Source organism: Schistocerca piceifrons, chromosome 2, assembly GCF_021461385.2.
Source record: "Schistocerca piceifrons isolate TAMUIC-IGC-003096 chromosome 2, iqSchPice1.1, whole genome shotgun sequence".
Taxonomy (NCBI): Eukaryota; Metazoa; Arthropoda; class Insecta; order Orthoptera; family Acrididae; genus Schistocerca; species Schistocerca piceifrons.
This window is the reverse complement of record NC_060139.1, coordinates 67,531,604-67,603,692: the sequence shown is the minus strand read 5'-3', so window position 1 is coordinate 67,603,692 and position 72,089 is coordinate 67,531,604. Positions and strand designations below refer to the sequence as shown.

General features: G+C 41.6%; 1 long non-coding RNA gene across 1 annotated transcript; it reads right to left on the bottom strand.

The window, feature by feature from the left end:
• Positions 1 to 29,638: 29,638 nt before the first annotated feature.
• On the bottom strand, positions 29,639 to 51,530 carry LOC124776684. The gene is made up of 2 exons (XR_007015648.1): positions 50,572 to 51,530; positions 29,639 to 33,434 (listed from the first exon to the last, which is right to left on the bottom strand). It is a non-coding gene; the product is annotated as an uncharacterized LOC124776684 (long non-coding RNA).
• Between the last annotated feature and the right edge of the window lie 20,559 nt (positions 51,531 to 72,089).

Genomic DNA, 72,089 nt, shown 5'->3' with positions numbered 1-72,089 from the left:
GTAGTGCTTTCGAATGATAATCTGCTCAGAAAAGTGCAAGTGCACATGAGTATTATGTGTACGATAGGCAGCGGGAACCACGTGATTAAAGAGAAGCGTTTAATGTTTCATTTAGAAAATTATAACAATATAGGTAGTCTCCCCCTTAGTTAACATTATGCTTTATTTTGTTTCAAGATATTGAACTGAAATCGTGTTCAAATGGCTCTGAGCACTATGCGACTTAACTTCTGAGGTCATCAGTCGCCTAGAACTTAGAACTAATGAAACCTAACTAACCTAAGCACATCACACACATCCATGCCCGAGGCAGGATTCGAAGCTGCGACCGTAGCGGTCGCGCGGCTCCAGACTGTAGCGCCTAGAACCGCACGGCCACTTCGGCCGGCTGAAATCTTGTTATTCGTAACTTTATTATAATGATTATCAAACACCTTTTTTTATCAAATGTCATATTAATTCGCTCTATTACACTTACGATGTTTTATGGAAGTGTTTGCCACATGCTTGTTTACGTGTATCGTCATTTAAGCATTTTCTTCTTCTGCTTCTTCTTGCCTTTCACAGAAATTTAGGTCACACTAAACATTCTGGCCTCCCATCATTACCATCTCCTTTTAGGTAATTCAATACTCCCTCGTCCCACTGGTATGCAGTCATTAATAATTATTTTTGGTATTTCCCATCCTCTTTAAATGCTTTTTTCATGTACTTCTGTCATCCTTTCTTTCACCGTAGATACTGAAAATTTTAAGCTAACTAGATTGTTCCTTTTCTTATACAGTAATGTATATCTTTTGATTGCTCTAACTAATTTAATTCTTGTTACCTTGTAATGCTTTCGTCCTTCTCTGGACGCAGTGTCATAGCTAACGGCCAGTATTTGATTCCTGGCTAGGTCGGAGATTTTCCCCGCTCAGGGACTGGGTGTTGTGTTGTCGTAGTCATCATCACTTCATCCCCATCGACGCTCAAGTCGCCGAAGTGCCGTCAAATCGAAAGACTTGCACCCGACGAACGGTCTACCCGACGGGAGGCCCTAGTCACATGACATTTATTTTTACAGGCCCACTCTGCTGCATATGAATATTGGTCGTCCAGGTTGTTTGGTCATCGGAGGAATTGGCATGTCATCGTGTCACCAAGAGTCATAGACCGTCCTCTGTCGTGAGGTCACCACCACACTACCATCAGCCTTACTTGTTCAGGCGCTGCCGCCGGATGGGGTGATAGAACTGAGGCTCTTCACTGTCCGACAGTAGCCTAATCTGGGAGGAATGCTAGCATCTCAACAAGGGCAGTCGCCGCAGCAGCATTTGTCACAGAATGTTTACAACGTGAGGTCGTTCTGCGCTGCATTGAGTGTAGCTGCTGCTGCCGTATCCATAACAACGCCTCTGTGACGAAGACCGCGACATCGACTCATGACCACGTTGCGGAACATGGACACCGTCGATCGACGGCAGCTAGCAGCCAGCTTCACCGGAAGAAGGCGTGTACCGGTAGATATACAAATTTGTTGCGAGACTGAAGAGTTTACACGCATCGCATTTGCTTTGCTGCAGCCCCCTATTCCTCCAACGGCCACCTATAACCATCACCAATCCAATGAAGCCACAACACCCAGGTGGGAGATCCGAATGTTATAGTGAGAATTAGAAGCATGGGTCCTCCACCCCTCTGTAGCGTACATTACACACCAGGCTGCACCATACTTATTCGATGAAAAACAAGTTAATTTCTCTGCACATTTCATCTGAAGTCATAATCAACATTACATACACTGAAGAGCCAAAGAAACTAGTACTCCTGCTTAATATCATGTAAGGCAGAAGTGCCGCACCACGACGTGGCATGCACTTGACTAATGTCTGAAGTAGTGCTGGAGGGAATTAACACCATGAATCCTGCAGGGCTGTCCATAAATCTGTAAGAGTACGAGGGGGTGGAGATCTCTTCTGAACAGCACGTTGCAAGGCATCCCAGATATGCTCAATAATGTTCATCTCTGGGGAATCTGCTGGATAGGGGATGTGTTTAAACTCAGAAGAGTATTCCTAGAGCCGCACTGTAGCAATTCTGAACGTGTGGGGAGTCGGATTGCGCATTGTGCTGCTGAAATTGCCCAAGTCCCTCTGGATGCACACTGGGCTTGAATGGATGCAGGTGATCAGACCAGGTGCTTACGTACGTGTCGCCTGTCGTATCTAGATGTATCAGGGGTCCCGTCACACTCCAACTGCACGCGCCACACAACATTACAGAGTCTCCACCAGCTTGAACAGTCCCCTGCTGACATAAAGGGTCCATTAATTCATGAGGTTGTCTCCATACCCGTACACGTTCATCCACTCGATACAGTTTGAAACGAGGCTCGTCCGACCAGGCAACATGTTTTCAGTCATCAACAGTCCCATGTCGATGTTGGCGGGCCCAGGCGAGGCGTAAAACTTCGTGTCGCTCAACTCGCCTGGTGTTCGTCGACTGATGGAACAGGGCGGTAGAGTTCCATTCAGATGTTCACGCACTTAGTGACTCCAGTGAGGGGGTTTCCGTATCACTGAAGGAGTGTAGCTGTCTTCGTTCAGTCATCAAGGGTACATGAGTGGTCCGTCAGCTGTTGCCTTGAATGATTCGCACGCTGACGCTTTTTGATGGTCCAGCACTGAAATCTGCTGCAGTTTCTGGAGGGTTGCACTTCTGTTACGTCGAACGACTCTCTTCAGTCGTCATTGGCCCCGTTGTTGCAGGATCATTTTCCATGTCGGAGATTTGTTGTTTACCGGACTCCTCATATTCACAGTACACTCGTAAAATGGTCGTATGTGGAAGTCCCCACTTCATCGCTATCCCGGAGATGTTGTGTCCCATCGCTCGTGTGCCGACTGTAACACCACGTTCAAACTCGTTAAATCTTTATAACCTGCCACTGTAGCAGCAGTAAGCGATCTAACAACTGCGTCAGAGACTTGTTGTCTTATATAGGCGTTGCCGACCGCAGCGCCGTATTCTGCCTGTTTACATATCTCTGTATTTGAATACGCATTCCTATACCAATTTCTTCGGGGATTCAATGTAAAACTGCTCTTTGTAACATTGCAATTCATTTCCTTTGCTCATGACCCATTTGTATTAAATACTAAATATTAAAAAAAACTGTGACCCACAGTTCTCCACAATTACAAACTGAAACATTGATGCACCAAAAAGCAGTTATGTGGTAATATTTTTTACACTATCTATCAGTCATATTCTCTATGTTATCCTATGAAAGGTTTTTATTTTTTTGTCTGCTCTGCAGCGTAGAGAAGTTCTAAACTTATTTACTATACAACGAGCATTGATCAGTTTGTCAAGCGATCTGTCAACAGCTAATTTTGTTGTGAAGTAAACATTTTTATGGCACGCAGAGGCGAGTTGTTCAGTGCTCGTAGTTATTTTCCTATTGTGTACAGGATGCTTCAAAAAGAATGTACGTAATTCTAACGTAAATATTTATTAAAGTTATGACATACAACTATGAAACTTAGGAGATATCTTTACGAATCTCCTGAGGGTGGATTACAGATGTTACTTACGTCCTCCACCAGCGACATGAACAGTATCACATCGGTTCTCGAATTCCTCCAATACTCGTATAAGCATGCCCACTGTGACTGATGTTATGGCAAACCGGATCCCGCTCTTTGGCTCTTCTAGGTTCTGTGGTAGTGTTCGTGTATAAACGTTGCCCTTAATGAACCCCTACAGGAGGAAGTCACAGGGCATCAAATCTGGTGACTGTGCAGGCCGTCGCAGGCCATCTTAGAAGTGCCAAGTCGCCGGCTGTTTGATGACTGACGCTGCGGCGCGTTACAGTTCCATTCAGATGTTCACGCACTTGGTGACTCCTGTGAGGGGGTTTCCGTATTATTGAAACCTCACAAACAACCAGTGTTGTAACACAGCAAGATATTACCGACCGTTAACCGTGTTTTCATCAAAGAACAATGGGTCGCAAACAGATGGGTGGGACATCACACAAAACGCATTGATTCTGGGTGTAGCACGTACGTGTTCAATGAGTGCATGCTGGTTCTGTAGGCCGCAAATTCGAACATTGTGCGTGTTTACTTTTCCCATAAGGTGGAAAGTCGTTTCATCACTGAATACGATGCATTGGGCGGAAGTGTTAGCTTTCTGAAGTTCGTCACAAAATACCACAAGTTTGTATTTGTAGTCATGACGTAGAGCCTGTAATAGCTGTAACTTTACGGCTTTGTAACCGACCAACGTCTCAAAACACGCCACACTTTTTTTGTAGGCAGTTGTGACCCCTGAACGGCACGACGAGTTAATTTTTTAGGACTACGTTGTAAAGCGGTTTGAATTCGTGCGATATTTTCACCAGAAACACGGTGGTGGGCAAGACTCTTTCCTTTATATACAATCCTTTGTCGAAACCATCTGCGAATGTTCCATCCATTCGGAGGTTCAGTCCGTTACGTCAACCTGAAACATCTTTGTACTATGATCACTGAGTTACATTTCGCAAAATCGAGAAGAAAAAATAAGTTCTGCTGTGGAGTAGCCATTTTGCAACAAGTGGCGGTGACTAAGCAAGCAGAAGACTACCGACTTCTAGCGGCAATGAATATAAAGTAGGCCATGTACACTACTGGCCATTAATATTGCTACACCAAGAAGAAATGCAGATGATAAACGCGTATTCATTGGACAAATATATTATACTAGAACTGACATGTGATTACATTTACACGCAGTTTGTGTGCATAGATCCTGAGAAATCAGTACCCAAAACAACCACCTCTGGCTATAATAATGACCTTGATACGGCTGGGCATTGAGTCAAACAGAGCTTGGATGGCGTGTATAAGTACAGCTGCCCGTGCAGCTTCAACACGATGCCACAGTTCATCAAGAGTAGTGACTGGCGTATTGTGACGAGTCAGTTGCTCGACCACGAATAGTGAAAATGGCAGTATTAAGTCTTTGAACAAGATCCTGGACGTGGGCTTTCCACGACTGCTTACTATCTATCTGAACACCTAGGAATTTGAACTGTTCAGTTTCACTAATCATATGCCCGTTCTGTGAGATTAAAACGTCAGGTTTTGTTGAATTGTGTGTTAGAAACTGTAAAAACTGAGTCTTACTGTGATTTAACGTTAGTTTATTTTCTACAAGCCATGAACTGAGGTCATGTACTGTACTACTTGAAACCGAGTCAATGTTGCACACAACATCCTTTACTACCAAGCTAGTGTCATCAGCAAACAGAAATATTTTAGAGTTACCCACAATACTAGAGGGAATATCATTCATATAAATAAGGAACAGGAGCGGCCCCAACACTGATCCCTGGGCATCCCCCACTTGACAATACCCCACTCAGATCCCACATCACAGCCGTTATTAACATTGTGACTAATGACCTTTTGCTGCCTGTTGCTAAAGTAAGAGGTGAACCAATTGTGAGCTACTCCCCTTATTCCGTAATGGTTCAACTTCTGGAGCAATATTGTGAGATCAACACAGTCAAATGTCTTTGTTAAATCAAAAAATACGCCAAGCGTTCGAAACTTTTAGTTTAGCCCATCCAGTACCTCACAGAGAAAAGAGAATATAGCATTTTCAGTTGTCAAACGACTTCTAAAGCCGAACTGTACATTTGATAGCAAATCGTGTGATATGAAATGATCAATTAACCTTACATACGCAGCCTTTTCGATAACTTTTGCAAACAGTGATGGCATAGAAATAAGTCTAAAATTTTCTACATTATCCCTTTATCCCTTTTTATAAAGCGGCTATACTGCTGAGTACTTTAATCGCTCAGGAAACTGACCATTCCTAAATGAAAAATTACAAATGTGGCTAAATACAGGGCTAACATGTGGAGCACAGTACTTTAATATTCTACTAGACACTCCATCATAACCATGAGAGTCCTTAGTCTTCAGTGATTTAATTATTGACTCAATCTCCCTCTTGTCTGTATCACAGAGCAGTATTTCAGACGTCAATCTCGGAAAGGCATTTGCTAAGAAATTTATATGATTTCCTGTAGAAACTAAATTTTTATTTAATTCACCAGCAATGCTCAGAAAATGGTTGTTAAATACTGTACATATATTTCATTTATCAGTAACAGAAATAATATTACTGCGAACTGACTTTATATCATCAACCTTGTGCTGCTGACCAGACGCTTCCTTCACAACTGACCATATGGCTTTAATTTTATCCTGTGAATTAGCTATTCTATTTGCATACCACATACTTTTTGCCTTGCTAATAACATGTTTAAGCACCTTACAATACTGTTTGTAATGGGCTACTGTAGCTTGATTGTGACTACTTCTAACATTTTGACATAATTCCCGCTTTGTTCTACATGATATCCTTATCCCACTAGTCAGCCAACCGGGCTGTCCATTACTGCTAGTACCCCGTTTAGAATGTTCTAATGGAAAGCAACTCTCAAAGAGCATGAGAAATGTGTTATGGAAAGCATTGTATTTATCATCTATGTTATCGGCACTATAAACATCTTGCCACTCTTGTTACTTGACAAGTTTTGAAAAACTCTCTATTGCTGTTGGATTAACTTTCCTATGTAGTTTGTAATTAAATACGACATTGGTTTGAGTACAAAAACCTTTTAGTGTTAAAATTTGTGCATCATGGTCTGAAAAGCCATTCACCCTTTTACTAACAGAATGCCCATCTAGTAATGAAGAATGAATAAAAATATTGTCTATGACTGTGCTACTGTTCCCCTGCACCCTAGTTGGAAAAAACACAGTTTGCATCAGATCATATGAATTTAGGAGATCTACCAACATCCTTTTTCTTGCACAATCATGTACAAAATTAATATTGAAGTCACCACTGTCTGGTACTTCCTACAAAGTGAATCAAGAACGCTCTCTAGCTTAAGCAAAAATGCTCTGAAGTCGGAGTTAAGGGACCTATAACCAACAGCAATTAGAAGTTTAGTTTCACTAAATTCAACTAATGCTGCACAACTTTCAAATATCTGTTCAGTGCAGTGTCGTGATACGTCTATGGACTCAAATGAAATACAGTTTTTTACGTACAGAGCCACTCCTCCACCCTGCAAGGAACTCCTTGAGAAACAACCAGCTAATCTGTAGCCTGGTAAAGGAAGCCTCTGAATTATCAAATTATTTAAGTGGTGCTCTGATATACCAATAATTTCAGAGTTAACATCTATTAGCAGTTCACTAACTTTATCTCTAACACCTCTTATATTTTGATGAAATATGCTAATTCCTTCTCTACTTGGAAACATTACACCATCTGGAGGTGAGCACTTAGTTAGAGGCTCTTCCTTTAAGCAGGAATACCTATCAGCTGACTTCAGTCTAAAACAGGTGCAGCTCTAACACCAACTACTACAGGAATTTTTCCATGAGTGATACCACTACCACCACCACCACCACCACCACCACCACCACCCACTACACTGTCACCTATAAGCTTAGCCAGCCTCCCCTACCCATACCTATTGAGGTGCAGGCCATACCTAGTGAAACCCCATCTACTGATAGACCAAACTGGCACCACTGAGATGTGATCCATGCCCTCCGCCATCAGTGCCCTCCCCAGCCCCACATCAACGCACCTAACAGCCGCATTAAGGTGAGGCCGATCATGATGCTGAAACAGTTGCACGAAATGCACATTAGTGCCACCAGTTTGAGTAGCTATCTTAACCAAGTCACCACTGACATCATATTCCCCGTCCCTATCGAGACTGTTCCCTGCTCCACCCACTATCACTACCTGATTCGTAAAATTCTTACATAACTCCCCTATGCTTTCAGTCACCTGAGCCAACCCTGCACTAGGCTTCACAATGCTGGTGACCTGGTACTCACTCCCCAACACTTCCTGCAACTGCTGGCCCACACCTCTACCGTGGGAACTACCTAGCAGCAGAACCTTCATTCTGCTAGACTTTGCAACTAACTTAGGCCTCCTAATTGCTGAGGACTGCTGCAATTTACCTACATCTACGGCTACACGAGGCTCCTCTCCACTCAACTCTGACAGTTGGTTGTATCTATTGCATGTATGCAAAGTAAAACTGTCTGAATACCTCACTGAAATTTAGTTTTACTTGTGAAGTTCAGTTTTTCACTAACATCTTGCGTCCATATTCTGAATATAAAGAATTAAACACAGTGTAAATAACTGATTTCCTTGTAAACTGTTTTCACAACCATCAATTACAAGTTATTTTGGCACTCACAAATAAAGCTTTATTACGAGCTTACTGCTTCAGCCACTGCAGTAAATTATTCATTTAAGTAACTGCACTGTATTATCTGTATGAGTAGTTACATTGCTTAGCCCATGAATAGTATTTCAATGTGAGTGAATGATGCTGCGAATGGTTATTGCAGTTAATAAGGTATTAGTTTATTGCGTGATTCAGTGGTGAATTGTAACACATCGTTAGCCGCTCCAGTCCAGCTTTCATTTCTCAAGACCGTTTTGTTCCATTCTAATTACTAGTTGGCACTACGTGTACCTAAAAGTAAAGTAATATTTTCGCACACACTGAAATTTAGTTTTAGCTCGACGTCGGTTAGTCCAATGTCTTCACGGTCACATTTTCCATGAATAAACATCTTTTATAGTAAATCCTGACGGCCACGTTACAGGTATTAGCATGATGTCTCCTTAGGATGACTTCTTTTTTCGTCTGCTGTACTCGTGACAGCAATTCATGAAAAATCTGTTCGCTTGCTACGTATAAATTATAGCACCTGCACTATTGGTGAGGATAATATTTGCTACAAAGTCTACACTTTTTGCATGCTGCCTTCTAACACCTAAACTTGTCTCAATTCAGTTCGTCATATCAAACACATATTCATGCATTTTACATTACGTAATTACCAAAATTATTTCATGAACGCTTCAAGATACGGGAAAGAGTTTTTCGGAACGAATACATGACACTGTTCACTGGGCAATACTCTTCTGGGTATCGATAGCGAATGCGAGGTAGCTACTACGACACATACCGCCTGCGCCCGCGGAAAGAGAGGAACCAGTGCGTTACGTGGGCCGCGCCGCTAGCGCTAAATATGCTGCGGGGCGGCCCGTACCATCTTCTTCCATGCCATATACAGTGCTCAGCACCTCACCATATTGCTGTGCATACATCAATTCTGATTTGTATCTGGACTTTCTGGTTTTCGCTGTTGGAGTACATTCAGTGCATAGCAGTATGCTCTTTTTGCAGTTTACACTTTCGTAAGAGGAGTGGACAGGAAACTACACTACTAGGAGAAAATGTATTTCCTCTGAGTCCTGCTTAACGTTACATAGATACAGGGTTATCAATGAGTGTTGCAAATGAAACCATATGTTAACTTCTACAGAATTAGAAAGAGCTTTGGAGAACTATTTTAGATGTGTGTACATACTCATGCTTAAGTAAACAACTTTTTAGGAACAAATAAAGAGTTGAAAAGGTTGCTGCAACAACTGTGTCCTGCATGAGAGCCCCACGTCGTTGCGTTTACAGCGCAGTAGCCGATCCTGGCCTCTCAACATCTCAGTTTTATCACATTTCACGTTTATCTCTGCGAAATATTTCAACGCCAGCACTAAATCGCAGCACTCGTATACTCAAGAGCCTTCAAATGTAGTTAAGAAAGCCTATTTTCCCATTAAAAGGTCATTCTTGCTTGAATATCTTTGGATGATACAAGTCTGCTATCACCGAAAAACTCATTTATGTATCTTGAAGACGTCATCTTACGCTACTTGGTTTGTACATAAAGTACTGTCTACATATTTACAACTTAAATAGCAGTCGGTATTAGTACATAGCTATTGACAGAAAAAATGCTTAGATGCTTGAAAAAACTACAATTCAACGTTCAGAAATCGCACTGTTAGTGCTTGCTTAGAGTTGTCTGGCCTTGTCTTGGGTTTGTATCTCTGCCAATCCATTAGCGGCAACAGCTGTCAGGTTAAACGTCCGCGCTGCTAGCGTGCGCACAATACAAACCAATGACTCATTCAACCTCCTGCAGTTCTGCAGTGTTACCCATTAAATCATTTGTCAGATAAAATTGTTATCTAAGTTGTTTCAGAAATGTACTAGCCCATACATCGAACCTATCTACACAATAACGTTACAGCACGAAAGAAGGTGAGTGAGACTTCATGTACACTATGTGATCAAAAGTATGCGGACACCTAGCTGTAAATGACTTACAAGTTTTGGCGCACTCCATCGGTATTGCTGGAATTCAATATCGTGTTTGCCCACCCTTAGCCGTGATGACAGCTTCCACTCTCGCAGGTATACGTTCAGTCATGTGCTGGAAGGTTTCTTGGGGGATGGCAGCCCATTCTTCGTCGAGTGTTGCACTGGGCAGAGGTATCGATGTCGTTCGGTGAGGCCTGGCGCGAAATCGGCCTTCCAAAACAACTCAAAGGTGTTCTATTGGATTCAGGTCTAACTCTGTGCAGGCCAGGCCATTACAGAGAAGTTATTGTCGTGTAACAACTCCGCTACCGGTCGTGTATTATGAACAGATTCCTGATCGTGCTGGAAGAAGCAATCGCCATCCCCAAATGGCCCTTCAACAGTGGGAAGCAAGAAGGTGCTTAAAACATCGATGTAGGCTTGTGCTGTGATAGTGCCAAGCAAACCATCAAGGGGTGCGAATTTTACTGTTGGTACGACACGGCTGGCAGATGACGTTCACCGCGCATTCGCCATACCCAGACTCCACCATTGGGTCGCCACATTGTGTACTGTGAGTCGTCACACCACACAACGTTTTGCCACTGTTCAGTCGTCCAATGTTTACGCTCTTTACGCCAAGCGGGGCGTCGTTTGGCATTTACTGGCGTGATGTGTGGCTTATGAGCAGCCGCTCGACCATGAAATCCAAGCTTTCTCACCTTCCGCCCAACTGTCACAGTACTTGCAGTGAATCCTGATGGAGTTTAGAATTCCTGCGGGATAGTTTGGATAGATATCTGCCTGTTACACTGTAACACCGAAAATGCAGGATGCGTGGCACCTGCTACCGATGTATAATTTTTGTCTGAATTGTATGTAAATGTTTGTAATTTAAATGCTTCCTTTTAATAAGTATTGACATTGCTTCACTGTATGTGTAAATTTAGGTAGAAGTTTGTTGACGTTACATTGTATTTATCTGTGTCTTACTGTGAAACTTATAAGCTCTGGGAAACAGCCAAAGGAATTTTTATTTGCATCGACTAGCAACGGTAATAGCAGTGCTTGTGCGTTGTAAAATCTTTGGGTAGGGAGTTGTTGCGAGGAGTGCGCGGAGAGAGAGAGAGAGAGAGAGAGAGAGAGAGAGAGAGAGATAGAGAGAGACGGGTTCCAGGCCATAGAGTAAATATCTCCGGAGTGATCATTGCGTTGTGCGCATATTGTCAACATTAAACCAGGATTGTCACGTGTTTTCGGGACTTCGCTGTGCGTTGTGCTTTCCGCACAGTTTGAAGTTTATAATATCAAGAGTTTAGTTGTGTTTTCACCGTTTGTTGTAAGTCTAATAGCGATGGTGAATTACCGTTGTTGTTACGGATGCAAAGAAAAATATGTGAAAGGAGGGATAGTAATTTTTCATGGGGACATACAATGTATCTCTAATTATAGTTATCATATTAGTAAGAGACACTGTATATGTTTAAAAATTTCGAGACGCATTGTAATTAAGGCTTGATTCTGTAGACCTATTTCTCTACGATTTTCTGACTATATAGTAGATATTACGGCTCGTACAAAAGCTTACAAACGATCGCTCCCTCTTGTAAATTTGGTAGTGGGACAGGAAAGGAAACGTTTAGTTGTTACAGGTAATACTATCCTCCATCCTTTTATCAGTGACTTGTCGATTATGTATATAGATTCGAAACACGGGAGACAGATAAATTCAATAGAGTGGGAGTCTGTAATTGTCTTCGTATAATATGTGTGCCCAAACCCTTTTGCTTACTATAAAGGTACGGTAGGAGACCATGTTAAGTGTGTCTAGGATATGGAGAATGATTATGTGTGATTTATATTTTAGTTTCCTGAAGGATGAGCAACGAGTAAAGATGTGGCTCCAGAAAAGGAGGAGGAGTAAGTTTGTCCCCACAAAATATACCGAAATATGTTCAAAACACTTTGAAGAGGAATGTTTAGACAGGGAAAACTTTGGATGTGTGTGGCTCAAGGTAGATGCTATACCAACTATTTTTAATTTTACACAGCACCTACTACCAAAAGTTCCCACACAAAAACCACCTGTTCAAATGGTTCAATGGCTCTGAGCACTATGGGACTTAACATCTAAGGTCATCAGTCCCCTAGAACTTAGAACTACTTAAACCTAACTAACCTAAGGACATCACACACATCCATGATCGAGGCAGGGTTCGAACCTGCGACCGTAGCGGTCGTGCGGTTCCAGACTGAAGCGTCTAGAACCGCTCGGCCACACCGGCCGGCAAAACCACCTGTTAAAAGAAATTTGTCAGGTTTGTATATATCACTTGTGGTTATCATATTTGCTACTTTCTTTCACTGAGAAATGTGTTTCATTCTTCATTATTTGGCACAAGTTTGTACACTGAGGTGTCTGTTTCATCTGTACACTCAGAAACCTTGACAAACTGTGATGACAATAGTGCAAAAAGTCAAGATGAGCGTAAAATATTAGTAAACATGTCCCCAAACCCTTTCATTTGTGTCACTTTCCACTTCCCTTAATGGTGTTATATGGGTTGACTATTACATGATCAACAGTTTTTGCATCACAGTACATTTATTCTCCGATCGCCTTTTTTCCACCCCTTCTTACTCAGTCTACTATTTATTTAATAAACTGGGAGCATCCAATGTGTTAAATAAATACTTCAAAGTGTGACCAGTAGAAAAATTGTGCTTTAGGTCGCAAAAACGAGAAAATAAATACGCAGAAATAGCAGAAAAAAGGACGAATTAGCAGGGATATAATCGCTGATGTGTGGCAAATTCTGTGTTTTTCGGACACTTGCAGAAGTACTAGCGTACTGTCAAGTCGTTTTGCAAGACTATCACTGCAAAAATGTACGTGAGGCTCTGTAATACTATAAAGTGCCGTATCATACCGAAAACTACAAACAATCGAGTGCATCTGCCTGTTACACCTATCGCAAAGAAGCAGAATGCAATATCACTTGCCCTTAAAAGTTACGTAGCTGGTTTACTCCCGGTGTCAAATGTATACTGTTAAAATGTCTGCGCAACATATATAAATAATCCACGACACGTACGAAAAGAATCCGTCTGTACTAGGGATGTAGTGACATTCTAAATATACAGGGCGCTATACGGACAAACACACGACGTCCCGAGAACACGTGACCAGGCCGGCAATGTGTGTTGACAACACAAAATCTGTTCTGTGCATGTGAATGCTCACTCCAGGGATATTTACTCTATGGTTCCAGCGCTTATAGTGTGCGGAAGTGTGGTGTTAACGGTCTCGCAGTAGAGAGTACCATTTTCGGCGGCATCATGGACGCGTGCCGGGCAGATGTCTAGAGCAGGAGCACGGACAGTGGACGGGCGGAAGAAGCTGTATTAATTACGATTGCCTGTTCATATAATTAGCCGTGGCTCCACAAGATGCTACCGTCTTCAACAACAGCAGCAGTTTCAGCAACACAGATTCGCCGTCGGCTCCGAGTTCATTATATGCACAGCACTGAAGTAAAACTGTTCGTTGGTAGAAAGTATTAACGGCTAACCCAGCAGCACAACTGAATGTGATTTGATTGATAAGACTTTTTTAAATAACAATCAGTTAAACTCTACATCTACATCTACATGATTACTCTGAAATTCACATTTAAGTGCTTGGCAGAGGGTTCATCGAACCACAATCATACTATCTCTCCACCATTCCACTTCCAGACAGCGCGCGGGAAAAACGAACACCTAAACCTTTCTGTTCGAGCTCTGATTTCTCTTATTTTATTTTGGTGATCATTCCTATCTATGTAGGTTGGGCTCAACAAAATATTTTCGCATTCGGAAGAGAAAGTTGGTGACTGAAATTTCGTAAATAGATCTCGCCGCGACCAAAAACGTCTTTGCTTCAAAGACTTCATCCCAACTCGCGTATCATATCTGCCACACTCTCTCCCCTATTCCGTGATAATACAACACGAGATGCCCTTTTTTGCACCCTTTCGATGTCCTCCGTCAATCCCACCTGGTAAGGATCCCACACCGCGCAGCAATATTCTAACAGAGGACGAACGAGTGTAGTGTAAGATGTCTCTTTAGTGGACTTGTTGCATCTTCTAAGTGTCCTGCCAATGAAACGCAACCTTTGGCTCGCCTTCCTCACAATATTATCTATGTGGTCTTTCCAACTGAAGTTGTTCGTAATTTTAACACTCAGGTGCCCAGTTGAATTGACAGCCTTGAGAATTGTACTATTTATCGAGTAATCGAATTCCAACGGATTTCTTTTGGAACTCATGTGGAACATCTCACACTTTTCGTTATTTAGCGTCAACTGCCACCTGCCACACCATACAGCAATCTTTTCTAAATCGCTTTGCAACTGATACTGGTCTATGGATGACCTTACTAGACGGTAAACTACAGCATCATCTGCGAACAACCTAAGAGAACTGCTCAGATTGTCACCCAGGTCATTTATATAGATCAGGAACAGCAGAGGTCCCAGGTCGCTTCCCTGGGGAACACCTGATATCACTTCAGTTTTACTCGATGATTTGCTGTCTATTACTACGAACTGCGACCTTCCTGACAGGAAATCACGAATCCAGTCTCACAACTGAGACGATACCCCATAGGCCCGCAGCTTGATTAGAAGTCGCTTGTGAGGAACGGTGTCAAAAGCTTTCCGGAAATCTAGAAATACGGAATCAACTTGAGATCCCCTGTCGATAGCGGCCATTACTTCGTGCGAATAAAGAGCTAGCTGCGTTGCACAAGAACGATGTTTTCTGAAACCATGCTGATTACGTATCAATAGATCGTTCCCTTTGAGGTGATTCATAATGTTTGAATACAGTATATGCTCCAAAACCCTGCTGCAAACCGACGTCAATAATATAGGTCTGTAGTTCGATGGATTACTCCTACTACCCTTCTTAAACACTGGTGCGACCTGCGCAATTTTCCAATCTGTAGGTAAAGATCTATGGGTGAGCGAGCGGTTGTATATGATTGCTAAGTAGGGAACTATTGTATCAGCGTAATCTGAAAGGAACCTAATCGGTATACAATCTGGACCTGAAGACTTGCCCGTATCAAGCGATTTGAGTTGCTTCGCAACCCCTAACGTATCTACTACTAAGAAACTCATGCTAGCAGCTGTTCGTGTTTCAAATTCTGGAATATTCCACTCGTCTTCCCTGGTGAAGGAATTTTGAAAAACTGCGTTCAATAACTCCGCTTTAGCGGCACAGTCGTCGGTAACAGTACCATCGGCACTGCGCAGCGAGGGTATTCACTGCGTCTTGCCGCTTGTGTACTTTACATACGACCAGAATTTCTTCGGATTTTCTACCAAATTTCGAGACAATGTTTCGTTGTGGAACCTATTAAAGGCACCTCGCATTAAAGTCCGTGCCAAATGTTGCGTGTCTGTAAATTTTAGCCAATCCTCGGGATTTCGCGTTCTTCTGAACTTCGCATGCTTTTTCCGTTGCCTCTGCAACAGCGTTCGGACCTGTTTTGTGTACCATGGGGGATCAGTTCCATCTCTTACCAATTTATGAGGTATGAATCTCTCAATTGCTGTTGCTACTATATCTTTGAATTTGAGCCACATCTCGTCTACATTTGCATAGTCAGTCCGGAAGGAATGGAGATTGTCTCTTAGGAAGGCTTCTAGTGACACTTCATCCGCTTTTTTAAATAAAATTATTTTGCGTTTTTTTCTGGTGGATTTGGAAGATACGGTATTGAGCCTAGCTACAACGACCTTGTGATCACTATCCCTGTATCAGTCATGATGCTCTCTATTAGCTCTGGATTGTTTGCGGCTAAGAGGTCAAGTGTGTTTTCGCAACCATTTACAATTCGCGTGGGTTCGTGGACTAACTGCTCGAAATAATTTTAGGAGAAAGCATTTAGGACAATCTCGGAAGATGTTTTCTGCCTACCACCGATTTTGAACAAGTATTTTTGCCAACATATCGAGGGAAGGTTGAAGTCCCCACGAACTATAACCGTATGAGTGGGGTACTTATTTGTTACGAGGCTCAAATTTTCTCTGAACTGTTCAGCAACTATATCATCGGAGTCTGGGAATCGGTAGAAGGAGCCAATTATTAACTTAGTTCGGTTGTTAAGTATAACCTCCACCCATACCAATTTGCACGGAGTATCTACTTTGACTTCACTACAAGATAAACCACTACTGACAGACACAAACACTCCACCACCAATTCTGCCTAATCTATCTTTCCTGAACACCGTCTGAGACTTCGCAAAAATTTCTGCAGAGCTTATTTCAGGTTTTAACCAGCTTTCTGTACCTATAACGATTTCAGCTTCTGTGCTTTCTATTAGCGTTTGAAGCTCAGGGACTTTCCCAGCACAACTACAACAATTTACAACTACAATTCCGACTGTTCCTTGATCCAAGCACGTCCTGTATTTGCCATGCACCTTTTGAGATTGCAGCTCACCCCATACTTTCCCGAGGCCTTCTAATCTAAAAAACCGTCCAGTCCACGCCACACAGCCTCCGCTACCCGTGTAGCCGCCAGCTGAGTGTAGTGAACTCCTGACCTATTCAGCGGAACCCGAAACCCCACCACCCTATGGCGCAAGTCAAGGAATCTGCAGCCAACACGGTCCCAAAACCGTCTGATCCCCTGATTCAGACCCTCCACCCGGCTCTGCACCAAAGGTCCGCAGTCGGTTCTGTCAACGATGCTGCAGATGGTGAGCTCTGCCTTCATCTTGTAAGCAAGACCTGCAGCCTTCACCAAATCAGATAGCCACTGGAATCCTGAGAGAATTTCCTCAGATCTAAAGCGACACACGTAATTAGTGCCGACATGTGCCACCACCTGCAGCTGGCTGCATCCTGTCCTCTTCATGGCATCCGGAAGGACCCTTTCCACATCAGGAATGACTCCACCCGGAATGCATACGGAGTGCACACTAGTAGATTTCTTCCCCTCCTTAGCCGCCATATCCCAAAAGGCCCCATTATGCGCCTAACATTGGAGCTCCCAACTACCAATAAGCCCACCCTTTGCGATTGCCTGGACCTTGAAGGCTGAGAATCATCCTCTGAAACAGGGCAGGCACAGCTGCATCTGGCGCAGCCAGAGACAGTACCTGAAACCTGTTCGTCAGACGCACCGGGGAGGCTTTCTGATCAGCCTACGGGGACGTCTTTCGCTGCCTGCCACGCCTTGGAACGACCTCCCAATCAACCACAGGCGAGGGCTCAGCCCCACTGCGGGCAGCAACCGAGGCAACCACAGCCGCAGACCGATCTGGGGACAGACGGGACGAGGTTGACATCCCCGTGATACCCAAGTCTGGCTCCCCACAGTGGTGCCCATTGGCAACAGCCTCAAGCTGCGCAGCCGAAGTCAGCGCCGCCTGCAGCTGTGAGCGAAGGGATGCCAACTCAGCCCTCATCCGAACACAGCAATCACAGTCCCTGTCCATTCTAACCGATGTTGAACTACAGTTACTGAAACATGAGTCCGTGCCTAGATAACGCAAGGGAAACACACAAAGAATGTATGAACTAACCTGTAAAAATGCCTAGCGACTGCGCTACAATCTACCTGAATTTACGATTACGGTAACTAAAACTCGAAATTACACCCCCTATACGAAACTCACACGCAGTTTAAGTAAGAATCTACGAAGTAAACACAGAAAAGAAGCTATATACGCATCTTTCTGCGCTGTCGATGTGTACCAACTGGGAGCTCAGACCACACTGGTGTCTGAGAGCCTACTCACGGCGATTGTGTTCTCATTGCCCTCAGACATTGTTACCAAGGAGGATCCTTGTTCCATTGTTTCCTAATATGCTGACTGAGTGTCATAAGAAACAAATTGAATAATTACAGCCAGTTTATTCATGAATAAATTCTCTTTTAATAATTTTATTCTCAGTTTACTTTCAATTAAATGTTGTACAACAGAGACGCCAGTATATGACTACAGTAAAGCAATTTCATTTTTCAAGTTGGAGGATCACTCATTGGAAAAAATCAGAATCTAAAGAAAATGCACAAATGAAGAGTCCAGAAGTTTTATTTATTTATATATATCTTGGAGCATGTGGCTGTTTGGTTTAGTACGTATTCGAGTATTTAATTCTGTGCAAGTCAGTAAAAAGCTCAGTTATTCAGACAATAATATGAAATCCAGTTTGCAAAATAAGTAACTGCAAAGTGAAAAGTGCTTGAATTTCTTCTAAATTTCTTTGATGACGTAGTCATTCTTCACGTAACGGAGTTCAGAACTAACATACAGTTTAACTGTATATTCTCTAATCATTACTCGATTGCCTTTTTCAAAATTTAATAGCAAACATAATGTAAGAGTGACTTCTCAGTTTTCTTTATCATTACATACTCACTTAAAATTAGTGTCAAATAACGTGACAACATTCAGTTGTCCGTGAGTGAATGCACTAAATAACTTTCATTTTCCTAATTATAGCCCTGTTCGGTTTAATTACATTTTATTTTTCGTAGACTTTCCATCAGAAGGGTCGGTTGTACACTTTTCTCCTACCTATCGGTCTTCTTCGGGGAAGATAGCCTTATACAATTACTAGAAATCCATTAGGCATACACGCGATCCACGGTCATATTTTATATTGCAAGCAGGATAGGACGATTAGTAAGGGGGAGGTTACACGTGGCGACGCAGCTGACAGGTTGGTATTGTTCTGGGCACGAATTTGCTTTGTGTAGTTTTGTGGCGAATAATAAGTTGTTGCTACAAACAAAATCGCTCACATACAATAACAGTAAGTGGCAGAAATAAGCCGCACATTTAAATTTCACAGTAATCAGCAAACTGGGCAACATGGATAAATTAGGCGAAACGAGTAATTTGATTGTACCACATGTGGAACAATCGGTCGAACAATGCACGATCCATGAAGCGGGGCCCATTGTTCGGAATTCGGCAGCTGGTGTCACAGACGCTGCTGCTGAAAATCGAACAGTGGTAGAAATGGAATTCCAGGCACTTGCAAATGCTACGGAATACGGAATAAATAAGTAAAACAGAACATATTCGTGATGGATACGAGGAATCTATTGAGACGGAACCGGTGTTGCAGCCTGTGATTTCCGGAAATATAAAAGATTTTTTTCAGTTTGTTAATCAGTAAAATGGATGCCCAATCAGCAAAAATAGATGACAATAGTAAAGCTCCAAAAACTGTCATCGGTAATATTGGAACTGTCAACACAAAGGTAGATAAAATTGGAGCAGACGTAGTAACATTGAGTAACGAAATCGGTAATCTGAAGCACGATATGGGGGCAGCCCAAACAAATGTAGGAGGCACAAATAGTCCTTTCGAAACTAAAGTAGGGAGGATAGGACAGAAACTGGTAGAGACTGTTGGTTCCACAATAGAGAGCGAGGTAGCTGAAAAAGTGAAAGTAGCTCGAGAAGAGGATGTAGGGAAAATAACGAGTTTACAGACTTCAGTATCCGACATAGGTGCTAAAGTAAATAGACAATCGGTTGTGTGTAATGAAAAGAAGCAGGAGGTGGAAACGTTATCAGTTACCACTTGCCAAGTAGTTACAAGGATAAATGAGTTAGAGAAACGATTAGAAGAAAATCTGCACTACGTGTCATACCATGCACATAACGCTGAAATATTAGCGAAAGAGGAACGTTTCGATCCCCTCAAAAAGCAGGGTGGACTGCACGCTACCGACCTCATTAAAAATTGTGAACGGGTATTGCCGGAATCATGGACAGACAAGAGAAAAATAAATGCAGTAATCGACGTGTTAGCTGGCAAGGCTAAGCGATGGGGCTTAAACCTCGATAGGAGACGAGGTACAGGCAGAAGTAAATCTGTGAGGACGGGGCGTGCGTCGTGCTTGGGTAGCTCAGTGGTAGAGCACTTGCCCGCGAAAGGCAAAGGTCCCGAGTTCGAGTCTCGGTCCGGCACACAGTTCTAATCTGCCAGGAAGTTTCATATCAACGCACACTCCGCTGCAGAGTGAAAGTCTCATTCTGAATCGGATATTGTCTGGGAGCTGTGGCAGAAGCTTCCAGATGACTCCAAGAGATACATCGGCAGTAGTTCGAGAACGATTGCTGCGTTTTTAGAGACAGTAGAAGACGAAGACAATTGGCGGAATAACCACGAAAATGTTAAAAACCGTGGGAATGGTAACAATTACCACCATAGTCACAACCACGACGATAAAAGTAACCATGGCAATAATGGTAGCAACCAACATGGTAATAATAATGCACAGCACTATAACAATAATGGTCATAATAACAATATCCACAACTGTAGAAATAATAGGGGCCAGTATCGCGTAAACATGGTACGTGGTCCTTGGAGGAATGATAGTAGACAGGAGCGGAATGATACATCACGGCAGTCTGGTAGCAACAGGTCTGTCGGAATTAGTCAGGAAAACAACTAGCCACCGGGCGTGGGGAGACCCTGGCGGCCCAATCGAAAACCTATACGATACCGTTATGATAAAGCCGAAAGGATATCTCAGCGTTGGGAGAATGTGCGAGAGAGTGAGTCGCCAGCGGAAGTAGTAGAGCCGATCTCAAATAAAGTTTCCGTTATCGAGCAGGGAAATGCGGAACGCGAGGTGGTGTGATTAGGTCTGTTCGGTCGGATGTACGACGAACTGAAAAGTTACAGAGGATTGTACGGGAGGTGTCGTAATGGGGAGAGTGGATAGAAATTGACGCTTCTCAGCTCGCAAGAAATTAGCATTTTTGAAACGGAATGCTGTGTACCTGAACGGCAGGCTTGTCCAAATGAAGTGTTTGAAGTAGCCAACCCCAGCGACGCTAGTCCTATTGAAAACCGAGGCGGATGTTACAAGGAGGGGCAAGATGAATTTGGCGATAATGACCAGGTACAACTAATTGAAAGCCACGTAGTTTACAATATCTACGAGGTCAAACCTGACGTTATACAGTCAGACGAGAGTGATGAGGGTTGCGTGAGTTCGGGAAATCCGAGCACTTTTCTCCAAAAATCTCGGAAGATGACAGCCATCTTTCCGAAGAATACCTACCTGACGTGACAATTAGCGAACTATCGGTTAAACAGGTTCATTAATCGATGAAATTGATAATAAGATTACGGAGTTGAGATTGAGACAAGTTGAAGTACTGCAGGACAGACAAATAGGGATCAAAAACGTTGAAACACCAAGAATTAGAAAACCGCCAGATAAACCGTTGTCGGCATCGGAACTGGACGGATTTTTCTGGGATGACCTGGAGATAGTTGAGGATTCATTGTGGGAAGACCAAACCATTGACAGATTGTAGTGCCCGTTAATATGTACGGCCTACAAATGCAAATTTTAATTGATACAGGGGCAGAGCTATGTGCTATGTCGGGAAAAACATTTGAATTACTTAAAGATAAACCAGAAGTAGTAGTAATGCCAGTAATGGGAGTCAAAATAATCGATGCTACAGGAAGGAATAGTAAGCCGATAACAAACCAAATATTTGTATCTTCTGAGATTCAAGGAGAACCATTCGAACAGGAATTTGTCGTTGTGCCAGACCTGTGCACAGATATTATTGGGGGTTTAGATTGGTTGTTAAGATATCGTGCAATTATTAACTGCGAAAATAAGACCATGAAGTGCATTTCCAAAGACAAGACGGAAGTAAATGTGAGTTTTGATGAAACGAGTGACGATGTGAGTAGTGAATACAAACCTATTCATCTTGTTACTTGTCCTAATGAGATTGGTTTAGGCAGAAAATTGGAAAACTGCGGTATCCGCAATATTAACATCGACAATTGTTTGAAAAACGATTTAGAGAGCATTGTAGACAGATTGCCAAATTCCCTACCTGAACAAAAACGAGACCTATATGATGTAATAATGAGAAACAAGAATGTATTTTCAAATAAACTGGGGCTTGTTACTGGGTATCAGTGCAAGTTAAATGTTATACACAATGAACCATTCTTCCTAAGACCATATGCGTTACCGCTATCCAAGAAGGAGGCTGTCCAAGAAGAGATAGATCGGATGTTAGAATGAAATGTTATAGAGAGGATTACCAGCCCCTATAACAATCCCTTAATAATAGTAGGTAAGATAGACGGTAGTGTCAGGATTGTGATGGTCGCAAGCGCGTTGAACAAGGTCGTTCAACGTGAGGCAGACAGACCAGAAAGTATGGAAGAGATACTGCAAAGATTTCACAATGTACAGTTTATGACTAGCCTTGACCTTAGTGCTGGGTACTGGCAAATAGTCTTAGAAGAAGAGTGCAGGAAATAAACGGCGTTTTTATGTGCAGGCCGTTGTTACCAGTACAAGGTAGTGCCATTCAGCCTGAATATATCTGTTTCTGTCTTTATCAGGGCCCTGGACAAGGTGTTAGGTGCTTCCCTGAGCTTAAAACTGACAGTGTACGTGAACGATTTGCTGCTGGCGAATTCGTCGTGTCAAGAACATTGCGAATTGTTAGATGAAGTTTTCAGTGCGTTACAGAAAGATGGAATGACACTGAAACTGAAGAAGTGTGAGTTTGTGAAGAAAGAACTGAATTTTCTTGGTCACATTGTGACAATGGAGGGTATCACTACAGATCCACAGAAAGTGGAGGCAATAAAGAACTGTCCGCCGCCGAAGACTTGGAAAGAGGTAAAGAGTTTCCCAGGGCTCTCAGGATTCTATCGCAAGTGCGTACAACGGCATGCCTTCAACGATCCAAACCTGAACAATTTCTTGGGAAAACATACGCCATTTGTGTGGACTGACGAGTGTCAGCCCGCATTTGAAAGACTGAAAAAGGATTTACTACAGAATAATATATGGTACCATCCCGATCTTGTGTTGCCATTTCATATGGGAATTTGTTTCAAGAGGTAGGAGAAGAAGAAAATTAAAAAAAACACAGAACAGTCGCTTTCGCAAGCCGAACGCTGACGAAATGTGAGCGAAACTATACGATTTCTGAAAAAGAATGTCTCACTGTCGTATGGGGTTTCAGAAAAGTTAAAGGTTATTTGTGGGACCTAAAGGTGATAATTCACACAGATCACAAGGCGCTCACATATCTGAAGGATTGTCGTTTACTGCATGAGAGATTGACACGGTGGTCTCTTTTCTTGCAGCAGTTTTACTATGGCATTTGTTACGTGGGAGTATCAGACAACTGTATAGCGGACGCGCTGTCACGTTTGCCTGAAATCGATCATCGGCTTGTGGAGGACGAGTCTGAAGGCGTACTGAAATTGTACTGCTTTCAAGATGTAGAAGGTCGTAAAAGAGTAGAGAGCATCTGTAAAAACTTGCGTTGTCATCAAAACGAGGACAACTGTCTAATAATTGTTCAGAACAAGTATGACGAAAAGAGTAGAGAAGGGGAGAAAATAAGAAATTATTTCAAAGTATATAACCATATCTTGTACATACGTAAAGGTAAAGATAGCAATAACTGGCGAGTGTGTTGGCCAGCCACGTGCGTCACATTGATAATTGACTACTATCATTTAGCTTATGGTCATTGCGGAGCAAAGAAGTGTGCTGAGAAGCTAGCGGAAGTTGTAAATTTTAATAATATACAAAAAAAGAGTTGCTGAAAGAATAAAGACGTGTGGTAAGTGCCAGAGGGCGAGGGTAACGAACTGCACTAACCGTGGCCCTATGCAGAGCATAAGACCTAACGATGTGCTTGATTTGGTTTGTACAGACCTCTATCGTCCACTATCCAAGACTTCAGGGAATTTCGCGTTCATATTAGTGGTGCTAGAAACATTTTCCAAGTTCATCAAGTTATATCTGGTAAGAAGGGCAACAGTTAAAGCGGTTTATAACAGATTTGTTAATGTTTAGTTTGTGCACGTCGCCAAACCAAAAGCTGTTTTGTCCGATAACGGAGCGTAATTTAGTTCTGAATTATGGAATGAAGGAATGAAAAGTAATGGAACTGAAGTAATACGCATTTCGGCCTATTGCCCGAATGTGAATCCCGCGGAACGCTACATGCGTGATTTAGGTCGGTTTTGCTGAACGTATTGTCACCACAATCACAGATCGTGTGGCAATTTAGTCGGTGAATTCGCGAAAGTAATGAACGCCTTGACGCATGAATCCACAGGCTACACTCCGGAAGAAATATTATTAGACCATAAGTATAAAAGTTTAGTGGAAGAAATGATTGATTTCCCTCCGAGAGTTGATATTAACCTTGAAGTAAAGAAAGGACACCTACGAGAAATGATGAAAAGAAAGCTGAAGCGCGAATACTGCGTAATATTGTCGATTTAAAATTGTACTAGTCAAGGACTGATTAGTCCGAAATGAGAAAAGAGAAACCAAGCCATTACGTGGTATTCTAGTATTAGTGAGTTTGTGAACTTTGTATATGTATGTATTATGTTAAAATTTTATTGTAATCTGTATGATGTGAGTCATTACCTACGCACTTAGACTCAGGTCTGTGTAGACGTGTGTATTAACGGACAGTGTTGAGTTATCCACTGTGATGAAATTAAAAAGAGGACTCCTTGAGATTACTCGGGAGTGAGTAACAACAATTTGAGGCAGGTGGAATGCCACTGCATACATTAACACAGAGATCTAGCATGCCGCTATAGCACACGCAACAATGCTCCGCTTGAACTGCGTCGTTGCCGGCTCTTGTAGCGCTGCGGCGTTCTTTGTGAATGGGCGTGTGCAACGCGAATTGTTTATCTTTCAGCGCCAGATGTTGTAGGTTTTGATGTAAATGTTTGTTTGATATCGACGTTATTTAAAACACACACACTAGGGCAATGCGAGAGGACACTTGAAAAAAAAAATCATGTTAATTATACACACTTATGTAATGATTTTTGTAATTACGATTTCTTATCCTGTTCTGAAAGGCTTTTTTTATTATTCTTTATGTACCTTTAAATGATGCTTGAACTTTTCCATGCTAATACGGTTTTCATAATATTTGTAGTAATTTTAAACTTACTGTTTTTTTTAAGGAAGTGTTTGTTTTTAAGATGTGTTGCCATACCATAATGTTTTGAGTAATAATGACACGGGGTCGTCATGTAAATAACGTGCCCCCTATATAACTGCAATAATTATTTGAACTGCTAACCCAGCGATTATTAGATTTTATGCAGACAAAATTGTTTAACTGTATGCACCTGCATTTCCATTTGTTTAAATCTGAGGACATTCCATAAATTTGTTTGCCTCTGGAAAAAAAGTCATGAATTGTGGGAAACGTGTAACACCAAAAATGCAGGATGCATAGCACCTGCTATCGATATATATAATTTTTTTCTGAATGTGTGTAAATATGTGTAATTTAGGTGCTTCCTTTTAATAAGTAAGGACATTGCTTCAGAAATCAGTTGACGTTTCATTGTATTTATGTGTCTTACTGTGAAGCTTATAAGCTGTGGGAAACAGCCAAAGGAATTGTTATTTGCATCGACTAGCAACGATAACAGCAGTGCTTGTGCGTTGTAAAATCTTTGGGTAGGGAGTTGTTGCGCGTAGCGCGCAGAGGGAGCGAGAGAGAGAGAGAGAGAGAGAGATGGGTTCCAGCGCTTGTAATGTGAGGAAGTGTGGTTCTAACGCTCTCGCAGTACAGAGTACCATTTTCGGCGGCATCATGTGCGCGCGCCGGCCAGATGTCTTGAGCAGGAGTACGGACAGTGGACGGGCGGAAGAGGCTGTATTAATTACGATTGCCCGTTCCTATAATTAGCCGTGGCTCCACAAGATGCTACCGTCTTCAACAACAGCAGCAGCCCCAGCAACACAGATTCTTCGTCGGCTCCGAGTTTCGTCTATGCACAGCACTGAAGTAAGACTGTTCATTGGTAGAAAGTATTAACAGCTAACACAGCAGCACAACTGAATGTGATTTGATTGATAAGATTTATTTAAATAATAATCAGTTAAACTCAGGGCGATTGTGTCCTCATTGCCCCCAGACCAAGCAGGATCCCTGTTCCTTTTTTCCCTGAGTGTCATAAGAAACAAATTGAATAGTTACAGCCAGTTTATTAATGAATAAATTATCTTTTAATAATTTTAGCCTCAGTCTACTTTCAGTTAACTGTTGTACAACAGAGGCTTCAGTACATGACTACAGTAAAGCAGCTTCATTTTTCAAGGTGCAGAATCAATCATTGCAAAAAATCCAAATCTGAAGAAAATTCACAAATTAAGAGTCCAGAAGTTTTACATATATCTTGGAGCATGTGGCTGTTTGGTGTGGTACATATGCTAGTATTTAATTCTCTTCAAGTCAGTAAAAAAAGGCTCTGTTGTTCAGACAATAATATGAAATCCAGTTTGAAGAGTAAGTAACTGCAAAGTAAAATGTGCTTGCTTTTCTTCTAAATTTCTTTGATGACGTTATGTTGAGGTCACTGAAAGTCATTCTTCACGTAATGGAGTTCAATACTAACATACAGTTTAATTGTATATTTTCAAATCATTACTCGATAGACTTTTTCAAAATTTAATGCCAAACATAACGTAAGAGGGACTTCTCAGTTTTCTTTATCATTACTTACTCACTTAAAATTAGTGTCAAAAAACGTGACAACCTTCGGTTGCCTCGTCAGTGTTTAACAATGCATGTTTTCCTTTCCCATCATCTTTTACAGAAATTTGGATCTAAATTTCCATAGTGGGCTGGCGACCGTTAATTATTTCCTTTTCGTTCATTAGTGTAACTTCTGGATTCATGATCAGAGGCATCCCTTTCCTGTCCAGTGTTGTCTGTGAGTGAATGCACAAAATAACTTTCATTTTCCAAATTAAGCCCTGTTCGGTTACTTTTTAATTTTAGTATACTGTCCATCAGAAGGGCCGATTGTACACTTTCCTCCTACTTATCGATATCACTTCTTCGGGAAAGATAGCCTTATCCTACTAGAAAAATCCATTAGGCATACACGCGATCCACAGTCATATTTTATATGGCAGGCAGGATAGCCGATTAGTAAGAGGGAAGTTACAACACATTACGACTCTCTTCAATTGTCGGCTGTCTCTGTCAATCAACAGACGCGGTTTGTCTGAACTCCTTTGTGCTGCACGTGTCCCTTCATGTTTCCACTTCACTATCACATCGGAAACAGTGGATCTAGGTATGTTTAGGAGTGTGGAAATATCGAGACGTATGACACAAGTGACACCCAGTCACCTGACCACGTTCGAAGTCCCTGAGTTCCGCGGAGCGCCCCATTCTGTTCTCTCACGATGTCTAATGACTACTGATGTCGCTGATATGGAGTACCTGGCAGTAGGCGGCAGCACAATGCACCTAATATGAAAAACATATGTTTTGGAGGTGTTCGGATACTTTTGATCACATAGTGTATACGTTTCAGGACCAGTGGTAAACGTTCCTCTTCATCACCATTTCATCATCAGAACGTGAAAACTAAAGTACAATATGTCTGATAATTTGGTACTTACCTGTCACTGGAGAGAGTTTGTTTAAACTTTGTGCGAAGAATGCGAAACAATAACAGACGACACCAATTGTGTTCAAGATTTTGAACCCAAGCGGAGGCTGACTGTTCCTTTTCATTCAGTGAGACTGTAGAGTATCGTGGCTGTGAATTATTTCAATAATTTGTTGAAGAAAGTGTTGAATGTTTGTGGAATTTCAAAAATAATCCTGAATGAAATTTTCTCTCTGCAGCGGAGTGTGTGCTGTTATGTAGGTTCCTGGCAGATTGAAACTGTGTGCCGGACCGAGACTCCAAGTGGCGGAAGTAAGGCCGTGAGGTGGGATCGTTAGTCTCGTTTGGGTAGCTTAGTTGGTAGAGCACATGCCCGCGAGAGGCAAAGGTCCCGAGTTCGAGTATAGGTTGGGCACATGGTTTTCATCTGCCAAGAACTCTCAAAAATATTTGGCATTAATTCTCATCACCTATCTTACGGAGGCAGCAGCCGTACCGAAGGAATTATGATACAGATAACACATATTCACAGAATTTAAACAGAATCACATCGTTCTTCTCACAACAAAACATTAAAATTTCAATCACTATGATCATTATTGATGATATTTGATTTATAGTCAGTTGACCTTGGTCCAAGGCTTAATTCTCTACCTAACGTTTCGTCTTCCATTGCTCGAGATATCATCAGAGGCTTTAACGACTAAGAAAGGTGTTACAGACTGAAATAAACCCAGCTAGCCGAACCGTTTATATGCATCCGCGCAACGGTCGGTTGGTGATGTCATCAGACCGCTACCTAAGACCGCGGAGTCGCACCGACGTATGTGATGGAGTTTCTACTGAGGAGAAGTCGGCGTTGTTTGTTGTATTTCGTACCAAGGGCCACAACTTGTCTAATTTCAACTTTTTTATTGCTATGACCTAGTGGAGTAATTACTAGATGTTGCTGAAACCACACTATCAGAGAAACGAATTTTGTTGCTTCGTACTTGTGCATGGTATGCTACTACCAATTTATCCGTCTTGCACAGGCGGCAACTGCTCTTGTTGTGTTGCTTAAGGTGGGCGTTAATGTTATTAGAACGTCACTTCTTTCTACATTTCCCTGCAGCATAATATGTATTTCACATATTGATTGTATTTGTTACATGACTGAAATGTTTTTGCTTTCTACTGGTGCTGAATGTACGTGAGAATATAAAATGGTGCGATGGAAATTTCTGTGTCGTTCATACCGTTCCTAGATTCTGAATATGTCTGGATAAAATGTAGACGTATTTGTACAGATACAGTATTCACGATTAGACTGTATTATCATCCTTTTTACTGCATATCCTAATAGGGTATTTACAATATTGTATAGAGGATCGATTTAATTGAGAGCAGGGAAAGGGTTTGATGTGACCAAGTTTATAGCGTGCAATAAATTTAGTCGTACATCCTCTAAATCTGAGGCAGTCAACCAGTTTTACCAACCGCCCACTTTTGTATCTCTGTTACTAGCAAAATTTTCTAGCTGATTTATGAAGCATGAAAGTAAGTTAACGTTGTAAAATTTACAAATCAGAGTTGCAGCTAGTATATAATAATAATCACTTACCAATTACTTTATGTTAGAATTTGATGAAAACCGAATGAATACATCTTTAACCCCCTAACCGCCTACAGCCCACCATGAAAGCTAGAACGCCCACCACCGGACGTTAGGGACCAAGTTGAGTGCTACTGATCTAACTGATGTACATCGCCATGTGTAAAGATGGAGACTGGATTCCTCGAATTGCCAGAAAGGGATATGTGATTTCCTTAGAGATGGATTTATCAAGACATAGGTAAGTGTGTTGAAAGGTCAGTTGTGGCAACAGACGTCTCTGTTTTTCATTCCGAAAGAAAGCTACAACACTTAATTATCTAAGAAAATGGCATTTTATTCCATTAAATAGTACAGACATCTCGTACAAATGAAAGTAACTGAACACAGTAAATGTAAAGTGTGAGGTACTGTTAGTGCCGAGACGAGTGTTGGGTGGTGTGAAGCGTGTCCGCGGGGGGCGAACCGCAGCGGCGACACGCGGTCCGCACCCGCCGAGGGGCCGGCAGCCAGACTCGAACAGAGACTCGGGAGTCGAAAAACAAGGTGTCAACCAACGGAAACTGTTTACATTGTGCAGACTAGCACCATTTTAAAGCTTTGTTACCAAGCAAGACTCATTTGTATCTTTAAGTAAACAATAACAATATCCTTAAACAAATGAGAGATTTTGTAGTTTTCTTATCATAATACTTTCTGTGGACAATATAACGATTCTTCTCGGTGGCTGGCGTTGAAGATGGAAGATTTTATACATATGTATATATATATATATATATTTGAAATTGTTCTTATCAGTATCTCAACATCAGATGTAACATAATTTACAATCATTCTCATAATGAAGCGATGTTATGCGCACATATACAACAGACAGTAGGAACATTTTGCTACACTTTTACTCAAATAAAATTTTGCTTAATTCTTTGTATGTACAAACGCATGTATAAAATACCAAGGGATCAGCAGTTTTTTTAAGGCAAAGTCGAAATGATAATTCACAACATGTTACAGTCTATGAAACTTCACAGTTCTCACATGATTACGAAAGTTGCTACTCGGATACACATTTCAAAAAGCCACGAGGTTAACTTTTTACAAACGAAATACGCCTCTTGCAATGCACAGAACACTAAGATACTTCTAATAGATACACGTCTCTCAAATAAATTGTCTATTCTGTTTCAACAAACGAAAAATAAATTCTTTAGAGACTATCATAATGTACATATTAAATTACGCTTAGAAGATTAATAAAATAAAGTACTGCTTTGTTAAAGTTGAAAATATTACATCATTTCTTTAAATAATCACCGACATACTCGTGAAACAGAATGTAGCTTTGTTTGCAAAGTTTAATGTTCTGAAGCTGACATAGCTTGAATTGTGTCTTCTGTAGCTTCCATTGAAGCTACGTAAATTCGGTGATATGTGGGAGGGTACTCAATTTATTAACATGTTACCTTCTGTTAGAAGCAATGCGACAATAATAACAACAAAACAAATCCCCCCTCATTTGTAAAACAACTCATAATGCAAACATTTGGTTATATGCTTACGTCATATCAAACAGCGAGAGATAAATTTTTCAAGTCCATTGCTTAATTTTAGTTAGAGCTACATATTCATCAATTGCAACACACTTCCCCAGTATGATAACAGAGTCTGCAGAAAGGAAACTGTTGAATCTTCTCCACAGTTAAACAATTATCGATATATGTATGAACCGACTCACTAGTTCACGGCGGTATGTAGTGCAGGAGTCCGTAATACAGGTACATAATGCGACAAAGGGTATGACATTCGCCATAGTAATGGTGGTAAAATATTCGCCTTATGTTCCTTTGTTTTTCTTTCCATCGTAACGGAATTAGTCCTATCATTCGACACATGTGGAAGAAACAGAACCACGTATGTGGAAACTATTCTCTATTTATTGTTCATGAAAGACAGCGAGTACCCGAGCATATTATATTGTTCCATACTTACATAGTTTCTGCGACAGAAAATGTTGACAAACGTGCGTACCAATTAGAAGTTTTAAATTCATCTGCATTTATTTACAAACGGGTAACTTCTTATTTTATTCAACATGCTCCTCATCTTCGAAATTGCTGCAGTATTGGTCAACCGCGCGGCTAGGAATGATCAAAACCAAGCAGTAGTTTCGAAGACAAAGTGCCGCTTACCCCTGGGGACCACCCGGGTCACTCAGCTAGCTGATTCTCCATTTGGCACTGTCATAAAAGCAGTCTCACACGAACAGCGATGCTTTGAGTCACAATGCTACTGGTGCCGCTTTGTGCAGTCATTATCCGTGCTTTGTGAGAATAAAGGTGACCATTGAAGGAAATAGTTTTTGTGTGTATTCTTATTGTCTTGTTAAGATTGTTACTATAGTGTTACTAAGTGCACTTGTTTTTAAAAGAGTAGATAACCCAGCTTAATGTATCTCTGTTTCTGGTGTTACAGCGCACATGAAGGGGAACCATGTTGTATATGGTCTGTCATAGCAGTAGTCTTCTGGTAGCTATAGTGGATGATTTGAGGACATCGTCTACCAGTGATTAAGAGAGTTGTGTTTTGGTGACGGAAATATTCAACGTGAAGGGTTACTATGGGAGATGCCACGTGTTGACAGGCAACTGGCACTTGTGCGATATGACGTAAAGGCGTCAGTGGTATCATTCGTGATGCTTGAATTCATATATTTCACTTTCATTCAGCTTATAAAAACTAAACTGAAAATATGCATATTACGTTAATACCTCTGTATACATCATTTTCTAATGCAGAAAATCTAATAAAATTTTGGCAGTTAGTTTGAGAGGTTCTAGAAACAGGAGTATGTCCTGATGATAGATCTACCTAATTCAAATGGAGTTCTGCTGGTCTTGAACTTAGCACTGTCAGTTTGGTGAGGAGCACAATGTACACGACATATATAGCACGGCTTTCTGAAAGGACTAGGTAGAATGAAGACATCAAACAACATCACTGAAATCAGATTGTCACTCAATAACGAGAAAGTAGAAGAAATGCAAAAATCTAGTCTATACTCCTAATTTTAGTAATAAAATCTGCGCATTCGCAAGAATGAAAATAGAACTACATTAGTAAATCATGCGGTCCTGGTGATAATCGCCACGAAGAAAGGACCTATGTCAACAACTGTCGACACTTGAATAACAACGTCGTAAAACTGGAAAAGCTATTGTCAATGTATATTATTGTCTACAGCAAAAGTCTTCAAGACGATCTCCTGAAGGATTATTATAATTTACTTATGAGATGAGTGACTAAGTGGATCGTGGTGTCTGTTCAGTGATACTATCTGTGCGCTTTCCTTCTGTGAAACTTGCATCTTAATCGTTTCTGAGACCACGAACGACAGTTACCAAAGCAGAGTTAAAAAAAAAAAAAGAGATTTTCACCAGATCAGCACTGCATGACGTAACAGAGCCACAAATTATACAGCGCAGCTTGAAAATCTCTTACTTCATTTACAGAACCCTCATCCCATAATGTGTGCAGATATTTTTCAAACAGTAAGAAGTCGTTTTCACCGAAATGGAAAATATAATCCTCATGCAGAAATTTTTTGTTTTATAGTCCGATACGTTGACAACTAAGGAAAATGGGAAACGGACAAAAAGCTTGATAAACACGTAAATGCAATTCCCAGGGGTAAGCTGGACCAAAAATAAGACAAAACATGTGAGCGACATACAACTCGACAAAATCCGAGAAAGCCTTCAATCATCTGAGAATGAATTTATCAAGAGTGCAGTTTCCGGTGTCGCAATAGAAACTGCGCGGTGACTGAATTGTTTGGAGGAGGCATGGGCAACTACCTGTCTCGCTCATCTGTGAAAATACCGAAGGCTTCACGCTTTGTGATGTGCCTAGTACACAGCTGGGTGCTCATTGTGGTATGTGTCGTGGGTTCCTGCCAGCAGCACCATCAACTCGATGGGCGGCCGCTGTGGGGGTGCATCACTTGGACGCAGAGCTCATTCTGGTGGGTGCTGCCCGGTTCCCGGCATCTCCAGTTGGTCCTCGACGGATGGCGGTGGAACTCCAGCATACGGCGAAAAGGGTTGGGACGGCTACTGGAACAAAACAGATGCGAGCGACGGGTTAGTAGATTAGATTAGATTAGATTAGATTAGATTAATACTAGTTCCATGGATCATGAATACGATATTTCGTAATGATGTGGAACGAGTCGAATTTTCCAATACATGACATAATTAGGTTAATTTAACAACATACTTAAGTTAATATAACAACTTTTTTTGTGTTTTTTTATTTTTTTTTATTTTTTTAAATATTTTTTTTCTTAATTTATATCTAAAAATTCCTCTATGGAGTAGAAGGAGTTGTCATTCAGAAATTTTTTTAATTTCTCCTTAAATACTTGTTGGTTATCTGTCAGACTCTTTGATACTATTTGGTAAGTGACCAAAGACTTTAGTGCCAGTATAATTCACCCCTTTCTGTGCCAAAGTTAGATTTAATCTTGAATAGTTAAGATCGTCCTTTCTCCTAGTATTGTAGTTATGCACACTGCTATTACTTTTGAATTGGGTTTGGTTGTTAATAACAAATTTCATAAGAGAGTATATATACTCAGAAGCTACTGTGAATATCCCTAGATCCTTAAATAAATGTCTGCAGGATGATCTTGGGTGGACTCCAGCTATTATTCTGATTACACCCTTCTGTGCAATAAATACTTTATTCCTCAGTGGTGAATTACCCGAAAATATGATGCCATATGAAAGCAATGAGTGAAAATAGGCGTAGTAAGCTAATTTACTAAGATGTTTATCACCAAAATTTGCAATGACCCTTATTGCATAAGTAGCTGAACTCAAACGTTTCAGCAGATCATCAATGTGTTTCTTCCAATTTAATCTCTCATCAATGGACATACCTAAAAATTTGGAATATTCTACCTTAGCTATATGCTTCTGATTAAGGTCTATATTTATTAATGGCATCATACCATTCACTGTATGGAACTGTACGTACTGTGTCTTATCAAAATTCAGTGAGAGTCCGTTTACAAGGAACCACTTAGTAATTTTCTGAAAGACAGTATTGACAATTTCATCAATTAATTCTTGTTTGTCAGGTGTGATTACTATACTTGTATCATCAGCAAAGAGAACTAACTTTGCCTCTTCATGAATATAGAATGGCAAGTCATTAATATATAATAAGAACAACAAAGGACCCAAGACTGACCCTTGTGGAACCCCATCCTTGATAGTTCCCCAGTTTGAGGAATGTGCTGATCTTTGCATGTTACGAGAACTACTTATTTCAACTTTCTGCACTCTTCCAGTTAGGTACGAATTAAACCATTTGTGCACTGTCCCACTCATGCCACAATACTTGAGCTTGTCTAGCAGAATTTCATGATTTACACAATCAAAAGCCTTTGAGAGATCACAAAAAATCCCAATGGGGGGTGTTCGGCTATTCAGATCATTCAAAATTTGACTGGTGAAAGCATATATGGCATTTTCTGTTGAAAAACCTTTCTGTACCTGCAACACGTCTTTCACACAGCATATTGAGCGCTACATACCAGGTGATTCTTATTAACGTTTAAAAACCCCGAAGCGACGTAGGTGACGCAGACACTTAATTTAATGCAAGACACATGGGGTCGCAAATATCGGGAAAACCACCAAAAATGGATGAGAAGTGTTGAACATGTGTCATCACCAAATGGCGTACCACGCCTCACGTGCAGCAGCTGGGCTTCGAAGTGACGGGATGATTGAGCGATGCAATACTTGCATTTGAACAAACAATGCAAGTTTCGAACACATTTTATACTTTCGATCTGTTGTAAATGCAAATGCGACATTTATGACCGCTTTATTGATTATCACAAGGCTTTCGACAGAGTAAAACACCAGAAGATTGTTGACATTTTAAGAAGCATTGGTTTGGATGATAAAGACCTACGTATAATTGTGAACCTATATTGGAACAGTCGGCTTCTGTGAGGCTCGACAGAGCAAATACAGAAGACATAGACATACTACGAGGTGTAAGGCAGGTTGTTTACTATCCCCACTGATTTTCAACATCTATTCAGAACACAACTTTAAGCAAGCTCTTGATGAAATGGAGATCGAAGTGCTCTTAAACGGAAAATGTATCAGCAACAGCCGATATGCTGACGACACAGTAATATTTTCTGACAGTAAGGATAGTCTGCAGTACCTTGTCGATAGACTTGCACAAAAAAGCTCTGAATATGGTCTAGATGTCAACCCTCAAAAACGAAAACAATGACAATCAGTAAAATAGAGTCCCCGCATGTCAGATACAGCAAGTACATAAATACACGTACCTTGGCACTACAATAAATGACCAGTGGGATCTTTGTGATGAGGTGAGAACTCGAATTGGAAAATCCAGGGCTGTCTTCAATAATATGAGTAACCTTTTCAAGAATCATGGCTTTTCAATGACGACGAAGATCAGACTTCTACGCTGCTACATATTTTCCACCCTCTTCTATGGTGTTGAAACATGGACTCTGAGAGAATCGTTGGGTAACCCGCTGGAGGCTTTTGAGATGTGGCTGTACAGGAGTATGTTAAGAATACAGTGGGCAGCGCATGTCACAAATGTCGAGGTTCTATGAAGAATGAAGAAAGAGAAAGATGTATTGGCCACCGTGAAAGCAAGAAAGATCCAGTACCTGGGACACATCATGCGAAACAACAACAGATACCAAGTCCTTCAGACCATCCTGCAAGGAAAAATACCAGGGAAGAGAAGCGTTGGTCGGAGGAGATTATCCTGGCTTAAGTACATCAGAACGTGGACCTTTAAAACATTTACAGAGCTTTTTAGAGCTGCAAGTCACAGGAAAAGCACTGCCAAAACGGTTGCCAACATCCAGTACGGATGGAAACCAGAAGAAGAAGAAGAAGAAGAAGAAGAAGAAGAAAAAGTAAACGCAGAAGTTACAAAATTATTGTCAGCGTTGTAGCCCAGTAAAAGCTGTCCTTATTTCGTATTTCTTTCTTTTAGTCCCTTAATTGTTTTCAGACATTATTTAGAAAAGAATACGTACATTTACTAGTAAGTGTAAATCAATGTTCGTAAGTGTAAATCAATGTAAATACATAACTGTCTACCGCAATGGTAAAGTACGCAAGACTCGAACCCTGAGTCCCATGCGCTTAGGCCGTGCTTGTAGCCCTAGACCCACACCGACGTGAATGGATGACTGGTGTTGGGATGACGAGGTGCCACAGAGCTCAACAACTGCACGTATGACGAGGTACGTTATTTGGTGACGTCACATGTTCACCATTTGTCACCCACTTTTGGGGTATTTCTCAACAGTTGGGACCCCATGTGCCTTATATTAATCACTTGCTCCAGCGTCATCTACACCGCTTCGGAGGTTTTTAAACGATAATACGAATCACCCCGTACACATACGCATTGTACTGCACACGCGGACTGTTGTAGAAGGTGCATTAGGACATTAAATATCATAAAGTTGCGAAAAATGACTGCTTTAATACTTATGTTCAGGCAGGTAGCTACGCATTTTTAGTTGTCTCTCGGTGAGTGAAGCTCACTTAAATTTTCCATTATTTCCCCAGCGAAATTATTATATAGTCACCGGTAATATCCTCCTCCGTACACACCTCACGTTCGTTGCTGGTCCAGCCCCACGAAGTTAAGCTGCATTGTGTTACCAGTCTTCAAAACGTTTAAGAAGATGTAATTCTAACATTAATTCCAAATACCATTATCACAGTAATGAGTTGATACATGCAACCTAGGTTACACCCCGTTAAACCTACACGATAGTTTGTAATTACTATTATCTTCTCGAAGACGCCGTACGTCCATGCAACTAAATTAAATGCCATTTGGTTTTACCCCACACTTACGAATCATCATCAATGGCCTGTACAAAATACTCGTAAATGCATTATGTAATGTTTGCAAATACATTATATCAAAGTGTTTTCGTCATTCTCCTGTCGTTACATAAGAAAGCTGCTTTTCTAGCGTTAACGTACTGTTTCGTTCTACTTACGATTTTCTAAGAGCATATTATCATATATTCTTTCCACATTTTGTTATTAATCTCAAAATAGTACCTTAACCTTACGAAACTTGCTCCAGAAAGATGTTTCTTTAAGTTGAAAATAATGAAAAAAACTGTAATACATTAAAATACTGGACGAAAAAATCGCAAAACCAGTAAGGAGCTGTGGACCTAAACGAAAGGTGGATGCCGTATTTCTACATCTGAAAGAGGATGTCTCCTCAAATTTCGTACCAGTCGCATGAGAGTGTCGTTTGTAGCGGCCCTATGAGGATTGTCACGTATAGGTCGCGAATGTGAGTAGAAATGCATAAGATTGCATAAGATGAACATGTAGGAAAGCAACCTAACGTTAGCCAGGGCGCTGGGAAGCAGGAGAGGTTGCGTTTTCGTGGCAAGGTACGCTGGAGCTACATGACCAGCTACGACAGAATGTTCTGGAAGGACGACAGTACACGGGAGACGCCCGTGATCGCGGGGGATGGCATCAGACGAGCCTTTATAAGCAGGGCAGCTGGTTCTGCTGGGAAATTCCTTCGACAGTTGCGTCAGACGCTGGACCTGAGTTACTCTGCCCTTGGGACAGGACTTAGTTTCTCGTGGCACTTAGCTGCACACGGTGCATGCAGGATTGTACAACTTACATTCAATGTGTTTGTGCCTCTTAGGGTCGACAGTGGTCTCATTCTACCTCGTGTCTCGTCTCAGTTACTTCATCATAAGTATACGTCCCTTATCTCACAGGGTTCCCTTATCTGCAAAGAATTTCCAGCTTGTTTTCCAGCACCAGGACTTTGAGTTGGACGAGCCACCTCATTACGGGATTTAGCGTCTAGCTCCCATCCTGATCCGCTCGCAGGAAACTACATACACGACAGGATGCAAATCAGGTTTGCTTTAAATACACGCTGCAACGGTCGTGAGCGTTAGTTAGCTTTGAGATCTGGCGCGCTGAGTTGATGTTAGTCAAGAATGTCTATGAGGCGACAAAGGCGCCATTAAAAGCACCTCACTAAGTTTTAACGCGGACATGTACTAGGGATACGAGAAGCTGGATGTTCCTAATGCGATATGCAGAAAGACCTGGCAGGAATGTAGCCATTGTACATGACTGCTGGTGGTAGCGGTGGTCATGAGAACGTACGGTCGCAATACGATCGGGCACAGGACGAACACTTGCCACTACCAAGAGGGAAGACCATCGTGTTCGGTGTATGGCTCTGGCGTATCTTACTGCATCTACAGGAGCAAGTAGAGCATTAGTTGGCACCACACTGACACAACGCACTGTTACAAAGTGGTTACTTCAAGGACAGCTCCGAGCCAGACACCCTGTAGCGTGCATTCAACTGACCCCAAACCAGCGCCATTTGCCACTTCAGTGGTGTCAAGCGATAGCTATTTGGAGGACGAAGTGGAAGACTATTGTGTTTTGTGATGAACACTAGTTCAGCCTCGGTGCCAGCGATGACCATATTGTTGGTTCGAAGGGGGCCAATTGAGGGACTGCAACCAACCTGTCTCCGAGCTATAGATATAGTCTGGGGTGCGATTTCGTATGTTAGCAGGAGCGCTCTAGTGGTTATCCCACACTCCCTGACCGCAGACTTGTACGTCATTCTGGTGATCAGATCCGTTGTATAGCCATTCATGAACAGCATTCCAGGGGATGTTTTGCAAAAGGGTAACGCTGGCCCACATATCAATGTTGCAGCCCAACATGCTCTACAGAGTATCGACGTGTGACCTTGGCCTGCTCGATCACCAGATCTGTCTCCAATCGAGCACATGTGGTACATTATCGGATGACAACTCCAGCGTCATCCACAAACAGCATTAAAGGTATCTGTATTGACCGACCAAGTGTATGAGTCACGGAACTCCATCCCAAAAACTGACATCCGGCATCTCTTCAACACAATGCATGCAAATTTGTATGCTTGCATTCACCATTCTGGTGGATACACCACGTTTGCAGTGGCTTATCTCACGCCGACATTATCCTGTAAATTTGCAATGTTAATAGCTTTGTAGGACAAAATTCGAAAAAGTTCGAGTTTTTTTTAACTGCGTAATTTATTAGGTTGATTCTTTAAGAATAACATCGAAAAGTTTCATAATCGAATCCTGACTAGAAATACATTTCAAAAACGTTTGTTCGGGCGTCTGCGCCTGCCACGCCCCTCTTTCTATGCTTCCTGTGATCCTCACCTTCTGTGCGCCAGAAATTTATTGCTCGTTAATTTTTCGTGCGCACAATCGAAAAGAACTGCAGATGAGTCTAGAAGGCTGTGAGAATGATTATCTTTGCTTGTTCCTTTGTTTACAACGTTTTTTTAAATAATACGTTCTACAATTTTTTTCAGTTTTAGTTTTGCTTATATCTACCTGTTTCCCTTGAAATGGGTCGTAACAGTGGAAAAGCTATCAGGGAAAACGTATATAGTGTGAAAACCATGCAGCAAGAGTTGTGGGTAATATTCTTTCACAAAATTTCCACAGACGATGACCTCAACATTCCCTTTGTGACGTATCATAATGCAAATATCTTCATACAGAAGTCAGTGGAAAGCCGTACACAGACACACAGGGTTTGCCACTTCCTGTTTTAGATGTTATAAACCCAACTCTCAGCCACCTAGCCAATACTGAACTGCTGAAAACATGTGTACTTGAGAAATGAAGGCTACAATCACCTTATATGTATGTGTTGTCCGAAAACAGTATTTGTGTCCTCAATTGTTGTGAAGATAGCTGCGCCGGCCGGAGTGGCCGAGCGGTTAAAGGCGCTACAGTCTGGAACCGCACGACCGCTACGGTCGCAGGTTCGAATCCTGCCTCGGGCATGGATGTGTGTGATGTCCTTAGGTTAGTTATGTTTAAGTAGTTCTAAGTTCTAGGGGACTTATGACCACAGCAGTTGAGTCCCATAGTGCTCAGAGCCATTTGAACCATTTTTGAAGATAGCTGCATGTGATACCTGTCTAGCGTTCAATAGTGGAAATGTAGATAGGGTTAAGTGCCTGCAGAAACTAGTCTTCTATCCAGGTGCATTCACACTGAGGATACTCAGAAACATTTATGAAGTGCTACTCGACAAATCTCAGGCAGCAGAAGAAAAAAATGCAAAAGTTGGCTAGGCAGAGGAATCAGGGGACGAGATTACCCCAGGAAGATGAGAAAGAGAAAGATCACGGATGTGGACAGCATTGGTAATTAGAGATAAAGCACTATTATCAAAAATTGAAATAAAAACTTTAAATGTGCATTTCCTTATGCTGGCTATTTTGTGCTGTAACGTAGATTTTCTTAGGAACTATAAAAGCTAACATCCTGAACTTTTGTACAGTTCTTAGGAATTAATGACTGAATAATCCCGTGCAGCACTTTTACGTTATCTTTTCTCTGAGAAAAGTTCTCCTTTAAAATATGAGAAAAAGAGAGCAGTCCGGGGTAACACAAAATTTAAAGACTAATTTCAAAGCTGCAACGACGTTAAACAAAAATCTGTTCCATATGTTTTATTAGCCTCGTACGCAGATGTAAACTGTGAAATTTCAGTTTTATTGCTTGATTAGTTTACGAGGAAAGGTACGTTATACAAACAATGGTAATTAAAAATTCAAATCCTGATAAAATGTACGTCGATGGCATTTTCAAACAAAAATTGTACAGAATATCAAGCATGTGTTGTACATAATAGTCTCAAGTTGTATTATTCTAGCTGTAATATTTATGAATATGTAAGTTTAAGTACGACAGTGCATTTTGCCTTACGTCCATCCTTAGATGTGTTACCTAGACAAATGTATTCCCAAAATTTTATAACTTTGCATTAATTACGTATTCGTGTTGGGCTTTTCTTCCGCCAGTGAATACATCGAAACGCTATGTAAGGCATTTATTACACACATACAATATCATGCATTAAGTCAAATCGACGATGGTTCGAAAATACAGAAAAACGACACTCGTTTGGCTTAAAATCAAACAGACGTTTATTTAGCTGCATAGACGAACCCCATCCACTTAGTGTTCTCAGATCTGAGAATCTCAATTGCTAACTCATTGAAAGTACAGTCTCAGGCTTTTGAATTAATATGTATTAAGAAGTGCAGTGCGTCAAATTTCTCTGCATTTAGAACGAATTGTATTTACCCCAAGACGATAGCCTTCGTTAACTGACATCACATTCCCAGATTTTTCAGTACAAACGTCTACATGAACAACTAAGTCAGTTGCTAGAAATCGTACGTTAAAAATGTATTATCAGTCAAATTGTTAATATGAACAACTGTAAAACTAGCAGTTACCTTGGGTACAACAAAAATCACAATCATCTCTGAGAAAGACTACAGAACATCACACTCCATTCTGTTATGAAGTACATGCAACAAGCGGCATATTAGACAAGAAGGAAGAGTGTTGGTGCAGGAGAACTTTTTACACATTATACTGAGTTCCCACTGCTTTAAAAGTGCTCAAATAATGTCAGAAGGAAAAATAAACGAATAACATTCAAGGCACGTCAACACATCACTGACAGGAGCGAGGAAAAAAAAACAATGATATTCAGTTAGAAAGTACAGTTTGTATGCAGACCGAAGCAAACGTGTTTACCAATGGAAATTTTCACTACGTTAATGTGGTACTGTATGCGGTGTACTGAAAAGGTATTACAAACTTTAATGGCACCTGTCTTGGGAACGAAACTGCGGGTATGAACCCGCGTATGTAAACGTCATCTAACAGTCCATCAAAAATTATAAGTTACAATGCCTGCCACTAGCCTTCCCCTTGGACAGCAAACGTGAGTTCGTACACGTACGCTACGTTGAGGGACATTCACACGCTTGACTCCATCTAACATTCTGAACTAAGACAGACTCCTTGTGAGCAGTTCCGCTTACTGTCCATTGGCATACGGACTCAAGGATGGCCGGGCAGAAACCATTGACTGCTGTCGTTTCGACGTTTTGTCGCGGTTGGATGACATATCGAGATACGGCTTCCTAAACGCAATCTGTTCAAGTCGTTCTCTGTAATTTTTTCAACTTTGTCAGTGTCGTTGTGGTACTCCTCTCAGCAAGTTAAATTTGTTATTTTTGAAATGGACAACAAAAACAAAAATATAAACAGCATGATGTAAATTCGGAAACAGTTTGTAAACACAACTTGCGCAGGAAACCAGTAATAGAAATACAGTAGGTAGCAGAGAAGAATGTCTGCGGGAGACTTGTCTTACTGTGTTAAAATTTTCACGTAAGATTACGCCTCTTAATTAGTAGGTGTAGATAGCATTTTAAGCTTTTATATTAGGTCAATAACTACGAGAAACACTGAAAATCAGAATTATTGTTGCCACTAGCAACTGTTAAGTATGCAAACTGCAGCTGACTCCCGGGATAACGATTTAGACGTGTAGATTGTCAATCTTGCGTTTTGTTCTTCGCCGTCTATGGTCTCACTTTTTCTTTTATTTCTTATTTAAATGGGAAAATTATATCGAAATATGCACACATAGATGATATCCATGTTAAAAGCTGTTGCTGATTCCGCATTTAACAGTTGACTATGCCACTATGGCTGCAGTGCATTAGGACTTTGTTTTTATGAGACAGATCTGATGATGGTCATTAAAGACCGAAAGCCGTAATCTGTTAAACAGAAAAGATTGTGACCATAGACGTAAATTAAAGGAAACTTATTAAATATGATGAAAATTTTCCGCTAGAGGTATACAACTGCCAAACCAAAATACGCACGGAAAACTGCCAAAGTAAGGAACTAGTATACCTCCACATTAGCTAAAATAATATGCGTTATACAACTACTGAATGATAAAGTGAAATACATCGAAGATATTCGTATTCGGGATAGACTATACTGCAATTATTTAGAGGCCAAAAGGATGTACATAAAAGGAGTAGATAAATAAAAATTAAAGCACTGCCATTTTTATTGAAGAAGCTCACAACCTTTGCAAGGTCGCGAAGAATTTGGTTAATGAACACAGGTAAAAGCTCGCATCTTGCTCTAATTCTCACAATTCAGATGAATTTAATGAGTACTTTATAAGCGTAGTGAAAAACAAAGTAAGTGAAATTTCTAATTTTGAGCCCATCCTGAAGTTACGGTGATGTTGGAAATAAATGGGGCACGGTAGTGTGAGAGAGAGTGTGTCCAAAAAACATAATACAAATAGTAAAAAACTACAAAAACTGAGGGAGCATTGATATACGTACGGTATGTCCTGTACTATATTAAAAACTATACTCTGTGAAATTGCTCAACAGCCACAGTAGTAATAAATAAATGCCTCCATGCTTGAGAATTTCCAGACTTTCGGAAAGTAGTAAGCATAGTATCAGTTTACAAAAGGGGTAATCCACATGACGTGTCAAGCTAGAGGTGTATGTCTATAAAACCAGTGTTAGCTTAGCAGATGGAGCCAATAATGAAAGGTCAGGTGTAAAGTTTTTTGGAGGAAATAACGTCTTTTATGATACGCACTACAGCTTCCCGACGGGCAAGTAAACTAAAGCAGCAACACTTCATCTAGTTACAAGAATAAGTCAAAGTTTTGAAGACAAGGAACCTATAGCACTGGAACTGTGTGACTTAGTAAGGCATTTGACTGTATCCAACATAAGGCCCTACCCAGCAACCTGAAATCATATGGTATTATGGGAGAAGTTCCAAAAGCTCTCGAATCCTGCCTAAGTAACAGACGACAGATTCTATCAGTGCGAGGAGCAGACTCGTGTGAAATGAAGTTAAAACACTGTGTGCTACAAGGAACCGTAATAGGGCCTCTGTTTTTCTTAATTTTCGTTACTGACATAGGCTCAAACTGACACACCTTGCAGTTTGTAGATGATACATTTTTCTCAAAGGGGCAGAATGTAGTTCACGTTTTTCAACAAGCAGAAGTCGTACTCTGCAAGGCCAAGGCCTGGTTTATCATGAACAATATGGAAATTAATGAACACAAAACACACAGGATGATATGCACTGTTACTGGAGCACTGCGTGACACAGCAGCTGTTTAAGTTTCTGGGCTTATCCATTGATACCAAGTTAAACTGGCAACAGCACACTAAACATGCATGCTCCAAACTCTCAAGAGTTTTATACCTCTAAAGGAAATCAAGAAGTGTGATAGCACAACAGTATCATCAGTTATGGGCTGTTACTGTGGGTCCATTCTGCAGGCTGCTAGAATGTGGTTTTATTACAAAAGAAAGCAATGAGGACAATTACCTCAAGCCAAAATCATTGTAAACCAATTGTTTACAGGTTGGGAGTTTGATTGTTTTCAGGCAAAATACATTTTCAGTTGCCACGTCCACAGAAAGACAAACCGCGAGACCTACAGAAAGAGAAATGAAGTTCACCAATACGGCACTCACTACAAAGACAGCATTAAAGGCCAAGATGTCGCTTAACGAAGACACAGAACGGCTTCCCGATAGTGGCCCCAAAATTATTCAGTGCTCTACACTAGGGTGTTCAGTCATTACCATTCGAACAATTTAGAACTAAAATTTTGTGTATACTAAAAGGTCAGCCTTTGTACAGTATTGATGAATAATTTTCTGGTGATAGAACCATGTCTGCCAGCGCTGCAACTCAGTGTCAGTGAAAATAGTTGTACTACACTGTGTTCTAATATTGATTGTCTTGCATATTGTAACCTATTTCTTAACTTTAGGTTCTATAGTATCTATCCAATATCATAGTCCAAATTGCAATACTGTATTCGTTTTATTGTAGCATTGTAATTGTAAACTTGACACTGTCTGTCTAACCATCACTAGTGAAAGACGTAGAACTGGTAATAAAGGTTGTAATAAAGTAGCAAGAGGCGAAATAGGCTGATATAAATTCGGAATTATAAGTGAAGTGAAGAGGTTTAGCGATTTAATATGTTTACGCCAGTCACATTTCCTCAGATCGACCACAGTTGCAATACTGACGTAAATGCTTCCTTGGAAATGTTCATAGTAGAACGCATACTGTTGCGTCTAGACTGTGACAACCGGCTCGCAGCCATACCCTTCCCGCGCACATTCTTCCCAGTTGCGGAGTGTAGCAGAAACTAACATAATGAAGTTTTTTATATATCTGTTAACCAGACATAATCACCTCATTGGATTTAAATTAAGAAGACTACCTTGTTCTGCCTGCCTGATGCTGTAGTTAAATCTCCTATTATTTTAAAATCATGTCGGCAACGAAGCACTGTTCGACACTAGTAACAACCATCTGTTGCTGCCCTGCAGAGGTTTCAGGATATTACGTGTACATGTTGTTTGATACATCTGAAACTATGATTCGGATCATTTTTAACTGATAGCCAATGCAGTTTTGTTTGTGCTGTTTATGGGGGTAGACAGGGGTGACATCCGATTTTGGAACAGTTATTCATGAATTGCTTTCAGTAAAATAACAATTAAATTACAAAACTGATTTGAAACCTTTACTGTAACTCTTAAAATTGTATTGAGTATTTTTTTTAGCAAAGAACTTGCACCCAGAGAACACTTCACGACATCGAGGAAAGGCCATCGCGCGGTGAGAGTGCCGCTGGTGGGAACTCTGAACGCTACAGCATCAAAACTAAAACAAAAGTTCAAAAACTGCTTTGAAGCTGAGGATACTTACTGTCTAACGTAGTACACAGGGACATTTAAAAATGGTCGTTAACGAAATGGTGGCACTATAAATAAATATGTTTTTAACATTAAATTCGTTATATTAACGCAGATTAAAATCGAAATTAAAATATATCGCAAAAATCACACGTACTGCAGTAGAAGAAAACGACGACTCACAAGCCGCAAAACGGCATAATGTAATTGCATGTATGTTTCATGCTTTATACACTCCTGGAAATGGAAAAAAGAACACATTGACACCGGTGTGTCAGACCCACCATACTTGCTCCGGACACTGCGAGAGGGCTGTACAAGCAATGATCACACGCACGGCACAGCGGACACACCAGGAACCGCGGTGTTGGCCGTCGAATGGCGCTAGCTGCGCAGCATTTGTGCACCGCCGCCGTCAGTGTCAGCCAGTTTGCCGTGGCATACGGAGCTCCATCGCAGTCTTTAACACTGGTAGCATACCGCGACAGCGTGGACGTGAACCGTATGTGCAGTTGACGGACTTTGAGCGAGGGCGTATAGTGGGCATGCGGGAGGCCGGGTGGACGTACCGCCGAATTGCTCAACACGTGGGGCGTGAGGTCTCCACAGTACATCGATGTTGTCGCCAGTGGTCGGCGGAAGGTGCACGTGCCCGTCGACCTGGGGCCGGACCGCAGCGACGCACGGATGCACGCCAAGACCGTAGGATCCTACGCAGTGCCGTAGGGGACCGCACCGCCACTTACCAGCAAATTAGGGACACTGTTGCTCCTGGGGTATCGGCGAGGACCATTCGCAACCGTCTCCATGAAGCTGGGCTACGGTCCCGCACACCGTTAGGCCGTCTTCCGCTGACGCCCCAACATCGTGCAGCCCGCCTCCAGTGGTGTCGCGACAGGCGTGAATGGAGGGACGAATGGAGACGTGTCGTCTTCAGCGATGAGAGTCGCTTCTGCCTTGGTGCCAATGATGGTCGTATGCGTGTTTGGCGCCGTGCAGGTGAGCGCCACAATCAGGACTGCATACGACCGAGGCACACAGGGCCAACACCCGGCATCATGGTGTGGGGAGCGATCTCCTACACTGGCCGTACACCACTGGTGATCGTCGAGGGGACACTGAATAGTGCACGGTACATCCAAACCGTCATCGAACCCATCATTCTACCATTCCTAGATCGGCAAGGGAACCTGCTGTTCCAACAGGACAATGCACGTCCGCATGTATCCCGTGCCACCCAACGTGCTCTAGAAGGTGTAAGTCAACTACCCTGGCCAGCAAGATCTCCGGATCTGTCCCCCATTGAGCATGTTTGGGACTGGGTGAAGCGTCGTCTCACGCGGTCTGCACGTCCAGCACGAACGCTGGTCCAACTGAGGCGCCAGGTGGAAATGGCATGGCAAGCCGTTCCACAGGACTACATCCAGCATCTCTACGATCGTCTCCATGGGAGAATAGCAGCCTGCATTGCTGCGAAAGGTGGATATACACTGTACTAGTGCCGACATTGTGCATGCTCTGTTGCCTGTGTCTATGTGCCTGTGGTTCTGTCAGTGTGATCATGTGATGTATCTGACCCCAGGAATGTGTCAATAAAGTTTCCCCTTCCTGTGACAATGAATTCACGGTGTTCTTATTTCAATTTCCAGGAGTGTAGCTTGAGCTGAGGTGAAAAATGTTGTTTTGAAAAAAGAACTACACTAGGTCTTTTTCGAAGAAATTATATTCATTGACAGGATGCCGCTGACCAATCTAAGCGTTTTTTGCACGATTGGCATTCCTTTCCGATCCTTTTCTATCCCAATAAATACGTTTGTTGCCATTTTCAGGTACTCAAGTTTTACTTCGTATAAAAAATTAGCGAAATGACAAGGTAAGCAGATGCTGGAGAAGCAATATTTACCATAAACGAATCATGTTACGGACAGGTATCTCATAGAGTATATTATTTCTGTTGATACTAAACTTTATATGAGTGAATGTTAAAACAAACCCTCTAAGAAACATTTTAAGTCAATAAAAAGTTGTAGCCTGGTTTTGTCCAAACGACAAGCATTTGGACTGACCTTCCTTCAGGGATAGCACGCTTCACCATTAATGGTTCATTCATTCTACACAAGATCAGTACATTAGCTGCTTAGAACGTCAGTTTCAAACTATTTTCTTAAAGTAACCAACAAACCCTGCTCGCTGCTTATGTTGATGAATTATGAAAATACTGAAAACACAGCAAACTGTGTCGTAGGATAATTCCAACAACAGTGAACTACAGATTTCTCTAGATGGAAAATTCACTTTCTGCCTCAGTTAGCTGTCAGCAACCACACCCAGTCCGTTTCGCCCTTGCGGTTAGGATTTTCATTTGTATTATTATAATTTATGGAACGGGTTGCAGTGTCTTTTGCAATATTTGTGTGAAATGAAAACTGTATTTACAGTACCCACCCTGTCAATATACACAGTGGTTCGTCAAGAATGGCACAACCTGCTCAAAAATATGTTATCGAGAGACTAAACTTAACGTTTCTTCTCGAAATTGATGAACTTTGATATGGCTTTCTGTTTGGATATAATGTATGATTAATAAATCTTCCTTTACGATGAGTATTTCCGCTTTTTAAATTTCACTACTTTTTTGTAGAAATGATTTTCATTAACAGTAAATGTGGACATTTCTTATTAATCTTTTTTTTTTTTTTTTTTTTTTTTTTTTTTTTTTTTTTTTTTTTTTTTGATGTGGAGGATTTTGCGGAAATAGTAGATGAACATTCCACACTGAATCATAACCACAAATTAAGTCACTAGTGAATGTCTGACGGAATAATGCATCACTAGCAAGGCAGGAAACGGGGCTATAACATTCCATTCACGGCTAGGTATTTAGAGGCGGAACACAGTTCTAGCGCAGATCAGGGGGTAGCAGGAAGGAATTTGATCTTTGCTTTTAAAAGGAAGAGCTTTTTCATTCTCTTTAAATGATGATGGGAACACACGGGAGACCCAAACCACAAGGACGAGTCAGTGGTTTAACCGTGACCTTCGCGAGTGGAAATTAATGAAGCCCCTTCTTCTCAACTGTGCTGTTTCCATAGGGAAGATTCGGTGCCTGGGAATATAGATCCATAACTAACTTTCAGTTTCTCACAAAACTTGCGTTAAGCCGAAGAGGTTAAAAAAAAAATCAGCCAACCAGTTGCAAAATAAAGTTTTATTAGCCCTTGACTTGGGTTCAATAACTGTAAAAACATCTTCTTCGGAAGGAGTGGGCCTTGTTATATTGTCTCTGGTATGGTGTATACTTAAGTTATGCGATTATTTTCTCCTTTGACTTCTGTTATTATTTTATGTTGACAAAAGCCTTAGCATAGGAAGAATGATTAAGACATTTATTCTGACGAAATAAATCTCAGGTGAAGAGAATGGTATGAGTGTGCATAGGACCCAATATTTCGGCAATCGACCACGTTGCCATCATCAGGTGCGCACCTGATGATGACAACGTGGTCGTTTGCCGAAATATTGGGTCCTATGCACACTCATTCCAGGCTGTTCACCCGAGATTTATTTCGTCATAAAATACGCCTCGAGAAATTGAAGAATCACACGACATTTATTCTGTTATATGCTGAATGTAATCTGGCTGCTGTCTTAAGCCATAGCATGTGTTGTTTCTGCTTTTTATATCAATCTTATAGATGTCAAGAGCCTCTATGCTTCAGCTAACGTAATTTACCACTATGTAATGCAACAAGGTCCACTACTTCCGAAGGAGGTATTTTTAGAAATATCGAAACGTAGGTCAAAGACTAATAAACCTTTGTGCAGAAGCTGGTTATCTGATTTTTTCAACCTCTTCAATTTATACAGTTGCTAATTTGCAGCCAGGTTGAAGATTTTGAAATAAATTAAGCCTTTGGGATCATATAACACCACGAGTTTCGACCACCACGATCGGCTACGGTCACCAGAGCTATTTTCAAGTGATTGGGAGTCTAGCATCGTGTGAGAAGACAGACTGAGAGACACAGTGTTTGTTTACTTATATGACACTTGAATCATAACTATCTGAAAATAGCCTTCGTGACCGAAACCAGTCACTGTGATTGAACACAAAAGTGAAGCTAGTACTAGTATTTTAGTCCAAGTAATTTGTACAGTTGCGGGTACTGTACCATCGTATCGCACATGATGCACAAGACCTTAGAGACTATTTCGCCCGACTTGCGTTATAAACTAAGTCGACATCGATTATTTCATAGCGTCTCAAAACAGTTTCTTTGCCTATCAGCGATATTTTATCACTGTATTCACAGTGATGTACTAAGAAAAAGCATGTCCCCCTTTCGTTGCGAGTCGGATAGGCTAACTTAACTGAATAAATCAGAAAGTTAATTACTTATGATAACTTCATAATTGATGCACCATTTTGATTGGGAATTTTATCACATTCATCACTTTGTTAAATATGTACGTAAGAATGAAATCTCTTACCTGTCAGTATGTTTGTGTTTACAGGCTTTTTTCACTTTGACTGTAGAGCTCTACTGGTGCCCATGTTGATTCAGCTTCTCTCAATAGTGTCAGTATCACAACAGAAGAACAACGTATTTCCTTTTATCTTCATTTCCACTTTCAGCGGCAACTGATGTAGTGACTGTATATAAAACACGTTTGCTTATTGTTGCACACAGAGTCATAGTTCCAGAATGTCTGTCTCTTGTTACGTAAAGTTTCTTGAATAACCTTTTTAACAACAGCATTTATCAGAAGCATGAAAATATTGTATCACTTTTTTCACTAAAGTAGTCACACCATATTAAGATTTCAGTCTGTGAACAGAAGTTGTTGAGACTGTCTAAGAAATCAATACACACTAAAGCAAACATAATTACTCTACTGGTATTTCCGGGAATCTTTACACATACACATTTTTTCTGATTAGCAGTAAGATTCTTATCACACCATATATTGTACCACATACATTACGGATAACATATTTCAGAACTGATTACCTGATAACCATGCCAAAGAAGGTCAGTTTGTTTGCCTCAAAAGTTTTTATAGTTTTCGATACGGTAAACAAGAGGGATGTTCTCTTACGATGAAACAATCTACACAATGTCTATCAACATAATATTTTTACATAAAGTAGAGTATTTACTTATTTTTGATAAAACCTATGTTTCTGACATTGGAATGGTATGTTTACGGCGTATAATGTTTCAGTGGGTGTAATGAGCAACGATAAAATGAAACAAATGTTATTTCTCAGAATCAGGCATGATATGTCTACAGGGACTACTAAATTCACATGATATGGTAGGTGATATGAATTCTCAAGGTGAACTATAATTTGCTGTTGTACTATTCATGATATGAACAATCTTTCACATACAGTTCTCCTATGCAGAGAAAGACTGTAGTACGCAGTAAACAAATTACTCTTTCTAAAATGCTCATTCTCCAAAAATATTTTGAAATAAAAGTTATTAAAAAGCAAGAAACAGGATCTCTTTTAATGTAAACATTATTAAAAATAATGTTGTAGTTAAACTGTCGTATTATAAGTTTTAAATATTTAAATACTGCTGAAGAAACTCTTTAGTGTTTGGCAATTATGAGAAGAAAGCGTATTTCAACGTGGCTGCTAATGTTTAGCATTCTGGAAGATAGTTCTACGCTAAAGCTTTTAAAGCAAAGCTTATAACAACAGATCTTTCTTTTAATGTAATAAATACAAATTCTATTTAGATGAGGCCCACAGGAAGGCTCTAGAAGAAAATAGTTTGTGTGAAGTACATAGAGTACATAACATTTTAATAGAAATTCACCGACCGAAAAAAGACCAGGCACTAACTATTATTGTTTCAGTGAAGTATTCGACTGCGTCACCTTCTTTAGATATTACAATATTGATTTATAGAAAAACTAATAAGGCAGTTTTAGTAATTCCATGAGTTAAGAACTACTGAGATAGTGTACGATCTTGAAGAATACTTTCAATGTCACTAGGAATGCTACCTCTACATCCTGGTATTCGTTCTACAGTGGCTTTATAAAAATTCTTTTCTTATTAAATACAATTTCCCCAATGGGAAACGCATTATGATGAAGCGCTTTAGAAAACGAAATGACCAGCAGTTTTTCAGATTTCCAGCCTTCATGACTTCTGTGGGAGACTTCGGCTGTCAGCAGAACAACGCATAGCTCTGTTGTGCTTATTCGCAAGGCTTGGAAGCTCGCAATTTGATACCCACGAAGGGTCTGAAGCAACGAGTACTTCAATTAATGTTCAACAGATCATAAAGATACTGGGGTCAAGAAGAGGTGACGAAAAATAAGAACTCTATTCAGGATGTATTATTCTGTTGCAAGTACTGGTAAGAGAACTGTATACCGTTGTAGGTTGCCGCACTGCAGTCCGAAGCTATAACTCTCTTGTTATTTCTAAACTGTTGTAGCGACAGAATCAGCATTGGTGGGGTAAGGCATTAAATGTAATGAATTTCCTAATAGTCATGACAAATTAGAGCAATGTAAAAGAGATAAGCAAAGATTTCTACCGTGAAGGCAAATGGCGTGCAACAAAGATCGGGAAGATGAATAGGGTGATTTAATTTCTCACCGTGGATGTATCGGGGCATTTTACTGGTTTCTAAAACTTCCGTTCAGCCAAGGAGGAGGCTAAAGAAGCGTGTAATAATGTAATCTTTAACTATTCCTGATAAACGATTTTACACTGATATTATATCGGACAACTAGTATACAGCTATGAAGTTTAGGAGTACCCGTTCTGAAAATGTGAACACCTACACCGGGTTATATTTCTTTGATAAGCCTTAAACTGACTGACTGACAGTTCAAAGATGCTGTACGGGGGTTTGTTTCTGCTTCTTGGCACTGAAAAACATTGCCTTCTCAACAATTACTTGCAACACTAGGCGCTGAGATGTAGCGTGGAAGAATAGCTGGTGAAGATTTACCTGCACACATGCAAGTGCGCCATACGTAACGTTAATGGAAGACTGACAAATGAAAGGTTGTGATACAATCAGGAGATTAACATTATGGAGATCTGTGAAATGCTCATCTGTGCTAACAGTATTTACATGGAGTATATACAGCACAAACAATCTTTGACATACAGATACGACAGCCTTGTTTAATTGATCAAGCACATTTCTTAATGATTAAAGGATCAGGAGGAGTAGAAGGTTCTTTGTTTCGCGATTTCATTTTTGCCGTAATCATTATTGATCGGAGTTTTTGAATAAACCAGCCGACAGTGCGGCGGTCCCTTAATAACAGATGCTGGGTTTTTGGGGGTGAACTGAGGACAAATGTTTATCAATACGTCTACGCTAACGCCCGCAGCAGCGGAGGTGACCTAACATGAAAGCGACAGCTACGCGTACAAAATTACGCTCTACAGATTGCCACAAATTTCGTGGAATCGCAATCATTTCGCTCTGGCGTCGCCCACACTGAAGGCTAAATAACAGAACCAGTTCTTAAAAATTTTACACGCAGTCCGAACTTGGAAACGAACACGTTTCGATTAGGCCTCCACTTCTCACTTTACAGCTAGAGCTAGGCCTCACACGACGGCAACTATTGTGCTCAAGACGTCTTTTGTCTCTCTTTTGCTGCACATCTACAATGTGGACGTTCGAAGTGAGCTTACAGCCTTTCCCAGTACACAATTAACTATGCACTACGAGGTACGTCGTGCTTTAAACCGATGCACCTATATTCAAGAACCTGAATACAACTTTCTCTGCAAGATAAAAATAAGTGTTCGTTAAAAGTGAGACGTTACATTTTGTACGAATGTGTGTGTGTGTGTGTACGTAAGCCCCTTCACACTGCCGCCTCACGGAAGAACAGGGCCCGATGGGAGTGCGTCGGCGGCGACCGCTCACAGAGACGCCGCGTCGGCGTCGGCGTCGTCTTCGCGTGTGGCCGACTACACGTGCTCGGCGTGCTGGCGCAGGAGCGCCGCCAGCGCCACTGCGGCCGCCAGCGGAAGCTGCGTCGCGACGTCCCAGCGCCAACGCCACACTACACCCCAGGCACGCCACGCGGGTTGCATAGCCGCCGCGGTGCTGTTGGTCGAGCAAGCAGGTGGCTCCGGGGCCGGCTGCGGTGCTGCAACAAGCGCGTCAACGGGCCTCAGTACATTACCGAATACCTGTCACACAGAAGAAATATCATACTAAAGTACAGGCCCACATGACGTGTGTTCTGCGGGAGAGAGGCGGAGGAAGAAAGGCAGTTCAACGTCCCATCGAGAACTACACTACTGGCCATTAAAACTGATACACCACGAGGATGACGTGCTACAGACGCGAAATTTAACCGAGAGGGAGAAGTTGCTGTGATACGCAAATGATTAGCTTTTCAGAGCATTCACACACGGATGGCGCCGGTGGCGACACCTACAACGTGCTGACATGACGAAAGTTTCCAACCGATTTCTCATACACAAACAGCAGTTGACCGGCGTTGCCTGGTGAAACGTTGTTGTGATGCCCCGTGTAAGGAGGAGAAAAGCGTACCATCACGTTTCCGACTTTGATAATGGTCGGATTGTAGCCTATCGCGATTGCGGTTTATCGTATCGCGACATTGCTGCTCGCGTTGGTCGAGATCCAATGACTGTTAGCCGAATGTGGAATCGGTGGGTACAGGAGGGTAAGACGGAACGCCGTGCTGGATTCCAACGGCGTCGTATCACTAGCAGTCAAGATGACAGCCATCTTATCCGCATGGCTGTAACGGATCGTGCAGCCACGTCTCGATCCACGAGTCAACAGATGGGGACGATTGCAAGACAACAACCATCTGTACGAACAGTTCGACGACGTTTGCAGCAGCATGGGCTATCATCTCGGAGACCACGGCTGCGGTTACCTTTTACGCTCCATCGCAGACAGTAGCGTCCGTGATGGTGTACTCAACGACGAACCACGAATGGCAAAACGTCGTTTTTTCGGATGAATCCAGGTTCTGTTTACGGCATCATGATGGTTGCATCCGTGTTTAGCGACATCGCAGTGAGCGCACATTGGAAGTGTGTATTCGTCATCGCCATACTGGCGTATCACCCGGCGTGATGGTATGAGGTGCTATTGGTTACACGTCTCGGTCACCTCTTGTTCGCATTGACGGCATTTTGAACAGTGGACGCAACATTTCATATGTGTTACGAGCCGTGGCTCTACCCTTCATCCGATCCCTGCGAAACGCTACATTTCAGCAGGATAATGCACGACCGCAAGTTGCAGGTCCTGTACGGGCCTTTCTGGATACAGAAAATGTTCGACAGCTGCCCTGGGCAGCACATTCTCCAGATCTTTCACCAATTGAAAACGTCTCGTCAATGGTGGCTGAGAAACCTGCTCGTCACAATACGCCAGTCACTACGCTTTATGAACTGTGTTATCGTGTTGAAGCTGCATGGGCAGCTGTACCTGTACACGCCATCCAAGCTCTGTTTGACTCAATGCCCAGGCGCATCAATGCCGTTATTACGACCATAGGTGGTTGTTCTGGGTACTGATGTCTCAGGATATATGCACCCAAACTGCGTGAAAATGTAATCACATGTCAGTTCTAGTATAATATATTTGTCCAATGAATACCCGTTTACCATCTGCATTTCTTCTTGGTGTAGGAATTTTAATGGCCATTAGTGTAGGTCCTTAGATTCGGGGCAAGATTTCGAATTGGGAACGAAAATCTGTCGTGCCCTTGGAAGAAATTAAGCCAGCATGCAGCTTAAGCGATACAGGAAATAAAGAGCAGCTATAACTTAAGTGGAGCTACTCACGGAGTTCGAGTTGGGGCTGTGGTTAGACTATTTCATACCAGCGAAACTAGGTAGATTTGCCAATAATGAGGAACCGATTTGCGTTGGAAAAAATTTAGTTTCAAATTAGCAGCTAGGTGCAAATCTTGCTCTGTAGACCATCTCGTCGTCGTCTCCAGTGCTCATACTAAACGAATGATGTAATCGGTTTTTAATAATAAAATCAACATTATGCCTTTGTCGCTTGTTTGACATTCTCTGCCCATGTCTCGTTCCTAATCCATTACATATGGAAACATTTCTATGTCTCTTCGTTGCGTTCACAGCGCCATATTTACACCTCTTGGCCAAAATTGGAACTATTTTTTTTCAGCGTAAATCAGTTCCGCATTAACTCATTAATTTTTGTATCAGGTTTCTCAGCCATACGATAATTACAGCTTACAGTGCAATTTTGTCTGTAGCAGCACTTAAATTATAATCACCCTGGATATGGAAAACGGCAGTCTGGATGGTCGGAGGGAGATCTGAACTCCCATCGTTCCGAATGCAAGTCAAGTTGAAGCGCCCTCCGGAGTGGCCGAGCGGTTCTAAGCGCTACAATCCGGAACCGCGCGACCGCTATGGTCGCGGGTTCGAATCCTGCCTCGGGCATGAATGTGTGTGATGTCCTTAAGTTAGTTAGGTTTAAGTAGTTCTAAGTTCTAGGCGACTGATGACCTCCGAAGTTAAGTCCCATAGTGCTCAGAGCCATTTGAACCCTTTTCAAGTTGAAGCTATCAGTCTCTGACGGGTTTAGAGTCTGTGAAACGAGACCCGGCCGCCGCAGAGACTAAAGGCTGTGTCACACTAGACGTCATTGGAAGCAACGGCATGTGACGTGAAACGTCAAATGGTGCTGTGCTCAGATTACTCTAACTCGCTTCCCTTAGTCATGGAACAAAACATCCGCAATTTCTGCGGATGTCAGTAAAGAGATGCACTATAGCTCCACAGCCAGCAGCATGAAAAGATGATATGCCGACAGAACATGGATACCACAATGAACAAATACATCCAAAACCATTAAAGCAGCCAACTTAGTGTAAATTAGCGAATGGAGCAATAGCTGTAAAGGAAAAGTTTAATTCAATTAAACTCTGCAAAATTAGTAATTGTTAATTCTGTGAAGGAAAAGGCAGTCTGCAGGCACATATGCATCAAATACAAGCAGAGACGTCTGTGGACAAAAATTGAACTTGCATTAGTGAGCAGAATACACAAAATGCATATACAGATAAACCATAATGGAGCCAGTACCTTCCAACAAAGAAAAATGATATGCTATGACTGTAAGGGAAGTTTGTGAAAGTGACAAAAATTGCAGTTTTGTTAATTTTATAATAATAGAGAGACAGAGAATAAGAGAATTTGAAAAGATACATGGAAGTTATTTTTCAATGTAAACCTTACTAAATAACAGCAATTAATTTATCTCAAATTTCCTCTGTTTTTACTAAACGAAAATTATTTCAAAATCAAAGAGATCATTTCTATTCCTTCACACTTCCTTAACCAAGAAGAATAAATTATCTTTGGTTTATACGTTCAAGATTTACACATACGCTCATTTTTAAATTTTAATGTTACGTCAAGAACAGAAACCAACGACCGTAAAGGCAGGAGAAATTGAACCATGGGACAGAACGAAGAAGGAAAATTTTATTGTCACGGCAGACGAAGAAGACGTCGCAGCGGACGAAACTGGTGAATGTAACGAAGGAGAAGATGGAGCCCCCATATAAAAAAGCAGTATAAAAAGTACCAAACAATGAACGTAGGGTTATGAGAAACCATCAGTCATACAAAAAGTAGGAATATAGGACTACAATTAACAAAGTAGCAATGATAAAATTTGTTAATGACTCAGAAAAACTTCGTTAAGGATGTTCTAGACAAAGTTTGTATGGTAAACTTCTGAGAAATGGAACACAACAAAAAGTATTATCCACACATTTCAAATACATAAGTTTCTGGATTAAGTCTTGTCTTCCGCTCGAGCTGTTCTGGGGCTGCAGTGGCCGATTGTCTAGTGGCAAATGTCATGCAAATATACAACATCGGCCCCATTCCTTCCTTTATTTTTTAAGACGTTAAAAGTACTAGTACAAAGGAAGTTCAAGGATAAATTACTTCACTTTCGAACCCAAAAGTACAGCCCGATATTCCAAAAACTTCTCCGCGGCGGAGTTTGGGGCTGTCTTCCAGGTGACACAGATATCTGCTCGACTGTTCCTTTTCGATGCAGCACATACCGGCCAATGGCCAGCTGACAGCAGCCTACGTCAGCACAGATGATGGAAATGCCCCGCATCTTCAGCCTATGATTCACGGCGCTCATTTTTGGACTCCCTTTGGCAAGCATTAGCTTATTTAATATTGCAGTTCGATTTTCCTAAGAAATATCTGCGATAAACCAAGCAACCACCGTACAGTAACCACAGTGGTGTGATTATTGCTTAGGCTTAGAGTTACCCTCTGACAAAACAACAGTTTTTTGTTATACTACATGAATGACGCAGTAAACAGTAATATTATCGGTAGTACTGGTAGCATTTGTAGGGAAAGTAACATAAATGAATGTATCAGAAAGAAACTGGGAGTTGGCGATTCCTTTCTTTTTTCCACCTTTGTTTGGTAGTTTGTTTTACATATAATTAGAATTGCACATTAGTCAGTGCTAGTCCATTGTGTATTTTGTATCCCTACGAACGTAACTTTCATTTTATAAGAAATAAAAATTTGTTGATGGCATAAGTTGTAGGCTTTTACGTAACCGAAACAATTACTTTTGATGAAAGTGGGCTTTACATGCACAAACATAAAAATATATACATAGTTATTGTTATTATTTTTTGACCATGTTCAAAGGTAAGAGTTTCCTATTATTATTGATAAATAAAAAAGTTGGTTTTGAATAACCAAAACATGTTTTGTGTAAATTTGACGAAATGTTGAAGCGGTATTTGATTTAATTTTGTTTTGAGTTTCATTTTTATTTTACGTTTTGATTGAGAAAATAGCATTTTCTGGTGCTATACAGTAAATCTGTATTTTTTATCTATTTTCTTTATCTCCGCTGGAACATCCCTCTGTTTCACGTTGCAAATCAACAATTTCGGAATGAAACCTAAGTTGAACATTAACAAGCTCAGCTTTTCTGGGAATATCAATTATTTTTAAGTAACAAAGAGAAGGATCATTCTGAAGAACAAAAAATGTTCTGTAGGTTACCCAGCCTTTTATATACTCAGTTCGTTGATGGTTTAACACTTCTGGTTTTTAGAGGAATCTAATAAGACGGCGATAGCATTCACAAAGAAAACGATCGTTATGTGCTGACGACCGATAGGTATGCAACACACCTAACGTATGGGTAAAGCTGGTACGACCTTAACTGACGAAAGCTACTAGGAAAACCACCTTAGCCTACGCTTACTTACGGTAGTCTGCGGTAACCTATGGTAGTTTTACAACTCTGCGTGTGTCATAGACTTGGGGAATATTTAAATATGTAACCTATCTTGTGGACAAAAATTTCCTGAGTAGTCTGCGGTGTTTTTGGTTTGGCATGTTAGTACTCAGGTTGCTATTAGGGGTTTTATCAATCTTCATTAATTATTTGAATTTCTAGTACGGCTTGTGCGGTGATTTTTAGAATTTTTCGGTAGTTTCTTCCACTCTAATCTGCTAAACTACTCTGGCCTTCATCAAGAATATATTAATATCAGTTACATGCTGCTCTGCTCGTAAACGGAACGGTTTTGTTGGTCGTGAACGAGTATCGCAAAGTGTCTACAAGGTAGCTTAGATGATAATCGTTGTAGGAAACGCCAGTGAGTTTCAAACTGACTGGAAGTTGAATATTTGGCTGGAAGGAGCGTTCGTCGAGTAGATAATAGCGACTCATCAGTCTGGGACCTATACGCTGCTTCAGTATGAAATAGGAAGCGCGATATAGTCTCTGTGCACGTGTAGTTAAGCAACCGGCCTCTTCGTGTCCCTTGAGGGGGCAGGCTCCGAATTATCGGCGGTGTGCATTAGTTCGCTCTCAGTCGTTTACCACCGATAACTGGAGGATGGTTGTCCAAGGACATATGCTGGCAATCATTTGAGACACGGACACTATGAGAAACTGCCGAAATTGAATACAATTTTTGAACGGCTGTGTATCGGTATTCTGTCGACTTACATGCCCGAGAAGCACGCCGCTCGAATTTAGAGGAAGACAGAACTAGAAGTGTTTTTGGGTACACATGATTGTGGGTTGACATGTCATGTGCGAAGTGGGAGTACTCAGCCGTAGTCGTCTGCAGCTCGTGGACGTGCGGTAGCGTTGTCGCTTCCCACGCCCGGGTTCCCGGGTTCGATTCCCGGTGGGGTCAGCGATTTTCTCTGCCTCGTGATGACTGGGTGTTGTGTGATGTCCTTAGGTTAGTTAGGTTTAAGGAGTTCCAAGTTCTAGGGGACTGATGACCATAGATGTTAAGTCCCATAGTGATCAGAGCTATTTGAACCATTTTTTTCAGCCGTAGTCAACGGCGCTTGTTGGACTAGTCTGGAAAGTATCTTAATGTGTAGGCTGAACAAACAGTTACTCAGAGCTATCCGATAAGCTTATTTACTCGCTATTTTATTTATAGAGTTTTCCGGTTTGAACTTGGCTTACTTACATTACAAAAGATTCTGTCTGTTTATGCCACAGTTGTGCCTGTCTACCAGGTTTGAACCCGTTTTTGTAAGATACGAATATTATTTGCATTGCCTTTGTATCACTTATTTTTGATTCTCAGGTTTATTTTTACTGCTTGCTGTTTTCATTGAAGCCTTCTGGGCATTGTTTTTAAAATTTTATTTATACATTAATTTACAGAAACAGCCTGAGTCATTTACCTTCTACATAAAGAGTACAAGGATTACTTATGGGATTAAGGTAAAGCTCGTAGCTTGCCGAGCGTGTGCACCTTGTCTCAATGTGGGTTTCGAGTCCAGCGATCTACTACTGATATGATCTTCACATTCTGTCAAATTCGGGAAAAATTGTCGCGGGCAGAAGACCCAATATTGTGCTGCAATTTTTCAACATAAATAATGAGTTTGACGCAGTCCGTAGGGAGGGACTCTCCACCTTAGTAGTAAAGATATGGTATCCTTCAAAACTTTGGAAATGATCAGGACGATATAACGGGTGTTCTGATATTTCGTGAAAGCACATCAGATTCTCTTCTTGTGCACAGAGTATTTTGTCAAGGTTGTGTAGTGCCCCCTACCTTCTTTGGTATCTTCTTCTTGCTGCTTCTCGACGTTGCTTTTGGCGAAAAAAAAACCTGGACATCCATCTACACCTCAGGGTTGACGAGAAACTTTACATCTAGTTGTTCAGATCCAAGCGGCATCGTGAGAAGTTATTTGTAACGAAACTTTTATTCACTGATAATCCAGTACTCATAGCACATACTGTGAACGACTTTCAAAGGTTTGCGAACCGATTTAGTGCTGCTTACAAGCTCTTCTCCAAGTCTGCGCATGTAACTAAGAATACACAGGGTACACAGATATGCCTACCATATCACTAGATGGCTGCCTGTTAAATATAGTCGACAAATTCTGCTACCTTGGTTCGCTATGTCCGACAGAGCAGATACCACTCAAACATGCACATTAGTCTCAACGAATTGCCGAGCGATCACTGCTAATGGAAATCTATGCAATGGACTTTTGAAGATGGGTCTCTTGCAGTAGGCTACTGATCACATCGGCACATCAACTTGCACGTGTTCAGCGGGACGCACAGTCCAGCTACTGGGCAATAGTTGAATAGAGGTATATTGTGTGGTCCGATTGTGGCTGTTTGTATAAGTATAATATACAACGGGTCAGTTTTTGAATTTGACAGATTTGTTGCACCATTCAATAGTTTTCGAGCCATTTTATCATGAGATGTAGATATTAAAGGTTCATTATGTTCTGGACCATGTGCTGTTAGTCAGTAGGGTCGTGATGCTGCCGAAAATTTAGGCTTTAGTTTACGAAATGTTTACGAAACGGAATGATCCTTATTTTTTAGGATACTAACACTGCACAGTCTCGTGATATCCACGACAAACTGATTGCGATAACACACATTTTAGTCAGCTTACACACACACACACACACACACACACACACACACACACACACACACAGTATGTAGGGGCGCAAGGTTCCATGCGTGTGGTGATGAAATGACTTGAAAACTATTATTGGTACAGTAAATCGTACCGAATTCAGAAATCAAGTAGTTGCATATTATATAGGGCTGGTTTAAGTCCCAAGCATTCGTTTTGGGATGCTAAGCTGAGAATGGTGCCGGAGATGTCCAAGTGCAGAATATGCATACTGGGTGCATCGTGATTGGTAGAGGAGAATGTGCATGATAACAAAAGTAAAAATATTTCAGTAAAGGAGGATCCGTAAACGAGATGTTTGGAAAGTAACTGCGAATTTGTGGCCAGGAGCAGACTGTAATTCCATTATCAAATATTCTTATAATTACGAGCAGTAGAGACGTATTTACGTTGCTAAGTTTTGGATAAAGTCTTCATCCAATCGGGTTCAAATTGCACCAAAGAAATACAGTTACACTTGAGCACGTTGTATGTGAAAGTAGTTTCTTAGTACTCATGTTGATAAAGTCGTACGTTAGGTCGACACTTTCTCAAGATCGATTGTGTAGAGAGTCAGACATACTCTCTGCAAGCGATACCTTGAAGTCAATATGTTGAGATTATATTTTGATAGCTTTTGCCAGGTTAAAGGCTGCAACAATTACATTACGTAATTTTATTAACACAATATTTCACACTAGACGCTTTTTTTGTACAGCTCCATACGGTACGCGCTTGACTATGTTCAGCAACTTTCAACTGTTTTAAAGAGGAATTTTTTTAAAATTCAGCTACTTACTCTTGAGTTTTATCACACGTAACATATCTTATCAGTTAAACAGTATATTAATTTAACAAGTCACTTTGAAATTCAATGGTTTGTTTGTCATTCTTTTACGAAGGAAAATCAAATAATTCGTAAATTTTAGAATTAAAAAGTTTAATTCGTAAATTTTAGAATTAAAAAGTTACAATATTAAACTAAAAAGAATAACAGAAATTTTGTATTCTCATTCTTTCCATCCAGTTTCATATATAGCAAATATAGCATAGTTTTTATTGTAGCCAGAACAACACAATTTGTCTAGTTCTTTCTGCTTTCACTAAAAGCTTTTAAAGTTGTCAGGAAATGATTTGTTTCTTCTTTATTATTTGGATCTAGAATAAGATTCAGAAATTAATTTCTATTGCGCAGGAGTATCTATACAGCACTATTTTAAAAAGGGGGAAAACCTTTTTATCCACGACCACCTTTTGTTTTCGAACCGGGCGTATATCTCCGTTTACTACCAGTTTAAATCACAGTTTCAGTTCGTCACCCGTGGTGGATCAGCGATGTCAGCTATTTTCTAATGATGAAACGTGCCAAGAGCACCGTCTGTCCATTGACGCGTTTAAGCCATAATACACGGAGGGTGTAGCTCTGGCTGGATTTGGTTCTAAGACATTTCGAAGATTTTCCTCGTACCATGACTTGTCCCACTCATTCAGGTTGCGTGAACATGGGATCTAAGCATCACAAAGTGGCTGTATCTGGATAAGGCGTACCTTAAGAATCTTTGGATTCTCTCAGTCGTCGAACTAAGGCCGTTATCAAAGCTAGAGTCGGTGCTACGCAGTATCTGAGTGGTGGCTTATGCAGTACTTAATGTTTTACAAGATCCACTTACTTTTTCGTGGTATTTTTGCTGGGTTGTCCTGGCTGCGTTGTGTTATAGGAGTGCACAAGTCAATGGAATTAAGAAATTGAGATTTTGTACGGGCAGCTGGTACATTTTCGTACAGTTACTTTCGTATTTTGGACATTTAAGGCATTTTCATATTTTCTCTGTATGTACTGATAATGGCCAGAGCGCTAGAAATCAGCTGATTCTTGTGGACAAATAAATGCAGTCTCGTTATCAAAAAATTAGAGACCTTAGTATTTTTCCTTCGTATAAGACACACAATTCTTCAAGTAAAACTATTTCATCGGCTCGATACCCTCTCATCACGCAGACACAATTACGTCTGGAAGAGCTCGCTTCGGAATCGAAAGAAACCAGCTGTCTCTCTTCCTGAGAACGATAAACGAGGCCTCACGGTGACATCTCAGGAAGCCGGTGACGTCATCACTACAAGTAATCGACAGTGACAGTGAAGTGAGCAGCAGAGGTACACTCCTGGAAATGGAAAAAAGAACACATTGACACCGGTGTGTCAGACCCACCATACTTGCTCCGGACACTGCGAGAGGGCTGTACAAGCAATGATCACACGCACGGCACAGCGGACACACCAGGAACCGCGGTGTTGGCCGTCGAATGGCGCTAGCTGCGCAGCATTTGTGCACCGCCGCCGTCAGTGTCAGCCAGTTTGCCGTGGCATACGGAGCTCCATCGCAGTCTTTAACACTGGTAGCATGCCGCGACAGCGTGGACGTGAACCGTATGTGCAGTTGATGGACTTTAAGCGAGGGCGTATAGTGGGCATGCGGGAGGCCGGGTGGACGTACCGCCGAATTGCTCAACACGTGGGGCGTGAGGTCTCCACAGTACATCGATGTTGTCGCCAGTGGTCGGCGGAAGGTGCACGTGCCCGTCGACCTGGGACCGGACCGCAGCGACGCACGGATGCACGCCAAGACCGTAGGATCCTACGCAGTGCCGTAGGGGACCGCACCGCCACTTCCCAGCAAATTAGGGACACTGTTGCTCCTGGGGTATCGGCGAGGACCATTCGCAACCGTCTCCATGAAGCTGGGCTACGGTCCCGCACACCGTTAGGCCGTCTTCCGCTCACGCCCCAACATCGTGCAGCCCGCCTCCAGTGGTGTCGCGACAGGCGTGAATGGAGGGACGAATGGAGACGTGTCGTCTTCAGCGATGAGAGTCGCTTCTGCCTTGGTGCCAATGATGGTCGTATGCGTGTTTGGCGCCGTGCACGTGAGCGCCACAATCAGGACTTCATACGACCGAGGCACACAGGGCCAACACCCGGCATCATGGTGTGGGGAGCGATCTCCTACACTGGCCGTACACCACTGGTGATCGTCGAGGGGACACTGAATAGTGCACGGTACATCCAAACCGTCATCGAACCCATAGTTCTACCATTCCTAGACCGGCAAGGGAACTTGCTGTTCCAACAGGACAATGCACGTCCGCATGTATCCCGTGCCACCCAATGTGCTCTAGAAGGTGTAAGTCAACTACCCTGGCCAGCAAGATCTCCGGATCTGTCCCCCATTGAGCATGTTTGGGACTGGATGAAGCGTCGTCTCACGCGGTCTGCACGTCCAGCACGAACGCTGGTCCAACTGAGGCGCCAGGTGGAAATGGCATGGCAAGCCGTTCCACAGGACTACATCGAGCATCTCTACGATCGTCTCCATGGGAGAATAGCAGCCTGCATTGCTGCGAAAGGTGGATATACACTGTACTAGTGCCGACATTGTGCATGCTCTGTTGCATGTATCTATGTGCCTGTGGTTCTGTGAGTGTGATCATGTGATGTATCTGACCCCAGGAATGTGTCAATAAAGTTTCCCCTTCCTGGGACAATGAATTCACGGTGTTCTTATTTCAATTTCCAGGAGTGTATATGGAATTTCTGTTTCTGCATGTCTTCAGGTGGGACCTTGACATTTACATCAGATAATACTCGTATTTACTCCTGCACCGCGTTACAGTGCTACGGTTATATCAAGACCACTGAGTTCCATGTCTGACAGCCTCCTGCGGCCAGTTATTCCTCCCTCCCTCCGATGTACCGGAGCGCGTTAGCCGGAAACCCAGATTTCCTCGTCAGTTAATCACAGCTAGTCACCGGATCTGGCTGGAAGCTCCTGAGTAACTTCAAGCAAAGTAACATGTGGCGAAAGGAACCAATGTTGACGTATACGGACTGAAATGGAACCTGCCTACGAAAAGACCACTACGAACTTAACATATTTGTTATGTACACAGAACTGTATCATCCGTCTCACTAGCTTTGTGTAAAATCTCCACACAGTATTTTAGCCACGGTGTAATAATAGGTCTATGGCAAACCGACTGTTCACAGCTACTGTACTGATCGACTTTGATGAAAGTTGTCACGACATAATTAAATATTTAAATGGCGATCCGTTTCTCACTAACACACCATGACAAGCAGTGTGTCAGTAGTCACAGCTCTTTCAGGTCACCGTTTTCTTTATTTTCATAAAACGTGTAACTTGATTCTATTCTTTATACGAATTAATTTATGTTGAAATTTCCTCTAAACGACTTAACGGCTGACTGTATTTGTTATCTGGAGCAGTCATGTCCTTACTAGCTTATTACCGTTTTAATTGTATTGACGTATGCGACAATGTTTCTAAATTTAGAGAATGTAATTCTTTCTCGATATGTCCACGCGATGTTGTTGCGTGGGAATACGAAGAAATTATGCAGGATCATAAAACTATTTATCAATAATTATGCACTGATACTCAATTTTTATCATTAGTAATGAAACGTAACGATTGCATAATGATTACATACATTGCAGCCCGTTACATATTCATATTTCTCTCTTTAAAATACAAATGAGTATTGCGATGTAATACTCTCAGTGGCTTAGTATGCTGTTAGTTTAAAAGTACGCTGAGAATCAGAAATTGTTTTTCGGTGATAAGTGAATCTTGAATCTCCAGCATTCCTTTCGGAAATAGCTGCTGTTGTGACTGTAAATTCGCAACTTTTCTCAACTCAACTTTTATTGATGTACGCTCACAAGGTTGATGACTGAACATACAAACGAAATGTAACAACAAAGAAAACAGTCTCCTAATTGAGGCAAACGAAAGTTCACTTCTTATTTTCCACAACGGTTCGTGGTAACACACTAGTAACAGTCAACTTCCGAGACGAAGACGTAATCTTCGACGGTTGCAGTACACGAGGTCTGCACCTGCCATGAAATAAACTTCGGGCCTGGTTCTAGCCTCTAAATAGCTGTCTCCAGCCAATCAGATTTCCACGCAGTGATACTTCCTGTAGGCCGTGGCTCGAGCTCACCCTGCAGGAAGTAGTGCTCGGAATGTCTGTTTCCATTATCTTGTGTGTAAATAGCCGGTGTTTTCCATCGTGTCTTAGGGTACGCCTTTGGGCATAGACAACCTCACCCTCTGTGGTGTTATATGTCGGCTCTCAGGGACTACCTAGGCTCCGGTATAACAACTGCAGCCATATTTCCGCAACCCGTTAAAATTCATTTTCGGATTACTACAGACCCATATATTCCCGCCTCCGTAGCTCACTGTCCAGCTCGGCTGATTGCGATGCGGGAGACCCAGGTTCGATTCTCGGTACTGCCAGATATGCTTAGAGGACTGGTGCGGGCTGCACACGACCACATGTGGCCAACTGAGGAGCTACCCGACCGATGAGAGGCGGCTAGGGTCAAGAAAAGCGACCACTGCAAGAGAGCGTATGCTGACCACATGCCCCTCCATACTGCCTTCATTGACGCCATTGGCAGAGATCGGCGATCGGCCGCAAAGCGGAACTTTAGCTTTACATTACGGATACATATAAGGGGCGACCAAAAGCTTCTGTTCGAAGGCCGTACTGTCCAGAATCGGTATGCCAAGCAAGCAAAATCACCGTGAGGAGTGAGGCAGACGCAGAATGTTGAATATACCCTTTTGCTAAAACACCCAGTTCTGATGCGTGAAGAAGTCCGTAACTGCCAGCTGCACATCCTCGTCTGAAAGAAATTCTCACCCTTGAAGGCCTTTTTGAAAGGGTCGAAGGCGTGGTAATCCATTGGGAGACTCAGGGCTATGCGGCTGACGCTCGAGTGGCTCCTAGTTGAATTCCACAACGGTAACTTTCGACAGACATGTTGTCCCATACACATTCTTCATTCTTGACGGATGTCTGTGGTGTTCGACAGCCAAGAAACGAATAACAGCACAGTCATCATATTTGGAAGCATTTGGTAATAGCGTCGCCATAGTTCACGTTTTCGTTTTTACCGCTCGCACATCCGAAAGACACGAATGCCGCTCTAATACCTTACCTATACGTCTGTGTTTATATGCCAGCATTATATGCCAGCATTGCGGTCGCACTACAGTCCATATAAGTTGTATTTACATTGCAAAGAATACAAAATTTTGCTATCGCAAAAATGTTTAACACATAAGTGGCTTATCTAAAGATATTCATCTGATTTGAAAAGTTCCTATCTTCTGCGGGAATTAAGATAGAAGGTCTGGTTCGATTTTAACTTACGTCAAGACACTGAAAGTTTACCCCGCCACCAGCTGAAAGTTAACGGCTATCCTGATTGCTGCCAGGTGTCCCCTGGTGGAGACAGCTTGATGGCTCGTCCATTACCGAATGAACGTCTAGTCGAGATGGCTATAACACACCAACACAACTATTCCGAGTTCTCTTTCTCAACAGCAACAGTTCAATTAGAACTGTGCCGCGCGATTTTCGTCAAGAGGAGAGCACTGAAACTCCTATAGCTTAAGGAGAGTATGGATCTCACTTTGCATCATGATTCTCGAAATACGCCTGATGTCACGATAACACTTCTTCTATATTTTTTCTTTTTATTTATGTATTTGTGGGGCCTTTTTAAAAGTCTTCGTCTACATACCTCCCCTGTCAATAACTCTGCATGGACTGAGACGCTGCGTAGCAATAACAGATACGCTTGCAACGTTATGAAGATGAGTTTGTGTATTATCTGGATGCTTGTCGTCCATCCAGTGAAAGGTGCATTGAAAATTTGTGAAAAGATAATGAAAAAATTAATGTGACTGTAAAACGTGCTCCAAGTTGTATGTAAATGCATTCAGAAGATATACCATTATACAACAGAAAGGATCTTCTGGAAGTAAAACTTCGTAGTGCTATGCATCAGTTAATAATTACTCCGCGTTTCATTCAGGTAGGAGATACAGTTTTGTAAAACTGAATGGATCTTTAGAAAACCCTGTGTTACCTAATAATTTGAGTCTGTTGTGGAGATACTTCTTTTCAGGTGAATATAAAGATTTCGCATTTATGTGAGTTTAGTGTGTGTGTGTGCGTGTGTGTGTGTGTGTGTGTGTGTGTGTGTGTGTGTGTGTGTAATGAACAAAGGCAGGAACAGTCTGGGTCACTTTTCATACTTATTCCGATTACCGGTTTCTACGGAAGTTGCAGATTATCTTCCGATGCAAATGTAGCCGATGCGAATCCAAATTCGTCATCTGGGCGATTACTAATAGAAATCTATATACACACCCGAAAATATCCAGAAAAATTTTTAAACGAACAAGCCGATTTTAAACATAAGAACTATTTTGGTAATTTTATTAAAATTAAAGACCACGGATAATTTCATAAAACGAATACCAATATACAGCTGCAAAGATTTTACCATCACGCAACTCCACAGATTTATAAAAAGAAATCTGTAACCATGTAACATCGCTAACGTAACTCGAAGCTGTCAAACTTACAAAATGTTAACAAGATCTTAATGATATTGGCCAACTAAGAAAAATTTCGTCGCTGAGACATTACTTAGCGAATAATTTATAATTTCGGCTGTGCTTTGCTTAAAAAGACACCAAGTAAGATATCTGACAGCAAGAGCGTCAACGACGAAATATGGAAGTAAGTCTCACTCCAAATGTACAAAATAATTATTTATTACGAAAACTCACAGATAAAAAAAATGGTTCAAATGGCTCTGAGCACTATGGGACTTAACAGCTATGGTCATCAGTCCCCTAGAACTTAGAACTACTTAAACCTAACTAACCTAAGGACATCACACAACACCCAGTCATCACGAGGCAGAGAAAATCCCTGACTCCGCCGGGAATCGAACCCGGGAACCCGGACGCGGGAAGCGAGAACGCTACCGCACGACCACGAGCTGCGGACAACTCACAGATATATGATGTAAATACCGTACTATGTGTTGCAGAGTGCTTGAAAATGGCCTTTGAGCCGAAATAGGCCTATAGTCAATGAAACTAGTCACAATAATGACAACTGCTACACAAAGCAGCGTTTTGGCTTAATGTACACATAATGTCCTTACAAGACATATCTAATGCTGCAGGCCCAGAAGAATTTAAAATACGATTACTAATACAGCGTCACCCCCTATCTTTGAAGCGAAACCTGTAAGAATTTGTAAGAAAGCCGCCATGGAATGCTGCATTAGCTGCTGTTGGCAGATAATCGCAGTTTGGTGACACGTATGATACAGCAACACGTATGCAAAAGAATAGTGAGACAGCTTGTCTGTGCTCTATGAAACCTGCACCGCAAAGCGGTAGTAGCAGGAGCAGGGAGGACAGTACCACCACACCAGGCCAAGAGTCATGTTATGAGCTACATAGAGTGCCAGATAGTAATTCAAGTAATGAGCCCCAGAGCAGTATGAATAACTGTGAATTCTGAGAGCGATTTATTTAGTACCCAATGCAACTACTACGAAGCCAAGACTATGCTAGATGATGAGACGACTGCGCACGGTCAGCTGCAGGCATCGGTTCGAGACCATGTCGGGTCAGCCACTTCTCAAACTAAGTCAATCCAACGGCAGTCTTCCTTCGACACTGGGGAAGACACAAGCCACGCTTAAGTCGCCTGGGCATGGGCATCCAACAGCATTGGACAGTCGTAGCAATAAGAATTAACGCACCGCTGACATGATGCCTTGCCCTGCTAACGGACCATCAGCTGCTGCCCGGCCTGAAGCCAGTCTCACATGGTGCATATGCGAATCCGTCCCGTAGGGGAAGAGGGCAGCCGTCCGCTGGCCTACCGCACCGGAATGACAACGACAACGACAAACATTGACAGCAACAATATTTGTAGCTGAAAGTTAATGACGTGTTTTCTCTACCATCTGTCTGTCATTGGACCCGACTAGCCCGCGACTTCGTCCACTAACCCCCCACGCGTTAAACTAAGAATCTCTGTGCTTATGCAGGCATTGGGTGATAATCTGCAACTTCAGTCGAAACCAATGCAGTGAATCAACACGAAGGTTATCGGAAAGATGCCTGTCATTACATTAATAACGATCGTGGTGCTCTCGGACGCAGTGTCTTCAATTATGAGATGCCTTTTGGTATGACATATTTACAAATGATGTATTCTTTCTACTCACCCACGGAATCATTTTCGAAAGCGCAGTACCAGAGTTTACTATGTACAGTAGTGACGCACTATACAGTGCTACTTGCTTTAGATGTGCATCGTGAACAACTAAGGCAAGCAGGAAGGATATTTTATAAGCAAACAAATTTCCACTGAACATAGTATCATAAACTGCAACTAATGTAATAGCATGAAGACGAAAGAAAGGGGGCTTGGGTGTTCCGGACAATAAAAGAACGTGGCTGATACGTAATTAGCAAATAATTTATTTCCTTCACTGTAGCCAAGCACATAGACTGACATATATCTTTCTGAGTATATATGATATACTATGACAGCTTGATAGAGCCTCAGTATAGAAGGACCGTAATACTAACATTTCCTTAGTGCCTAAATGGGATCGAATACCAAATAATTGGCATCACAATTAGTTATTGCAAAGGTTGCAGCCTAAATTCAAGTTACAGACAGTATCCTCAATAGCAAGTGATTGGAATGAGTTTCGATGATGTTGTACGCGATTTAGATACTAGTGAGTACCGCAATTCCATTCCCCAGAAGGAATGGGCGTTAACACTTATGTATTTGAAGCCGAGCCTTATGGAATTAATATAGGTACTACGAATTGGTATCGAAAGTGAATCGTATTGAAAGAACGCAACAGAAGAATGGAGCATTATAAAATGTCTAATGGGAATACATAGCACATTTAATAATAGAATTATACAGCGGCAGACAGTATTTATTGAAGAACAAAAGTTGTAAATATATCACACTATCAGAAATTGTTGTTCAAAGAAACACTATTAAAGATAGAAAACTCACTAGACACAATTCAACGAATTATTAATGAATGCTCTCCTCCATATGACAATGTGGACGTAG